This window comes from Hibiscus syriacus, unplaced genomic scaffold (assembly GCF_006381635.1).
Source record: "Hibiscus syriacus cultivar Baekdansim isolate YM2019G1 unplaced genomic scaffold, ASM638163v2 tig00112813_pilon, whole genome shotgun sequence".
Classification (NCBI taxonomy): domain Eukaryota; kingdom Viridiplantae; phylum Streptophyta; class Magnoliopsida; order Malvales; family Malvaceae; genus Hibiscus; species Hibiscus syriacus.
The window spans coordinates 105,620-166,567 of NW_024063407.1; the positions used below are offsets into that span (position 1 = coordinate 105,620).

The following is a 60,948-nucleotide window of genomic DNA, read 5'->3' on the forward strand; positions in this document are numbered from 1 at the left end:
ACAAAACCGTGGTTGAACGAAAGAGGAAAGATCGGCAGCTGACCGTGCGGTCACCCACGAGTCACTAGGCAAGAGAGGTAGTTAGAGCTGCTCAGTTTTCAGCTTGTTCCATTTTTATATAAGCCCTCCTTATTCTTTCCCAAACGTATACGACTGTTCTAAAACAAAAAAACACTCGTTTAACGCTTACTCTTTTTAAGCAAGGGGACACGTTATTCAAATCTCATCCACCATTAATGGCTCCCTCAACTCTCACGGCTCTTGCAGAAGAGAAAACCTTACAGGCAAACTTCATTCGAGATGAAGATGAGCGTCCTAAGGTCGCTCACAACAAATTCAGCGACGAAATTCCCGTTATCTCCCTTGCCGGCATTGATGATGTCGACGGTAAGAGGCTGAGATATGCAAGAAAATCGTCGGCGCTTGTGAGGATTGGGGTGTCTTCCAGATTGTCGATCACGGTGTCGATGCTAAACTCGTTTCCGACATGACCCGTCTTGCTAAAGAGTTCTTCGCTTTGCCCTCCGAAGACAAGCTTCGGTTTGACATGTCCGGTGGTAAGAAAGGGGGTTTCATCGTCTCCAGCCACCTTCAGGTAAATTGCCTTTTAAAAAAATTAACAAGTTTTCATACCCATTGCGTAAAAATGATTGATATTTACTTGCAGGGAGAAGTAGTGCAAGATTGGAGGGAGATTGTGACGTACTTTTCGCATCCATTGAAGAACAGGGACTATTCAAGGTGGCCTGATAAGCCAGAGGGTTGGATGGAAGTGACAAAGGAGTACAGCGAGAAGCTGATGGGGTTAGCCTGTAAGCTTCTTGAGGTGCTGTCGGAGGCCATGGGTTTAGAGAAGGAGGCTTTGACGAAGGCGTGTGTGGACATGGATCAGAAAGTGGTGGTTAATTTCTACCCGAAATGTCCACAACCGGACCTAACTCTCGGACTCAAGCGCCACACGGACCCGGGGACGATCACCCTGTTGCTTCAGGACCAAGTGGGTGGGCTTCAGGCCACCAGGGACAATGGCAAAACTTGGATCACCGTTCAACCTGTTGAAAGCGCCTTTGTGGTCAACCTTGGAGATCACGGCCATGTAAGTTAAAACTGATCGATCTCAACTGCATTTGTCTATTAATGACTTATTGATGATGTCTTATGCAGTATCTGAGCAATGGGAGGTTCAAGAACGCTGACCACCAAGCAGTGGTGAACTCGGACTGCAGCAGAATGTCAATAGCCACGTTCCAAAACCCAGCACCCAAAGCGACTGTGTATCCACTGAAGATCAGAGAGGGAGAGAAACCGATCCTGGAGGAGCCCATCACCTTTGCGGAGATGTACAGGAGGAAGATGAGCAAGGATCTTGAGCTTGCCAGGCTGAAGAAGCTGGCCAAGGAGCAGCAACAGTTGCAGGAGATGGAGATTGAGATTGAGAAGTCCAAGCCCCTCGAGCAAATCCTTGCATAATCTTCGTTGTTAAATATCATAGAAACAACTCTATCGAGTATTGATAAAGCAGTACCCTAGTCGCGACCAACTCTATCAATGTTAAATATCATAGAAACAACTCTATCAATGTTAAATATCATAGAAACAACTCTATCGAGTATTGATAAAGCAGTACCCTAGTCGCGACCAACTCTATCAATGCTAAATATCATAGAAAATGAATTATTTTCTTAGGATCTTATCTCTAAGACTTGAATATCATTTTAAAGGAATTTGTGGAATGATTTGTAGTATGTAATTTTTATCTAGTTTTATATAGAAATAAAAAATATCATAAAATTACTATATTAAATCAGGACGAATTCAGTACATATAATTAATAAATGTTACATGATTATATCAAAGATAATGTAAATACAATTCTAATATTAGCATATACCATAACAAATATTTTGTAAACAAAAATAAAATTCATCTTTAACCAGAAATAAAACAATTAAATGGTCGAGTAAAAATTTGAAAAAACTAAAGTAACATAACTTATCAAAGGGTAAGTATACAAATAGTCATTGACTATAGGGTACTGCTTTATTGAGTCTTTCGACTATTAAAAGTTACAAAATGACCATCCGACTATAGGGTACTATTTTGTTGATTCCCATACTTTAGAAGTTACAAAAAGATCACTTCACTATTCATATAATAAAAGATGTTCGTTTGGGTTAGACGTTAACCTGTTGATTGAGATATGTTAAAATCATATTTTAATGATGTCTACTGGCACTGTCGTTGTTTTCAAGCACTGACTTGCTGACATAACGTTTCAAGCGCTAACTCGACGGCATAATATTTGAAGCATTGGCTCAAAGACATATATAAATGGAGAGTTAATTCACAAATACAACTTAAATGGTTATGGGATCAGTCAGCATGTTAACGTCTAACTCAAAGGACGATTTTGGGACATGAAAAGTCAAATGACCATCTTATAATTTTTAATAGTCAAGGAACTCAACAAAGCAGCGTCATATAGTCAAGAGATCATTTTATAACTTTTAATAGTCGAGGGACTCAACAAAGCAACATCCTATAGTCAAGAGATCAGTTTGTAATTTTTAATAGTCAATGGACTCAATAAAACATCATCTTATAGTCGGATGACCATTTGTGTATTTTACCCCATTATTAAAAATACATTTACAAAAATCCAAAAATACAGAAAAACTCGTTCAATGTCAAATCAATTTATTTTTTTAGCCATTGGAATCAGTTTAAGTTTTTTACATGGCAAAGGTTCGAGCCTCAAGCAAATATTTTTAAACTTAAGAAAAATACGTTGCATAAGTAGGACCTTTCATTTGATTGGTTTAAAAATATTCACGCTTGTTAAGTACACGTGTCATATGAAAATGATGTAATTACTCATTTATAAGTGAGAATGTGTGTCATTTTCCTCATAAAAAGTTTCGGTGTCTTTTGCACGATTGTGTATAATCAATGCGGAATTAGAAGTTTATTACAGTGGGGTTATAATATTTTTTATTTTCCATAATACAATTTTTTTAGTTGAGAATGCCTGTTAGCAGGTTATTATTTAGGCCTTCCCGCTGTCATATTACGTGGCTAGGTTTGTTGCAGGTTTGTTATAACTGCATGGAGTGTATGGATTATTCTAGTAGCTGATTGTAAATCCTTCAAATATGGTACAGTGATAATGAATGAGTAGAGTACTTTTCATACTGACGAGTATACTAATTTACAAAGTTTAACAGGGTTAGATAAATTTTTCTTTATTTAATTTTTAAAAATATATAATTTTTAATATTAATTAATAATTATTTATGTGTGTGTGTGGTGGGGTTGCAGGTTGCAAAGAATACAAGGGTAGCCCTTTTACTCTTGTAGAACAATATAATTATTGGCCACATTAACATATGAATATATCGGCGTATTTCCCGAAATATCACCCTAGCCCTATATATTTCCCTGTCAGGCACCGTTCAGACTATACTTCTCGATCTAACACCCTTTGCAAGAAGGCGTGCCTCTACACCGTGCTTTACGCCACGTCGGGGGCATGCCTTACCAAAGGTGTAAAAAACCCGGATGTTAGTTTTGTAAATATTTTTAAACAGGTGCCAAATACGTCATTAATTTCTATTATGATGATATTTGTGTAAAAACGTCAGCATTTTGAATTGTGCAGACGCCCCACACCGCACGATTCCAGGTTGTGAACTGGATGGGGTCTTATCACAAGTTAATGAAGTAGGCAGTGTGTATAGTGGTTGAGTGTATTAGTATTTTAGTGTCACAAGTTTATTTTTTTTATAATAATAATTTTTTTATAATTTTAAAAATTATAAATTTCATAAATTTTGAAAAAATTATTGAATAATAATTCATTTGATCCCTCAATAGAAATTAAAAGTTTATTTTAATATTTTTTATATTTTTAAACAACTAATTTTAAAAGGTAATATTTTTTTCAAAAATATATGAAATTTATAATTTTTTAAGTTATAAAATATTTATCATCATCATCATCATCATTTTGTAAAAGAAATACTAGTTATAAAACTTTTATAAAATTATTCATATTTTTAAAATACTTATCCTCAAAGTTTTTATATACTAGATTATATGTATTGTGTAATTTTAATGCAAAAATTTAAATAATTTTATTAAAAATGAATAAACATTATTAACTGTTGTTAAAAATTAAAAATTAATGAATAATAATTCATTTGATCCCTCAATTGTAATTAAAAGTTTATTTTAATATTTTTTATATTTTTAAACAATTAATTTTAAAAGGTAATAATTTTTTCAAAAAATATATGAATTTATAATTATAAAATTATAAAATATTTATTATTATCATCATCATCATCATCTTGTAAAAGAAATACTAGTTATAAAACTTTTATAAAATTATTCATATTTTAAAATACTTACTCTCAAAGTTTTTCTATATTATATTATACGTATTGTGTAATTTTAATGCAAAAATCAAAATAATTTTATTAAAAATGAATAAACATTATTAACTATTGTTAAAAATAAAAATTAATGAATAATAATTCATTTAATCCCTTAATTATAATTAAAAGTTTATTTTAATATTTTTTAAATATTTTTAAACAATTAATTTTAAAAAAATAATTTTTTCAAAATATATGAAATTTATAATTTTTAAAATTATAAAAAATTATTATTATTAAAAATAAACTTGTGACATTAAAATACTAATAAACTCAACCACTACACACACCGTCCAGTTCATTAAAATGTCAGCCAGTTTACAACCTGGAACCGTGCGGTGTAGGGGTGTCTGCACAATTCAAAATGCTGACGTTTTTACACAAATATCACTATAATAAAAATTAATGATGTATTTGGCACCCGTTTAAAAATATTTACAAAACTAATACCCGGGTTTTTTTACACATTTGGTAGGAGCGCCTTCGTGGCGTAAAACACGGTGTAGCGGTGAACCTTCCTGCAAATGATGTTAGATCAAAAATATAGTCTGAACGATGTCTGACAGAGAAATATAGAGTTATGGTGATATTTCGAGAGAAACGCCGAATGTATCATCTTATTTTGAAAAAAAGGAATTCTCTGATTTGACTAAACATGCAAACCTACGACGTTTAGCCCAATAACTAATGGTGAGAGATGGAAAAGGCCAAGCAACTGTCTTGCTTAGGTCGGGATCGATCCTAGTTACTGGCAGCATCTATCGATCATCATCGGGATTCATGCCCACTTTTAATTGTACGATATTCGTACACGCATGCTATCCCGTTATCATTTCCCTCCATGTCAGTCTTTTTTCTTCTTCTTATTAATGTTATAGGTGAGGTGTAGTGTCGTATTTAAAATTATTTTTGAACTTGAATATATATATATATATATATTATATGTTAATAATAAAATTATATAAGGGTAAACAAAATTCCAAAATGACCGTTACCAATAAAACAAAGAGTTAATATAAATGTTTTTAATTTTCAAGATAATCATGTGTTCATTCTAAGAAAACCAAATATGTCAGTAGGCCTGCAAACGAACCGAACGCACACAAACTGAGGTATGTTCATGTTCGTTCATTTAATAAACAAACAAACATAAACGAACAATTTTTTTTGTTCATATTCGTTTATTAAGGAATATACCTTGTTCATGTTCGTTCATTAATAAATAAACGAACATAAACGAACACGAATATAAACGAACACGAACATAAACGTTGGAGACTCTACCTAGGGGTAAACGAGCCGAGTCAAGCTCGAGTATTGCTAAAGCTCGACTCGAACTCGAAAACTTTCAAAGTCAGCTCGACTCGAAAACTCGTGAACTTAAAATTATCAAGTTCGACTCGAACACGAAATATAATATTGAAACTAGACTAGAACTCGAAAAGGCTCGAACTCAAAAAAAAAAATTAAAAGCTCGATTAAAACTCGAGACTCGAGCTCGATTGAAGCTCGATTTTGAGCTCGAATCAAGCTCGACATTGCGCCAAGCGCAAAGATGCTTAAACCTATTCCCCCCATCTTCTTTTATATAAGTTACCAACCCCGAGTTGCTTGTTTACTACTAATTTGGGATTACATAACGTTCCTCCACTTTCTTTCTTCCTCTCCCTTCAACAACAGTCGAGATGAACACATATTGTGTTTCATGTGATTGCCGACCTTAATCCTTGGGTATCAAATAAACATGTCCTTAGCTTCGTGCTATGTAGAAGTTGAAAATTGGGACTTGTAACACCCCTAATTCGTATCCGACCTGAATATGAGTCTGAGGTGTCACATTGACTTTTCAAACTTTGACACTTAAGAAAAACAGGGAAATTTTAAACTTTCATAAAAATGAAATACTTTAATTTACATTAAAGAGACCATGAAATACAAAATCGATCAGAGCATTCGTAACTGACACTTTACTTACATGCCAACACTATACACAACAAAATACATACTTTATCAGTTACTTCTGATCTGATCCTCTAGCAGTGCTGCTGTTCTTGCCACCCTATTTCCACTCCTCCTGATTCTTGGTACCTATGTGTAAATCACTTACACGCTAAGTCACAGACTTAGTGAGGCATAATATAAATGTATGTATACACATATATAACCATGAATTTATGAACATGCATTCTTACCATGGATCAGGATATTTCAATGTTCATGTATCGATTACTCTATAACATATATGATGATAACATGTACATATAACACATACATTCTCATGCCAATTTCACTTTAATTTATCTTTGGATTGTCCATGTACATTATTGAGAACAAAGGTATGTGAGTACATAGAGGTTGTGTACTATGCTGTCAGCACAACTCGTATAATTCCCTCAAGGGGCACTGAATATTTATCCCGGAGGACCACTATGTCCCGAAGGACCATTGATTGTTCCGAAGAATCACTACATCCCAAAGAATCATTGATAATCCATCGACTCTTGGCATGCCAACTATACCTATAGCTCTCGTATCATATAACATGGGCATTGTTATTATCATTTCACATATTCATATCTCTTTCGTCACTGTACATGTAAACACATAAGTCGCTTTATATGATCATTTTCATTATTTCACATACCTGGAATAATCCTCTGATAATAACATTCATTCCTATGATGTCATGTTAATCATAAATGAAAAATGAATGGAATCACTATAACGTTAATACATATATATGTATGCATGTGCATGAATATAGAATCATAAATTCAATGATAAGAGATAGACTTATCGCAAGTCTTATCTCAATTTTGTTTCATCTAGGATATGCGCTCACATTGGCCTTGCTTGTTTTGACTTGATTCTAATCCTTTGATTGTTCTGGGACGAAGTTACGTTTTATATCTACATAATAATACATTGATACATATCAATATACTAATTGATATATTCTAAACTACCACTCCTTAGGCAAAAAAGAAAGCTATTTTTAACTTTTAATGAAGGTATGCATCGATGCACTACACCATGTATCGATGCATCCCTTGACGGGTGCATCGATGCACTTACTATGCATCGGTGCATAAATCTCATTCGATGTTTGTAATTTAAGCAGGTGCATCGATGCACTAATGGAATTTGATGTTCATTATTTAAGAGTGCATCGGTACACATTGAATGTGAATTGATGCACACAACCCATAAATTGTAATTTAAACCCAAAAAATCATCAATTCTTCACTCAATTCCTCTATTTTAGACCCCTATCATATCATTAAACCCAACCATCATTACTTAATCCAACATATATCCATGAAAATCATCTTTAACCTCAAAATCATATCCTTCATATGTAATTCAAGAATCATACTCAAATTTTAATATGTTCTAAATACAATTCTAACACTTCATATTCCTTGATTAAGTCGATGAAAAGTCAAATTCAACCCCCGATTTCAAATATGAACTCTATTTCAAAATTCCCTTCAAGAACTCATAATCTTTAATTCTTCCTACACCCTTCATCTTGTTGTTTTACAATAAACTAAGCTTAATTAGCATCTAAGGAGCAAAACCAAACTTAAATTTCAACTAACAAACAACTTATAAGAAATCTCACCTTTGCTATGAGTTTTCACGTTGGGAGGAAAGAAGAGAAGAAGAGAATTCTGGAAGCTTATGTTTTGCTTCGTTCTTTCCACGTATAACTAAAATAAATATAAGAAATCTTAATTATTTTCCCTTACAAATGACCCTTCTATCCTTCAATTCCATATTCCTTGCAATTTAACCCTATACCAAATTACAACACTATTTAATCATTCTATTTTAATCACCAAATTCTAAAGTTTTATAATTTAGTCACTAACCCGGTATTGAGGCTTTTACAAATCTCCCCCTAAAGAAAATTCACCCTCGAATTTTTATTGCACGAAGAGATGAGGGTATTGATTCCTCGTACCCTCTTCACGCTCCCGTGTTGCTTCCTCTACTTTGTGATTTCTCCACAATACTTTGACTAATGGAATAGTCTTGTTCCTTAATTGCTTAATCTCATGAGCTAAGATTTTAACCGGTTCTTCCTCATATGTTAAATCCGATTGAATCTCGATCTCTTCTAGAGTCACAATGTGGGAGAGATCAGATCTATACTTCCGAAGCATTGAGACATGGAAGACATCATGAATCTTTTCCATTTCAGATGGTAATGCCAATTGATATGCCACTGGTCCGACTCTCTTTACAATCTTATAAGGTCCAATGAATCGAGGACTTAACTTTCCTCTTCGACCAAATCTCAAAACCTTCTTCTAGGGAGACACTTTGAGAAACACTTTATCTCCTACTTGATATTCGATCTCTTTTCTCTTTAGATCCACGTATGATTTATGTCTATCAGCTGCTGCTTTGAGATTACTTTGAATTACTTGAACCTTTTCTTCCACTTCTTTGATCAACTCCGGACCAAGAATTTCTTTATCTTTAAGCTCGAACCAATTTTGAGGCGTACGACATATTCTTCCATAAAGAGCTTCATAAGGAGCCATGTTGATGCTTGATTGATAACTATTATTGTACGTAAATTCAGAAAGTGACAAGTACCTTTCCCATGATCCTTTAAACTCGACAACACAAGCTCTCAACATATCTTCCAAAATTTGGATTGTTCTCTCCGATTACCCATCGGTTTGAGGATGAAATAATGTACTAAAGTTCAACCGAGTTCCCAACGCTCCATGTAATGATTTCCAGAACCGTGACGTAAATCTAGGATCTCGATCCGAAATAATAGAAATAAGTACACCATGTAGACGTATAATCTCCCTGATATATAATTCAATATACTTATCCATGGAAAAGTCAACTCGTACTGGAACAAAATGAGCTGACTTAGTCAATCTGTCTACAATCACCCAAATGGAATCTCTTTTATTCGGGGTCAAAGGTAACCCCGTTACAAAATCCATTGTTACATTCTCCCATTTTCACTGAGGAATAGACAGAGGTTGCAACAGTCCTGATGGAACTTGATGTTCAGTTTTAACTTGTTGATACGTTAAACATTTGGATACGAATTCTGTAATGTCTCTCTTCATTCCAGGCCACCAATATCGACTCTTGAGATCCATATACATTTTATTTCTTCCCGAATGCATAGTCAATGGACTACAATGCGCTTCCGTTAACAAGTCTTTCTTCCACTCATCATCATCTGGAATCACTAGCCTTCCTTGATAATATAGGTTCCCATCATCTTTCACTTCATAATCTATAACCTCTCCATTCCTTATCTGATGTAACTCCTTTAAACATTTTTCATCTCTAGCTTGTAATTATTATATTCGATCTAGCCATGATGGCTTGAGAGTCAATTCTGCACATATGGCGCCGTCTCCTCTTAATGATAGTCTAGCATCCAAAGCTCGTAAGGCTGCAAATGTTTTTCGACTTAAGGCATCCGCTACAACATTCGCTTTCCCCGGTTGAAAATCAATCATTACATCATAATTCTTTAAGAATTCCACCCATCTTCGTTATCTTAAATTTAACTCCTTCTGAGTTATCAAATATTTCAAACTCCTATGATCCGTATACAAGTAGCATAGCTCACCATAAAAATAGTGACGCCAGATCTTAAGTGCAAATACTACTGCAACTATCTCTAGATCATATGTGGGATAATTCTTCTCATATGGTTTTAATTGTCTCGAAGTATAGGCCACCACTTTGCCTTCTTGCATTAACACGCATCCCAACCCATTATGAGACGCATCACTGTACACTACAAAGTTCTTGTCAGGCTCGGGTTAAATCAACACTGGAGCTTCTATTAAAACCTTTTTCAGCCTTTCCAAACTTTCTTGCCACTCCAGAGTCCATACAAATTTTACCTCTTTCCTCAATAATTTACTTAGGGGTAATTCTATTATCAAAAAGTTTTTAACGAACCTTCGGTAATAGCCAGCTAACCCTAGAAAACTCCGGACTTCTGATATATTCTTTCTTTGGAACTTCCCATTCTAAAATGACTTTGATCTTTTAAGGATCCACTCGAATTCCTTCCGCAGAAATCACATTCCTATTAACGTCACTTCTTTCAACCAAAATTCACATTTAGAGAGTTTGGCATAAAGCTTCTTTTCTCTCAAAGTCTGTAGAACAATTTTTAAATGCGAACTATGCTCTTCTTCCGACATCGAATACACTAAAATATCGTTAATGAATACCATAATGAATCGATCCAAATAGGGTTAGAATATTCGGTTCATCAAATCCATGAAAGCAACTGGAGCATTTGTAACTCCAAACGGCATTACGATAAATTCATAGTGACCATACCTCGTTCTGAATATCGTCTTTGGAATATCTTTGTCTTGAATCTTCAAATTTTGATAACCAGAACGTAAATCAAACTTCGAAAACACTAAAGCTCCTTTTAACTGATCAAATAAATCGTTAATTTGGGGGAGTGGATACTTGTTCTTGATGGTCACTTTATTGAGTTTCCTATAATCAATGCAAAGACGCATGGATCCATCCTTCTTTTTGACTAACAAAACTGGAGCTCCCCATGGTGAGACACTCGGTCTGATAAACCCTTTGTTCAGTAATTCTTGTAATTATATATTTAATTCTTGTAACTCTTTTGGGGCCATTCTGTATGGTGACATGGCAATAGGTGCAGTTCCCGACATTACTTCAATCTGAAATTCTACCTCTCTGTCTGGAGGCAAATCCGGTAACTCTACAGGAAAAATGTCAGAAAACTCTCTGACTGTAGGAATTTCTTCTATCCCCTTCTCTTTTGCTCTCACATCCAGCACACTCGCAATAAACCCTTGACATCCTTGTAGCAATAACTTCTTTGCCGACATCACTGATATTACATTAGCCAATGGGTTCCATCATTCACTAAATACAATAACTTCTATACCTTCTGAACTTCTCAACGTTACTCTTTTCAGTCTACAGTCAACATTAGCATAGTAATTATATAACCAATCCATTCCCAGTATCACCTCGAATTCGTTAAAAGGTAATTCCATCATATTAGTAGGGAATTTAATTCCCTGAATCCGTATGGGACACCCCCAACACACCATATTAACTCGAGCACTGCATCCTAACGGATTAGTCACTATTACCTCATTGCTAGTAGATTCTAACGGAATATTCAATTCTTTCACCAACTTACTACAAATATAAGAATATGTGGATCCCGAATCAATCAATACAAAAATATTCTTGTCATACAACTGAAAGATACCTGCTATGATTTATGGGTCATCTCTATCCTCACTAGTCTTGAGATTATACACCCTAGCTGTGGAACGTATCTCTTGCGGAGTCGAGGATTCTGACTGACTTCTTCCTCTACCTCTACCTCTTCCTCTCTGTGTAGCTAAGGCAGACTTCTCTGGCTGAGCAAATTCACCCGCTAACATGAGACAATCCTGAACAAAATGTCTGGTGTTCCCACATTTAAAATAGGCTCTAGAAATCATCCTGCATATCCTCGAATGGTTCCTTTAACAATGTGGACATTGTCTGACTTGGCTCGGGTTAGATCTCCCAGCTCCAAATCCCACTGATTATATCTGTCGACCCCTAATCTGATTTGATCCTCTTGCAGAGGATGCAACTGACTCTGATCTTGCTTGGGGTCGAGGACCAGCATCTCTGCCCCTTTTTGATGGTGCCAAACTCGATGATACACATGTTCTTTTTTATGGTTAAGCCCGCGAATCTCCGAACCTTTCATTCTGAGCTCTTTCTAGAGCTTTAACACGGTTCACCACTTCTTGAAATGAGGATAAATTTAACATAATTAGTATTTCCTTCAGTATTGGACGTAAACCTTCCACGAACCAATCAAAACATCCTTTTCTGTAGGAATTAACTCAGCAGCAAAGCGGCTCAACTTGTTGAATTCACATTCGTACTCATACACTGTACGATTCCATTGCTTCAAGTTCATAAACTCTTGTTTCATTTGTTGAATGGATTGATCTCCAATGTATTTATGTTTGAACTCTTCTAAGAATAAAGACCAAGTTACTTGATCACCAGGCATTCTCAATGTAATGTTGGTCCACCAAATCCTTGCTTGCCCTCGGAGCAAGGAGACTATTCCATCCAACTTTTCTGGATCGGAACAATGAAGTCCCTCTAGCATGATTTTTACATCATTAAGCCAAAGGTCCGCAGTAACAGGACCTTCTTCGACTTCACCTCTAAACTCTGGTGCTCCTAAATCCTTCAATTCCTTTACAACATTCATTATTGGAGTTGAAGTAACAGAAGGTTGGAAACGTGCCAATACCGCGTCCAGTGTTCTGAAGAACACATCTTGATCATTAGAGGTACTCCAGAGGGTGCCTGATCTTCACTTTGCCTGGCCAGGGTAGGTGAATTACTGCTTTCAGCGGGCCTATCATCTCCCGCTTCACTTTTAGAGCTACCATGTCCGGACATCTATAAAAACATACCATATCATTCTATCAGCAAAACAACATACTCACTATTATATCAGATCAAAAGTTTTCACTATTTTGTTGGCATGCATACTTTATAAGACACTCTAGACTTCGGTTTATGCCGAGAATTGACTAAACCTGGCCCTAATACCATTAAATGTAACACCCTTAACCCGTATCCGACCCGAATATGAGTCTAAGGTATCATATTGACTTTTCAAACTTTGACACTTAAGAAAAATAGGGAAATTTTAAACTTTCATTAAAACAAAATACTTTAATTTATATTAAAGAGACCACGAAATACAAAATCGATCAGAGCATTCGTAACTGACACTTTACTTACATGCCAACACTATACACAATAAAATACATACTTTATTAGTTACTTCTGATCTGATCCTCTAGTAGTGCTGCTGTTCTTGACACCCTATTTCCGCTCTTCCTGATTCTTGGTACCTACGTGTAAATCACTTAAACGCTAAGTCACAGACTTAATGAGGCATAATATAAATGTATGTATACACATGTATAACCATGAATTTATGAATATGCATTCTTACCATGGATCAGGACATTTCAATGTTCATGTATCGATTACACTATGACATATATGATGATAACATGTACATATAACACATACATTCTCATGCCAATTTCACCTTAATTTATCTTTGGATTGCCCATGTACATTATTGAGAACAAATGTATGTGAGTAAATAGAGGTTGTGCACTATGATGTCACCACAGCTCGTATAATCCCCTTATGGGGCACTGAATATTTTTCCCGAAAGACCACTATGTCCCGAAGGATCACTGATTATTCCGAAGAACCACTATGTCCCAAAGAACCACTGATAATCCCTCGACTTTTGGCATGCCAACTATACCTATAGCTCTCGTAACATATAACATGGGCATTGTTATTTATCATTTCACATATTCATATCTCTTTCGTCACTGTACATGTAAACACATAAGTCACTTTATATGATCATTTTCATTATTTCACATACCTGGAATAATCCTCTGATAATAGCATTCATTCCTATGATGTCATGTTAATCATAAATGAAAAATGCATGGAATCACTATAACGTTAACACGTATATATGTATGCATGTGAATGAATATAGAATCATAAATTCAATGATAAGAGATAGACTTATCGCAAGTCTTATCTCAATTCCTTTTCATCTAGGATATGCACTCACCTTGGCCTTGCTTGTTTTGACTTGATTCTAATCCTTTGTTTGTTCCGGGACGATGTTACGTTCTATATCTACATAATAATACATTGATACATGTCAATATACTAATTGATATATTCTAAACTACCACTCCTTAGGCTAAAAAGAAAGCTATTTTTATCTTTTAATGAAGGTATGCATAGATGCACTACACCATGTATCGATGCATCCCTTGACGGGTGCATCGATGCACTTCCTATGCATCAGTGCATAAATCCCATTCGATGTTTGTAATTTAAGCAGTTGCATCGATGCACTCCTTATGCATCGATGCACTAATGGCATTCAATGTTCATTATTTAAGAGTGCATCGGTACACATTGAATGTGCATCGATGCACACAACCCATAAATTATATTTTAAGCCCGAAAATCATCAATTCTTTACTCAATTCCTCTATTTTAGACCCCTATCATATCATTAAACCCAACTATCATTACTTAAACCAACTTATATCCATGAAAATCATCTTTAACCTCAAAATCATATCATTCATATGTAATTCAAGAATCATACTCAAATTTCAATATGTTCTAAATACAATTCTAACACTTCATATTCCTTGATTAAGTCAATGACAAGTCAAATTCAACCTCCGATTTCAAATATGAACTCTATTTCAAAATTCCCTTCAAGAACTCATAATCTTTAATTCTTCCTACACCCTTCATCTTGTTGTTTTACAACAAACTAAGCTTTCCTTAAGCTTAATTAACATCTAAGGAGCAAAACCAAACTTAAATTTCAACTAACAAACAACTTATAAGAAATCTCACCTTTGCTATGAGTTTTCACGTTGGGAGGAAAGAAGAGAAGAAGAGAATTTTGGAAGCTTATGTTTTGCTTCATTCTTTCCACGTGTAGCTAAAATAAATATAAGAAATCTTAATTATTTTCCCTTACAAATGACCCTTCTATCCTTCAATTCCGTCTTCCTTGCAATTTAACCCTATACCAAATTACAACACTATTTAATCATTCTATTTTAATCACCAAATTCTAAAGTTTTATAATTTAGTCACTAACACGGTATTGAGGCTGTTACAGAACTCCTCTTTGCTCATCGGATAACCAACTGGTGGCGTAGTCACATAAGGTTCTGGTGCAGTGGATGTTGACGGTGCTGGGTATGCAGCTTATGGATCGTTCAAAAAGAACTAACCATTTTAATATTGTTGGGTTTTTCAAATAAAATTGGGTTAATTATGGAGTTGGTCATCAAAATGTCAGATTAATTAATATTTTTAAGATACTTACAAATTGGTCACCAAAATTGATTTAAGAAGATTGGGTTAAACATAAATGAATGATCATAAACGAACATAACTGGACGAACATAAACGAACATAACCGAACGTTCACAAACATAAATGAACGAACGAGACCTATGTTCATGTTCGTTCATTTAATTAAACACAAAATCTTGTTTATATTCGTTCATTTAATAAATAAACGCACATAAACGAACTTTCTACCGCACGGTTCATGAACGGTTTGCTGAACGTTCAGTTCATTTACAAGTCAGTGGTGGGGTGGCTTCCAAATTTTATACTTCCCTTTTTGGAACTATCTTCCGAATTTAATGGGGGAATGTTGTTTTTGAATTCATTACATAACTAATTCAATTTTGTCCGGTCTGCCGTCCAAGCATAGCTGATTGGTTTATGTGCGACGAAGAAAGATTTTTGGACATTGGCTAAACGAGGAGTCGGCACTACCTCAGGCAACGCACTTGGAGGAAAAGGGTTGAAACACAGAACTGATCACACAACGACAGGCAACTAATTAAAATAATTTATGTTCCAATAAGTACAAATGAGTGTTTTTATAAACACATTATTTTAACATACATGAAACTGATGGAAACAGTCTGATGCAGCCAGTACCGTCGGGAAAAAAATGTCAATATTATAAGGGAAAATAAATACTGGGCAAAATTGATTGAATAATATGTGAAAAAAGAAATAATCCATGCAGCAGAATTTATTACATGAATTAGGGTGTTTATTATTGTACACGGTGGATCTTAATAGGATGACATGGCACTTTTTCCCGAAATTGTGTGAGCTGCACGATGATTGCTGAAAATCATGTAGATTATATGATATATTTCTCATGATACTTGTATACACATTTTTCACAAGTTATCGGGTTGTCCATTCGCTTTCCAAAAATCACCTAATAATTTCGTCGAAAACCATCGAGTATTGTAACAAAAACTTTAATTCATAAAATCATTTTTCATACACCCTACACGGAGAAATGATTTTTCTTCACATTATATGTCCAAATACTACTCTTCATAGTTCATAATAAAGCGTGGTTCACATGTATATGTCAATTCCTCATGATCCACGTTGCCTTGTGGGCTACATATAAAGCATATATTGCTTTGTTCCATCATAAATTTCTATTAAATAAATCAAACAAAATAATATATATTCTTAGTAATAAATCAAAACATACTATATTTCAATAATTTTATTCTTCAAAGTAATGTTACATTTCGTTACCCAAATATCCTCATAATCTTTCACAGCATCCAGAGACAATAGCAAAACGTGCAAATCAATCGTATATCTGAAATTCGTACGTAACTGTGTGCTTTACCGTAAAGCAATGTTGATCTCCCTCAGTCTCTCGTACTTTTCTTAGCATCACGTCCCAAAGAGATCACTTCCCGTGCGTTTTTTAACATTATAATTGTAAGTATCGTACATGCACTGAAGATGTAGACAATTGAGTAGCGATGAAATTATTTAAACTTGTGGTCTGTCTTTAAGGGGACTGATTAAAGTGGGTGAGATCTTGATGCCTAAACAAATCAAATTCCCACCCTTTTGCATGCTACCATCAGGAACCATCCTTCGTCGTTTGTACTCGTAACTGATAACAACATTTCTTTTGCGGGATCTCCAACAAGATATGTAAAACAACAACATATACATATATGTACTATTTAACAGTATCTTAATATCGAGAATATACAATAACGAACATAAGATTTTATGTTAAGGAGATGATTTTTTAAATTTTAAATAGAATAAACTTATAAAGTTTTAAAAGACGAAAACAAATTATTAATATTTTTTTAAGTATATGATAATTTGAAATTTTTAAAATAACGGTTTATCACTGCACCTTTGGGTCCATCACCGGTAATATGTGATAGTTACACTAAAAGGGTCTGTTTTGTAAACGGAAGTGGCTGATTGATCGCGGCATGGAGCCGGCAATAAAATAGAATCATCAACAAAACGTCAATTCCCTTTGATGGCTAAGAGAGAGAGAGGAGATAAGAACAAGAGAATTTGTGGACAAAACAAAATTTAATTAAGAACCATAGGTTTGATATTTGAGTTCTGGGCATAATTAAATATATAGTTATGACGTGTGAGAATGTAAATATTATTTTTACTTATTTTCTATTCTCGAATTAAAATTCGTATTAGTTTTTTAAACTAAGATAAATGATTTTAAAATTTATATAATAATTAATATATTCCTACCGGTGGACCCAAGCATAAATCTCTTAGGTAGCGTCAATTGGTTTCCTTTCCCCACTGAAAAATTGAAGTTTCATATCGGTGGAGGTGTAAAGCTAACGAATAAATAAAATATAAGCAGCTTCTTGAAGAATACGATACCTATTAATGTCGTTGGCATTTATTTATTGATAAATAGTGTATTTAAACAAATTTTTATTATTTAAAAACAATAAAATAAAGAGGAAAATTCAAGCACGTTAATAGAATAGATCAAGTCTTGCAATAATCTATGATGATCTTTTAGATACAATATTGATCCATTAAAATTATGATATCATCAAATGTTATATGTCATAACATATAATTAATATGTCGATATAGTAAGTTGAAAAAAGTGTATATTAGAGAAAAAATGTTTGTACTTTAACTATACCAAGTCAAATAAATGAGTAATTTTTTTCTTTTCTTATTCCATTAGAATTGAATATATATAATTAAACCGAACGTGTTTAAGTTTAAAATTTAGAGATAATATTGTTAGAAGGGGTAATCATGAATAATCCAAGTTCAGATTTTAGAAATAAGATTATCGAAAGGTACAACCACAAACTTTGAACATATATTGTATGTATGCAGAGAAGTGGACTCAAGCATATAATGTAAATTTTAAATTAAAGTATTTTCATATAGGATAAAGTATATAAATGGTCTCCGACCATAGGATACTGTTTTGTTAAGTCCTCTGACCTCTGACCTTTAAAAGTTGTAAATGATCCCCTGACTATAGAAAATTGTTTAGTTGAGTCAATCGACTATTAAAAGTTACAAAATGATCACCTGACAATTTATTATGTTCCAAACTGATCATTTTTCATTAAAAAACTAACCATGGTTTGAGCTGGACGCTAACATGCTGACTGAAATAGGGTAATCGTTTGATATTATGAGATTAAATTTTATCATATATCAATCGAAAGGTTAACGCCCAGCTCAAACTGTCAATATTTTTTAATGAAAATGACGAGTTTGGAACATGATGAATAGCCAGGTGATTATTTTATAATTTTTAATAGTCGAGGGACTCAACAAAGTAACTTTCAATAATAAGGGGATTATTTTGTAACTTTTAATAGTTGAGGGACTCAACAAAGTAGTATCTTATAGTCAGGGGACTATTTGTGTACTTTAACCATAAATATAAACATATAACTATCAATTTGATAATAATTATAATCCAACTTTTGGATGCCATTTTCTTAAAAATAAATAAAATAGAATCATTCCATAAATAAAGTTTGAAATGGGTTTTCAATAAAAAACTGAAATTCAAACCCTAAAAAATAAATAAAAAATGACGACGACATTTCTCATTTGTGAATTTAACAGTGTCTCATCTCCTTCAATTAAGCAAAGAAATCGATTTAATTTAATTTTTTTTATTTTGAAATTACAACGGCAACAGCAAGAATCTTGAAGGCTATTTCCACCTAGAAAAATGTTATATAAACAAGAAGATGAAAGCGCGTTTGACCTTGTAAAACTCGTTTGCCATGAACGGCGATTGACCCTTTAGAGCCAAAAGGCCTAAATCCCCATAGCATCTAAAAGCAGCAGTTAACTCCGCTCGTCAAGCCGTTTATAAGAAACTTCCCGTGGAAAAAACTCAACGAAGATCAACCCTTTTCTCTTCAATTTAGTTTATTTATATTTTGATCCCATCAAGTTTGCGTTTTTTTTTGTTGGGCTGTTGTGATGGCGGATATGGTGAAGCAAATCTTGGCAAGGCCAATTCAGTTAGCAGACCAAGTAACGAAAGTGGCGGATGAGGCAAGTTCGTTCAAGCAAGAGTGTTTGGAGCTTAAGTCGAAGACGGAGAAACTTGCTTGCTTGCTCCGACAAGCGGCGCGTGCGAGTTCCGACCTTTACGAACGCCCTACGCGCCGCATAATCGATGATACCGAACAGGTCCTCGATAAAGCTCTATCTTTGGTCTTGAAATGCCGTGCCAACGGCTTCATGAAGCGCGTGTTCAGAATCATCCCTGCCGCCGCGTTCCGTAAAATGTATTCTCTGCTGGAGAGCTCGATCGGTGATGTTTCTTGGCTTCTCCGTGTTTCGGCTTCCGTCGACGATCGCGACGATGAGTACTTAGGCCTTCCTCCGATCGCTGCAAACGAGCCGATTTTGTGTTTAATTTGGGAACAAATCGCGACTCTTTACACCGGTTCACTGGAAGACCGGTCCGACGCGGCTGCTTCTCTTGTATCTCTAGCCAGAGACAATGACCGGTACGGTAAACTGATTATCGAAGAAGGAGGTGTTGGGCCGTTATTGAAATTAGTCAAAGAAGGGAACATTGAAGGTCAAGAAAACGCCGCCAGAGCAATTGGCCTTCTGGGTCGGGACCCGGAAAGCGTGGAGCACTTGATTCGCGCTGGTGTTTGCACAGTGTTTGTGAAAATCCTCAAAGAAGGTCCGCTGAAAGTTCAAGCCGTGACGGCGTGGGCGGTGTCCGAGCTGGCGGCTAATCACCCAAAATGTCAAGATTTGTTCGCTCAGCATAACATAATCCGATTACTCGTCTGTCATTTGGCGTTTGAAACCATTCAAGAACACAGCAAATATGCAATTGCTAGTAACAAGGTGACGTTGATCCACGCGGTGGTTATGGCGAGCAGTAATAATTCAGACGTGAATATTGTGAAGAATGTTGTCGATGACGATCACCCGAAACCGATTCTGCATCCGATGGGGAAGCAAATGCCAAATCAGATGCATAATGTGGTTACCAATACCATGGCAATGAACAGAGTGGGGAAAGCGCCGCAAAAGCCAAGTAATAATCATGTTAGGAGTAACAGTCAGGGTAATGCCAAGCAATTCCATCAAGTTTATCATCAACAACAGCACCAGAATGGTTCGATGTTCGGGACTAATATGAAGGGAAGGGAAGCAGAAGATATTGCTACCAAGGCTAATATGAAGGCGATGGCAGCTAGAGCTTTATGGCATCTAGCCAAGGGGAATTCAACCATATGTCGGAGTATCAGAGTCTAGAGCGCTGTTATGTTTCGCTGTTTTGTTAGAAAAAGGAACGGATGAAGTGCAGTTTAATTCGGCTATGGCACTGATGGAGATTACGGCTGTGGCAGAGCAGGATACAGATCTGAGAAGGTCTGCGTTTAGGCCGAACTCTCATGCGTGTATGCTCGTTGTAGATCAACTGTTCAAGATAATCGAGGAGGCCGATTCGAGACTGCTGATTCCTTGCATCAAGGCTATCGGTAATCTGGCAAGGACGTTTCGAGCAACAGAAACGAGGATGATTTCCCCACTGGTTGAACTTCTTGATGAGAGGGAAGCCGAAGTTTCCAATGAAGCTGCCATTGCTCTTACCAAATTCGCTTGCACCGACAACTACCTACACCTCGATCACTCTAAGTCAATCATTAGTGCAGGAGGTGCAAAGCATTTGATTCAGCTCGTGTATTTCGGGGAACAAATTGTTCAGCACTCGGCATTAGTTCTCCTATGCTACATTGCCCTCCATGTACCAGATAGCGAAGAACTCGCCCAAGCCGAAGTGCTCACGGTGCTGGAATGGGCATTCAAGCAATCCAACATGACCCAAGATGAAACAGTGGACAGAATTCTACCAGAAGCCAAAAGTAGATTGGAGCTCTATCAGTCTAGAGGTTCAAGGGGATTTCATTGAATCGAACGCAATTACCCATCATGGCTCCTTATTTAGGATCAATATCCCATCATTTTTCTTTCAGCATTCATCATCTAATGTGGTGTACATACAGTTATCAGTATTCTTCCATGGTTGATCACAGTTGCATGGCTGTTGTAAGGCTAGGATGCAGTTAGTTCTGTTAGGTATATCATGTTTACCTCATTTTCTTTTTGTTTCTTTCGAATGAATCACAACTGTATGTTGGCTTATAAATTAAATTTATTCGTTATATTTTTCTAGCCACATAAAAGAATGATCCAGCCTCATAAATGAAGGGTTTGGACTCTTTCAAACCAGTTGCCCTGCCATAACTTCTACTACTTTTCTTGGTTTATGTCAGCTCAGCTGATTCCATCAGCAAACCAGAAACGGCCTGCCTAGGTTGTCACCCACAAGGAAGGTCAGTCTGGTTCTGCCATGCATTCCATTGCAGACCTGACTGCATTTATACCTCTTAGAAGCAAGTGGTTTATGAGCAAATAAAAGTAGGTCAAATCTGTGATCACGTCCTTTTCTACTATATTATTCAAAATACTTTCCGCGGTCAAATAAGAGCGGCTCTACTGTATTATTAGACAACCATTTATCTTTCCATGGAAAATGGAAGAATGATAAAGCTCCTGGTCAAAATTTCTCAGTTCTAAAATATTTTTATCCCATTAAGATTCCCCACGTTTTTCTTATTGGCTAAAATTCATAAGCAGATTTTCCACCCGTCAAGCTTGAATTTTGCTTCATGTTGCTTTTCCTACATGAAATTAAACAGCTTGACAGCAGCAGTTGGATGATTGGTAAGGACAACCAAATGAGTAAATAAAGGGATGAGTTGAGTGCTGAATGAAAACTTCTAAATTGGGCTGAAGATTTGTCCATTGATTGCTTTGATGGACTCATATAAGCTAACCCAAACTCATCTTTGGATCCACTATTCCATCTTCTATTTTCATGGAGATCAAATATGTGTGTATATATATGGTGGTGTATGAATCATACATTTTACACATAGACTTATCCTCATAGAGGCCACTGCATTAGCCTTCAAATCTCCTCCACTCAAGTCATCATCCAAACCCAATTGAATTGAGAGAAAAAACCAACCACGTTCTTTTAGATTTCCTCATCTCATCTCACTACTTCTTCACCAACAACTTACACCCATCAAATAACATTTCCTCCTCTACTTTCTTTCTTCATCAAATAGCCATGGCTGCTGTAACTGCTGCAGTCTCCTTTCCTTCTACCAAGCCCACTTCTCTTACGACTCGAACATCTATCGTTTCTCCTGAAAGAATCACATTCAAGAAGGTAATAATAACTTATTATGTTTGTAACGTAAGACTTCATACATGTAGTTGGACCTTGGTAACCTGTTTCGTTTTTCAGGTTTCGTTTTACTACAAAGATGTGTCTAGTGGAGGGAGAGTGGTTTCGGTTCGAGCTCAGGTTACGACTGAAGCACCAGCAAAAGTTGTGAAGGAATCCAAGAAGGATGATGAAGGTATTGTGCTTAATAAGTTCAAGCCAAAGGAGCCTTACATTGGCAGATGCCTTTTAAACACTAAGATCACCGGTGATGATGCTCCAGGAGAGACTTGGCATATGGTCTTCAGCACTGAGGGTATGCAGACTATCTGCTAAAATTAAATCCTTGAATACATTTACATGTATGTCTATGTGAAAAGAAGAAGAGAGAATATTGGATGATGTTTTCTATTATTCCTTGTAGACTTGCATAGCTATGAAATCATATGCATAAGTACTATGCTCATTAGCCAACTTTCATGTTAAGTTTTGGTGATTAAGTAATGAAAGGTTTCCCTTTGTGTTTAGTTTTAAAAAAAAAAACCTTTCTTCCGAGCTGATTGGCTGGTTTAATTGGATCAGGAGAGCTTCCTTACAGAGAAGGGCAATCCATTGGGGTGATTCCGGATGGCGTTGACAAGAATGGGAAACCTCACAAACTGAGATTATACTCTATTGCTAGCAGTGCTCTTGGTGATTTTGGGGACTCTAAAACTGTGCGTGTCTTTAAATCTTAATTTTCTTTTCAGATGAAGATTCAAATCAAGTGCTGGATATCTATAAATATATTAGCACGCAGCTCTTCTAGTTTTTGTTTGTATTTTCATTGTGTTGTTATTTTTGGTTTTTATTTATGATTGTAGGTATCCCTATGTGTGAAACGTCTGGTATACACCAACGAGCAAGGAGAACTTGTTAAAGGAGTCTGCTCAAATTTCTTGTGTAAGAATGCAGGACCATTTATGTTTCATCATAATGTATTCCTATTGTTTTCAACAACTCGTGTCAACTGATGAACCTGGAGCTTAGTTCAATTATTTAATGCAGTCATTCTTAAGAGATGATATCCAGTAGATTCAAAGTTCAAAAGATTTTAACACCCTGTTATAGTTACCGAGGATTTTGGAATTGATTTACGGTATTGATGCTATATGTTTTAATCTTCATCTTCAGGTGACTTGAAACCTGGGGCAGAAGTTAAAATCACAGGACCTGTTGGAAAGGAAATGCTTATGCCGAAAGATCCGAATGCCACGATCGTCATGGTTTGTATATTACCAAGCTGTTAAAACACTACTAAATTTGATTAACATTCACTCATTGCAGAATGCAGATTCCATTATATTGATTAACTGCTGCTCCAAAACAACATTTTCACACTCAGTTGCTTCATTGCAGCTTGCTACTGGAACTGGAATCGCTCCCTTCCGAGGGTTTTTGTGGAGAACGTTCTTCGAAAAGCATGACGACTACAAGGTAAAAAGGAAACAATCGTTATCTTCATATTAATGCATCCGTATAAGCTAAGCAACGAAGCCTGTTAAAACCTGTGACATTAACTCAACAACAAGTTTGCAGTACTAATACGAGTGACTTAAAAACTTGTAGTTCAACGGTTTGGCATGGCTCTTCCTCGGTGTTCCTACAAGTAGCTCATTGTTGTACAAGGAGGTAAGCATTCAAGCTGGAAAAAAATCTATGATGGCTTTGCATCTTTTAACTTGGATGAAATGTCCAAATGTTGTGTAACAGGAATTTGAGAAAATGAAGGAGAAAAATCCAGACAACTTCAGGCTGGACTTTGCTGTGAGCAGAGAACAAACTAATGAAAAGGGAGAAAAGATGTACATTCAGACCAGGATGGCTGAATACGCAAAAGAGCTATGGGAGTTGCTCAAGAAAGATAACACCTTTGTTTACATGTGTGGGTTGAAAGGCATGGAGAAGGGGATTGATGACATAATGGTCTCACTTGCTGCAGCAGATGGTAAAAAAAAAAAAGACAGAACCCAGTTTTTTTATCACATCACTAGCTAATGAGACTTTATGGATTATATATTATTTCAGGTATTGATTGGACTGAATATAAAAGGCAGTTGAAGAAAGCTGAGCAATGGAATGTGGAAGTCTACTAACTGTGGATTACATGTACAAATCAACCCCTAATTCTTCCTTTTTTTTTCTTTTTTTTTGAGCAGCCATATATCCTATAAGGATTTCCACTGCGTTATGTAGATAGGAAGTGCTCTTTTTTGGACGTCATATTAATGAAATAAATGGTATTTTATAGCCAGAACTTCACAAATCTTATGTCTGTGGAGTAGTAAATGAAACTTAAGATTGCCCCTGCTTCTTCCTGCTAGTTTTGATCCGACTTGATCTTATAAAGTTCAATTTTATCTAAAAATCGAGTCAGATAGAACTTCTTTAAACGTGGGTCAAATCAAATAATAAGTGAAAGAATATTATACTCGAATCAAATTTGGATGAACTAAAAACCTCAACCCAAGCTATGACCATCAAACCTTATGAGCATGTATAAATTGTTTATCGAGTATGAGGGCTTCACCTGCAAATTCTTGAGGAAATGCATGTTTCCACTTGAGGAATCAACTGAATGTTGAACTTATCTCAAAGTAAAACTTATAGTCCAGTTCTCTTTGTTTTTATCCAACTTGATATACAAAAAAAGTCTTAAGATTAGTATGTTTTGTTCAAATAAGTCCTTATGTTATTGTTTTCAACTAAATATGTCATTTTATATTTAATTCATGAAAGTAAAAATACTTAAAACATCTCTGAAGAAATCAAAATACTCAAATTACAAACAATATTTTAAAATAATAAACTGTCAATACTCAATATTGTGACATGTATTAAACTAAAATGAAAAATGATTATTACCAGTGTGTAGTGGATATTTTTAACATAAGACTAAAATAACGATGCATGTTCTATTTTCAATTTATAAATTTATACAATGACACGTCATAATTTTCTTTTTTACTATGGCAATTTAGCATCAAATGTCAATTAGTTTAAAAATAAAATACTTTTTACTTTTAATTAAGTCAACTTTCATGAATAAAAAGTACTTATTTAAGATAAAATATACTAATTGTAAATATTTTATTAACTAACATTTTGAATTGGAATAAAACATTTCGAATTTAAAATAATAGGGTTTATCTATAAATCACACTTTGAATTATAACTTTTTTTTGTACTAGTCTTCTAATTTTTCTAAAATTGTATTTAAAACTATTAGTTTGTTTTTTTTAATTTATTAAGAATGATAATATTCTCGTAATGGTTTTTATAATATCAAATCTATAATAGTCAGTTAATAATAATTGACATACTCACGTGATATGATCTATCAAAGTCAAATCTCATATCTAACAATCAAAATTTTTTATCCTTTCATCTTACGGATAGTTAATATTTGTAAAAAAATATGACAAATAACATATTCTTATTGTTTTAAAAAATCTCTCTTAAAATTAACATACAAATCAAGTACAATTTAAGGATTACTTTTCTAATAAAACTAAAATTAAAAAAAATTGAAGAATGTCCGCGATTTGTGACTACTAAATATGGTCGCGAAATATGTGCAAGTATATACAATCGAACAAGTAATACAGTGATGAGTGAGTATCGTCTCCACAGGGATTGGAGGAAATTTATAAGTTCAGTCACACCAAATAACTACTTTATCTAAGTATAGTTAGTGATGGTATGTACTAAGGAGAATGTTGAGACAAAAGGAAATGTACGATGGTAGAGATGGAATGATAGTGTAATGTGGAAGCAAATGGAGATGTCGTGGCAAAATGGATGGAAATGTCGTGACAAATTAAATTGTGTTTAGTGCAATCAAATGAAAATGTAAAGCCAAAATAAAATGTAAACATTGGACTTGAATAAAATGACTTGACAATCCTTACACAACAAGCTACTATGGGAATGAATGATAGGAGTCACTTAGGAAACATAAGTCTATCTTCTCAGGATGGTCTTACTTATATGCCTTACTTGCCCGACAGAGTTTACAAAAGGTTCCCTATGCTATCTATAGTCAAAGGACTCGACAGGTTGAGGATACCATGACAATACCTCTCGGCGTTAACTGGTGCAAGGATATTATTGGTTCAAATCAACAGAATATGTCACGGGAATACCACTCAGCGTCAGCACTAGCATCTAACCTCTCGACCGAGCACTACTCCTTTTAGTCGATTGAAATCCTAGCATTATGTTTAAGGGTGGATTATGTCTAGTTACTATCTAGAACTCATTGTTTTTGTGGATCCTCCTTAGTTTCTCTCGAACACTAAAGATATGTTACTTAGTCATTCTCTCGAACACTAAGCATTCTCCTAAGGAATGACTACTCTCATAGCTCCTATAACCTTAAGACATTAAACATCATAAGAAAAACAAATATCAACATAAAAAAAATCATCCATTAAAATAAAACTTAAGCATCCATAATGAACTCCCACCAAAAAGTTAGATCATGATGGGGTTCGAATATTCCATGAAATAAAACATGAAAACCATTCGTTCCATACAACCCAACTAAGATAAATGAAAGAAAACAACAAAGGGATAGAGGAAAAGCCTTTGACGCACGCTGTCGGAGGTCCCCTCGGCCACCACGAACTGCCCTAGCTCGTTAGTTCATCTCAGACGCCTAGCTCGCCACTCCCTCAAGCTTGCTAATAGAGGAATGCCAAGGCAAAAACAATTGACGGAAAAATGAGGAACATTTTTCTTCTAGCCGCCTCTTCACTCTTTTCTCAAAAAAAATCGAGTCTCATAATCTAGTGGTTTCATCTTCTATTTATAGTGGGGAATAAACCTAGGGATTTGTGTTAAAATTCTTAGGATGCCCCGAGTTGGTTTCCTTCACGTGAGGGGTACTGCAAAGGTGGAAATGGTCCCCTATTGGGCAGCTAGCAGTGGTCTGTCCTGGGAGACTTGCAGCTGGGCGTATGTGTCGACAGGATCAGTCGACCCAGATGGCAGATGTTCCCTTCTAGGTGTCTAGCAGCGATGGCACGTGAAGATAGGGACAACTTGCTCTTGAAAATATATTTTTTTGTCTTTTTCGTTTCTGAAATGCCGTCCGAGTTGGCATCTTCATTCTGCTCAGCATTCTCAGCATGCCACGACAATTCTCCTCGTTTATCCTTGCTCCCAAATCCTGCACATCATCAGACAAAACACCTTCCCCATAACGCAACACCGATTATAATTAAAAATGCCAAGTCAAAATATATTTCCACCACATGCAGCCATATGCTCCTAAATGCATCTATATGATCCTATATGGACTTTTAGACATTAAATAACTTATGTGAAAAGGGCATTTTCAATTTTGATAGATAGATGAGCTGGTTCGGATTAAAATTTAAAAAATTTTGTTGTTCTGGTTGTTTTGAATTATTATCACTGACTTTGGGTTATTTCTCGAATCAACAACATCTATTTTCAAGTGTGAATTAATGTTTCTATATTCTCCTGAGTGCTTTTCTTTCTCTTTATTTTGTTGTTCTGCATGGATCATTTATATTTTGAAGTTATTGTATAAAATTGATGGTATTCCATGATCATTTTGAGCTATAATATTCTTTATAGTTTCCTATTTCTGCTTAGTTTAATGCACTTAAGATTTATTGATGCATCATCCGTCTATGCTTTTGACATTAAGCTTTTTCCATAGTATCTTTCAGTAAGAGAATATAATTTCATATTGAAGTGTATTCTTTTTGTAGTGGTTTAGGTGGTATAGTCATAATAAATTGTTTTAGAATTGGTCAGGGTTTCAGATTCTTGAATGTTATACTGGTGCTTCGTGCTTCTTGTTTGTTAATCACAATTAAATTTTAAATTTATTAGAACTAGTGAGGAATAATTTTCGAGTTGTTGATGTCACCTTGGTCTAGATTTGTTTATAAAATGGATTTGAGCTAGAATTTGATTTCACTTGGATCAGTAGTCATGATGTTAATGTCCATCCCCCATGCTTTATAGACGATTGTCTTCTTATATCATTCGAGTAATTAGATAAAATGCTTATAAAATGCAAGTGATGTTGCTTCTACTTTCTTAGCTAGGATGTATATACAAAGTGGTTGTATGTGTGATATTAATACATTTTATTCATTTCAATCCAAACCATTAAACATATTACATTGACATCCATTTTAACAACGCAAAGATTAAACATCTTTATCACTCTTTCCTCCCTCACTGAGCATCAAAACCACATTGACAACACGTATGTAGTTGCTAGTGATTAAGCAAATTGTAAGTCTAATCTTGCCATCATACAGAAGTTTCTAACAGCTGTGCTAAGTGATTGGTTATTTGACGTTGCACGTTTTAGTTGTCGACCATAAAAGGCCACCAGTTCTCAAAAAAAGGGTCTAGGCAATCGGAGATTTTTAAAGTAGGAATATTGTTTTTTGAAAATGACTCGAGCAACTGTTATATATTCTCTGATTAATGAACGATGATTAACTTGTAATTTGAGCTTCTGCTAAATCAAAGAGGCTGAAATGAAAAGGTGAAAGAAAAGAGAATCTATTCGAATAGGATAATAAAAATTGGTTGCTTGTGAAGTAAAAAGGGTTTTATACTCTTTCAAGGGCCTTCTTTCCTGCCGATTACATTTTAAGGAGAAAATCCCAATTTCAAGGCCAAGTGAGATGAAGGAGTCGCCACTTGCTGGTTCTCTTTTTCATCCTTAATAAGATTCCAAAGCCCATACCTATTAGCATCATCCTTCGGCTAGTGGTATCAAGTGGGGCTATATTCTCAAGTTAAACTCGCAAGTGTCCATGATTCTTGATTTGTTTATATATATATATAAATAATTTGTAACTACGCATATCAAATCTCGGTGTGAGACTGCAAGCCTATTGAACTCGGTCCTTTTTCTGTACCCAATTGTCTGTAAATTGTTATCAGAATTTAAAAATCTGAGTTGATTGGTTTAGATTCAAACTTGAAACAATCAAACGAATGAACCAATTAAATAGGACCATGAGAAATTAATATAATCTAAATCTGAGTTTAATTCAAATCACTTTGACTATAATAAGTCAATAATTTGAGCAAGCATATTTGGTCGGTTGATCAAGCTGCTCATCTTTATATTCTCATATTTTCTTAAGTTATGGGTTATAGATCCACTAAGATTTCTTTCTTCTCCTAGAGTCCCACTCCTCCTCCTCCCTCTAAGTAGGATTAAGATTAGATTTAAAATTTATAAAAGAAAAAAAAATCAATAACTCAAATTAGTCCAAATAAACCTAAGAATTATGTTAACATTATACTTAACATATATGACTGAAAGTAACCTTTAACCAAGAATATCCGAATTCAAAATTTTGCTTGAATAGGTGAATAACTCAAAATGATGTGAATTGATCCGTTCAAATTAATCTAAAATTAAAAATTAATCCGAGCAATCCAATTGAGAGTGAAAGCGTGAAAAAACATGTTTTGTTGATTATTTTATTTGTAGTGGAGACATGATGGGTAATAATGGACTGGACAAGTGGCGAACATGGGGCATTGTTTCCTTGGATAATATGGGTTGAGAAGAAGCAAACACTATAGCCCGCATCTACGTCACCGCACATTTCTTCCTTTCCAACCAATATTATCTAAACAAATTTGTCCAATTTGCTATGTCGAATAACTTCACATCAGCCTTCTGGACAAGCCTAGACCGTCCATAAAGTAGCTTAGTTGTCCCACCCCACCTTATTTTACTATAATTTTGATTCTTTCCATCATTACAATAGCCATAAACAATAATGATTTCAACCGGTATTTGGTCCTCGATGCTCTGCCCTCACACCCTAAGAACTGGTTTCACCAATCCATCAATCTAGAGAAGATGAGGAGTACATTGCCTCTAGATTGACTAGGGTGGCAAAATAACCTTGAATGTCAAGAGAGAGTATCAAAGAAGTAATCTCATGGTATTTTGAATTATTATTTGAGAATATGAAAAAGCAGTTCAATCATTCTTCAGAGTCTTCTGAGGGAATATAAGAAATCCCACAGCTCGTGTGATGAGGATTGTTTAAATGCTGTATGAAACTTGACAGTCCTTGGCAACGAGTCTCACATATTTCCCCACTAGAGTTGCTTATCGGGGATTTGTGATGAAATAAATATTTAAACAAAACTCTACATTACAAGGTATTACACAAATGTGGTAATCTCATCCTCACAATAATATATGCCAGAAATGGAGTAGACGATCTCAAGACGATAAGACACAAGCCATTGGTAAATCAATAAATGTCTTTTTTTTTTTTTTTTTTGAAAAAGCAAAAGGATACAAGGCACTTTCAGACTCAGCTAAACCGTATCTTGATAACCCAAAACTAAAAGCCACATTACATTACCCAAAACTAAAAATATATATTATATGTTTATTTTTGTAATTTATGATCAGGGTTTGTGGCTGAATGCAATATTTTTTTACTATTTAATATCACTGCAGTGTGGTGTGAAACCCACTTTCCTGCTTTTCATCATTACTCGTATGATACAATGTTTTTGTATGAAAAGGAAAGCCTAGTAATTTAAAGAAGGAAGCTTAAGCAGCACAGATTCGAGCAAACCTTTTTCAAAAAGATTTATTATTTTCTGTACTATGAGAACCGTCATAGTGGGAATTCACGACAACAAGATATCATTAAAGCACTATGGATTGGAGAAATTAAAAAGAAAAGAAAAAAAAGGGAAAAGGGCAAAGGGAAAAGGGGTTAAAAAAAATCTGATCTACACGACATACCGCACATCCATGGAGGTTCTTGGATGTTGATGGAAGTAAAAGAAATTGGTAAGATAAACATTTTCCAAATGTATGATTTGGGTAATCCAAGTACAAAATACAGACTTTAGAACGGATACCGTGTTTATTTTATTATCCATTACATCAGAAAACATAAGGGATAGCAGAACTGAATCATGAGATTGTGTAGATATTCTTAGAAGAGAATTCCCACTTTGATTAAGTGCTTAATTTTGATTGCTTGCTGGTTTAATTTTGTTAGTGAAAGACAAAATCACTGTAAGAAAACATCCATGTCTTTCTCAAGTTTTTTTCACATGGAAACTTTAGGGGATCAGTGGGTATCATTCACTTCTCACTTTACTGCTCGGATATCGCAGAATTATAATGCGTCAGAACATGCATGGAGATTTGGATATTGCATAATTACGATCGAGATAAATAGTTTAGAATCTGTGTGGTTGTTAAATAAAATTTCGAATCATTCATGCAACGTTTCCTTAGCCGATACTATAAGATTGATGCTGGGCCTGGAACGTACTTGAGAGATAATTTTCCTGACAAGTCAGGAGAGGTGCGAACGACGTAATTGATATATCGGCATCCATGTCTCGGTGAAAGAGTATTGAAGGAGAGACTCTTTTTGTCAAAACTCCATATGCGGTGGTGAGCCTTTTTACTCAAGAGGCTATGCCAAACCTCTAAGTGTTTTATGTTCTGTATTAGTCAAAAAAAAAAAAAAAAGAATTGGTATAACTGTTCTCAAATATGATTCGTACTACAAATTCCATAAGTTGATCCATCAGAGATTAGAATGTGGCTAGCGTATTGACGTCTGACGCCTTATCTAAAACAGTGGTTAGGTCACCCGAAAAGCCAAGCTAAAGCAACCCCACTGTAAAAAGTTAAGGATCCCATAAAGCTGTGTAAAAATGGAACAAACCACGAACCTGGATGGAAATTGCAACAAGAAACCCAAAACATCCGTGTGGTTCCAACTCGAAGATCTTGCAAGAACCTTGGGACAGTTGTTGGTGGGTCAGAGATTTGTCCATGTCCAACTGTTGGACTCTGACGAACCAAATTATTTGACCAACCTTTTTTCCCTCAACTAAAATCTTTCAGTTTCATGCATGAGATCTGTGAGACCAAGTACAATTCATGGATTTGCGTTGTATGATCTTGTGAAGAAGAGAATAAACAATAATATTCGCGTCATCCATCTTATTTTATGCCTGCGTATAGGGTAAATTTTTATCTTTCACATTCAAAAATTTAAAGTTGATTTATGTATATAGACATAAATTTTATAATTTTTCTCAGTATAATTCATAAATAATTTATTTTAAATATCAAATTTTCACTCATCCCTCGATTATTTTGAACACATGATATATTATTGTAAAAGTTTCATGGATTAAAATATAAAATCATAATTTTATAATTTGAATATTCATCTTTATCCATTAAAAACATATCTCAAAATTTCTAAAAACCATTTTTTTACATCAGGAACATGATATGCTTAGGAAATAAGTTTTCCATACCAAAATATATAAATTTTCTTCTATTTTTCTCAATATTTAATGTAAATGAGTGGTTGGTGAATGACTGAATGTGGACAGTGGAAGCTCTAATTTCTGCCTACACTAAAAGCAAAAGGTAATATCTTATTTTTCTAAAAGATGATTATTAATTCCATGAAAAAGTTTTGTATTGACAATGGGAATTATACCCTCATTAAACAGCAGTTTTAAATTGTTTTTCTCAGAAAAGCCTAATTACTAGGTAGGAGGGGCCAAAGAAGCAAACAAATGACAATGAGGCGGTGTGCTTCGCTGATTTGGCTGTCTATTCACTGTCTTGATTGTTTACTCAATGATGCTTGGCTATAAATAGGATGAAGGGCAGATAATTAGATTCCCCCACCACCACTCAACTCAGCCTTCTTTTCTTTCCCACAGAGAAGAAAAGAGTGAAGGCTCAAACTGATAAAAAGAAGCTATGGAGGTTTATGGGTGGTAGTCTCAAGCATCTTCTTCATTTTCTCCTCCTCTTCTTCTTATTACGCTTTATATTCCATAAACATTATCTTTGCTTAAATAGAAAAATTCCCTTTCAGAGAATTGAAACAATCATTCACCAATAAAAGCAGGGAATATATTCCCCATGGCTCTGTTCTCCAGTGGTCACCATTCTTTTCTCAGCGTCTTTAGCTTCATTCTCGTTGTGTTTCTTCATGGTAATGAGAATATATGATTCATTAAAAATGGGTTTGCTTCACATTTTCGTAAAATTTGATCCTTTTTTTGTAAGTAAACCAATTTAATCGTCTTTTTATCTGTTTTTTTCCTGCAGGTGTCATGGCTGTCACCTTTACATTCAACAACAAATGCGATTACACGGTATGGCCTGGAATTCTAGCTAATCCAGGAAGTCCGAAGCTTGAAAGTACAGGCTTTGAGCTCACAAAAGGCAGCTCTCGTTCCTTCCAAGCTCCTACTGGTTGGGCAGGTCGGTTCTGGGGTAGAACAGGCTGCAATTTCGATGATTCCGGCAGCGGGTCATGCTCTACAGGCGACTGCGGCTCCGGCGAAATTGAATGTAAGGGAGCTGGGGCCATCCCGCCGGCCACCTTAGCCGAGTTCACGCTCGGTTCGGGATCACAAGATTTCTACGACGTGAGTCTGGTCGATGGCTACAATTTGCCTATGATTGTGGAAGGAAATGGAGGGTCAGGAGAGTGTGCCACCACCGGTTGCTTGACGGATTTGAACAAAAAGTGCCCATCCGAACTGAGAATCGACGGCGGCGCGGCCTGTAAGAGTGCCTGCGACGCGTTCGGGAAGCCGGAGTACTGTTGTAGCGGAGCCTACAATAGTCCGGCCGCCTGTAAACCGTCCATCTATTCGCAAGTGTTCAAGTCGGCCTGCCCCAAATCCTATAGCTATGCTTTCGATGATGCCACTAGCACTTTCACTTGCTCTGGCTCTGATTACACCATCACTTTCTGTCCCAATGTCCCAAGGTAAAAGTTTCCAAATTTAATTCATTAAATTCACCGTGCATATGAATTTGGCACTTGAAAAAGATTGATGATTGAATACATTAATTTTTTTTGCAGTTTGAAATCTTCAAAGGATCCTGCTACTGCAAAGGCAACAGGGTCGGATCCGGATCCGGATCCCATGCAGACATCTGCACTGGCCAGTCAATGGCTAGCAAATTTGGCCACCGGAGACTCCACCGGGATCCAATCGTTTTCCCTTCTCCGATTTGGTTTTGCCGTCACTGTTTTTCTTGCCCTCTCTTTCTTATTGTAGTCTTCAATTTCCCAGTTGTTGTTCAATAAAGGAAAAAATATAGGACAAAATCCAGATTGTATGAGTTTAGTTAAGTCACTCAAACCATGCATATCTTAATGTTATATACACATATCCATAAGCAAATTATTTTATTTCAGAAATATAATATATATTCTTCTTAGGTTTACACTAACAACCCACATTTAAATAATTATAGTTAGAATCAAATCAATCATTAAATTGAAAATCGAAACATTAAGACTGAATCTGCCCAAAAATTTAATTCTGGGATTCAAAATATCCAGATATTTGTATGTCCCTTTGTCTCTTATAGTGAAGAATTAAATTCAATATACACTTAGAAATAGGTAAACTAGTTCAAATGTGAGTAATTTTATTAGAATAATATTTTTTAATTCTTTTATTAGAATGACACTCAAATAATATTATTGATGAAAAAAGTGTTTTTGTTGGTAAAGAGTAAAGACATGCTGTAATGAAAGTGTCTTTCTAAATACATATTTTGTAGGGAGTGTCTTCGCATACATGACAAATTTGATAAGTGACTCATCTCATGCTAACGTTATCCAAAATCAAAATAAAAAGAAATAAAAATAATGAGTCAAAAATTATACAAATTTTATTAAAAAAATAAACAACACACGTGATACGTATCAAAGATACATAATTACACATGCATGAGCAAACGACAACAACAACGCACATGTATAGACATTGTCTTCAATCACTCAACGAGTGTATGTTTAAAAGATTATATTTAAACTTTTTTATATAAAAAAACCTCATATATAAACAATGTGATATTTGAGAATATCATGATAAAAATTCATATAACCAAAATAAAAGAGAACGCACCTCAAAATTAGTTTTATTAGACAATAATCGAAGGAAATCAAAGTATTTGAACATCGAAGCTTTAAAGAGGTTATCGTCGGCTTTGATTGAGTTTCGCGAAAAATTATTTTGAAGAGAAGAAAGAAGAGTGATATACAAACATTTTAGTGTCGATCTTACCATGAATGACAACCATCGATAGACGATGATTAACTAACAAGTTTGAAGGAGTAGATGATTGTGGGTACAAGATAAAATCGATATACAAACTAAAGATCACTTAAAAAATCGATCATTTCATCGTGACATTAACAATTTCATGATCCAATTCTTATATTAAAATCAAAACTGAAATTTAATATTAAAATTAAAAAGATTTAAAATTCAATTATAAAATGGATACACATTTTTTTCATTTACCCTAAGAAAATCCTTACATATAGTTACGCATGATACTCAATGACTCCGGACCATACAAGAGCTAGTTTAGCTGCTTTCTTCGCATGATAAAACCTTAATCATCATGAATTGAATTTATATGGGCATACTGAACTGATCTCCTTTGGGTATCCTCTGCAGGGGAAAGAACTAAGATGGAAGGACGGACGATCGACAGGAAAGAAAGTGACTGCCCTATCCCTCCCTTGATGGACCCCTCTAATTTGGTCAATTTGAATCTTGGGAAACTTCTGAACTTGGAAAATGAGTTATTCCAAAAAAGTATAAAACCTCAATTACTACAATCACTTTTAGAAAAAGGTGGTAACGAAAGAAAGATAGAACCAGATACATTCTTAAAAGAAAGCGCTTTGCCTTACCTATGATGCAAGGTAAGACTGGAAAAAAGAGTACGGATTGAATCTTGTTTCAATTTTCTTTTCCGATGTATAGTATAGTAAGACTATGCATAGGACTACCCACATAGCGGTGAAAAGATGGGATATATTCTGACAAAATGTTATTTCTTTTAGGATTATGAGGAGGACGACGTACCCAATCACGAGATAATAAAGCGAAAGTATCTTGATATTGGTTCAAATCCAATTCGTGAGATGTCCCACTGGGTCATAGAGAAGTCTTGACGCCTCCATTTTATCGTTTCGGATGACTGTCCCATTCCATTGATTGCAGGTAAATACGAAGTAGAATTCAACCGCGTGGTGAATGAAAGAAGATTCATTGAATGAGTTGACGGGGTCTGGAGCTTACGCGCCAACTCCCACACTACCATTCAGTACGCCCTTACTCTCTTAAAGGGCTGAAGAAAAACATGACTCCGGACCTTTTAAATTTTAATCTCAAATGTTATGGTTCACAGCTGGTAACCTAAAGTGAAGGATTCAAAGAATCTCAACTTTTCTTACAGCAGGGAATCATTAAAAGGTTTTGGCAACAGTTGTAGTTTAATGTATTTGGCGGAAAAGAGGAGATATTTTCTATGGAATTAAAGATGTTTGTTGGTCGTATAGGAATATGACTGATTAATTTACTGATTTAACTACCGAATCAATAATAACAAGCTAATCACGTCATTAGAGATGATACTTAAAGGAAAAGATGCTAATCACGTCACTAGAGAAATAAAGATGATTTGAGTTCTATAAAGACAATGTATTCATGTCATTAGACAAATTCTAAATCACGATGCACATATATTATATAGTCTAAGCCACATCCTCTGCCACTGGTTCTTTTAAAAGAAAAGAAATGAAGAAAGGGAATATGAAACGAAAGCAACTACGGCCATGGAAGGTGGGCTACTCACCGAAGAACAGCTTGAAGAAGTTTATATAAGTTGTGACCTCATCATAGTCGAAAACAAAAGCAAAAGATTAAAGACAAAAGCGGTGCTTTCCGTGATAACAAAGGTTCAACATTCGGGGTTTTGTTTTCGAAACATGAACAAATGGACGTTTACGATGTGGGACATGTATTCTAAATAATCTAAAAGTGCAAGGAAGTTTGCCATTGCCAATAATCCCTGCTGACTGCTAACTCCATTACTGGAACATCAACTTTTCTCCTCGAGGAGTTGGAAAGGTCTTTTATTTTCAAGTGATTGACAGATATAAAGGCTTTCCAACTCCAACTTTGTTTGCTCACAGCTGAGATAAGGAATATTCCATTGAATCTTCTCAGCACACCGTTGCATGTTGCAGTTTATAAAGGAATTGAACACCGAGTTTCATCTTCAATTAACGTTATTCTAGTAAAAGGGACGATTCATCATCCTCCACTATTTGTTATTTTGAAGAGTATGTAATATGTTCATTCATTTTAATATAATTTTTAGTTTATTTTATTTATGATATCGATATTCAAATTTCAAAACGTTACAAGAAAACATAGTAAGTATAATTTATGATATTTTGTCTGACACATATAATGGAAGAAAGAAGAACGATAGTGTTTGAACTTTAAGATTTAAAGCATACTAAATTGATTTATAAAAATTCCTATTTTTGGAGTGTGATAATTTTTTTGAACGATCATCTAAAAACAATCAAGAATAATATTATCTAAGCTATCTTAATAGTTAAAAGAATGATTGTTATTTCTAGTAATTTCGTATTCGAGCATCAGAGTCCATAGTGATATTTGAGATTTCTTTGTCAAATGATAGTGAACATATATTACCATGTAATCGTCTTAGATTAATAAAAAAAATACGGAATAAAACCTCAAATACAATTATAATAAATAAATAAATATAATTTAACCATTTATTTTGTCAAATAAATCATTTAACTAACTAATCACCTAATTGCGAGTACCACCAACCCAAAAAATAAAAATCTCAGAAAACGGGACCCATTCATTTCTACAATTGCGTCGTCGTCCACCAACAACTTCGCGTTTCACCAACCCACTCGTTGTTTCTTCTTCAAACAAATGCTTCCTCTTCCTAATCCTTCCCCTACCAAACAATAATAAGCCAAACCCCTCCTTCCTTTCTTCTCATCCATGGCGTCCACCACTAACGCATTCTCTCTTTCTCTCTCTTCAAAGTCCAACACCAATTTGTCATCCGACTCCAATCCCAAGCTTAATAAACCCCTCAACCTTACTCTCCGCGGTTCCGGTTCCGGTTCCTGTGAGTTGAGTCTGGGACGACTTGCTCTCTCCAGATCCAGTCAACTCAGTCGCAGAGTTTGCCCCAATGCAACTCGGGTGATGGATCAGTCGGTTGGTGAAAAGAGCTCCGCTGCCCCCACAATTGTTGAGGTGGATTTGGGTAATCGGAGCTATCCCATCTACATCGGGTCCGGATTGCTTGATCAGCATGAGCTCCTTCAAAAGTTAGTTAAATTCATTCGTTTACTTCAATAATTTCTTCCTTTTTTATTTTTGGCGAAGAGTTATGATTAACTTGTTCTTCGTATCTTATGTTAAATGTTAATGGGTTGTTGTTTAAATAGGCATGTTCATGGGAAGAAAGTTCTTGTGGTAACTAACACTACGATTGCTCCTTTGTATTTGGATAAAGTCGTTGATGCATTAACAAGGGGAAACCCGAATGTTTCTGTTGAAAATGTGATTTTACCTGATGGAGAGAAATACAAAAATATGGTGGGTTTTCCACTTTTCCTTTTCTGTTTTTGTCCTATTTAATTAGCATTTTGATTTAAGGCATTGTTGCTGTTAAAAGTCAATGGAATCAATAGTAATGCTTATGCTTATAGGAGACTCTCATGAAAGTTTTCAACAAGGCCATCGAGTCCCGATTGGATAGGAGATGTACGTTTGTAGCTCTTGGAGGCGGTGTGATTGGGGATATGTGTGGTTTTGCAGCTGCATCTTTTCTTCGTGGTGTTAATTTTATCCAGATTCCTACTACTGTTATGGCACAGGTATTTTCACATTCATGGTTCATTCATGTATTGATCACATTGTGTGCAGAAATTTGATGTTTTCAAAATTGTTAATAATAAGCAGGTAGATTCTTCGGTTGGGGGTAAAACTGGTATTAACCATCCTCTTGGGAAGAACTTGATCGGTGCTTTCTTCCAACCTCAATGTGTGCTCGTAGACACAGACACATTGGACACATTGCCAGATAGGGAACTGGCTTCAGGTCTGGCAGAGGTTATAAAATATGGGCTCATCAGAGATGCTAAGTTTTTTGAGTGGCAGGAAAAGAATATGGAGAAACTGATGGCAAGGTACCCGAAACTTATGTAATGATCTGTAAAACATTTGAATGTGTTGAAACTTCTTTTGAAATGTGAAACTGAGGACTTTTGGTTAGAATTGAAATTCAAATTGGTGGTTGTCTGTTTGTCATTTTGGGCTTTAGGGAATATGTTATCCTTTGAAGTGATTAAACTTTCTTCCTGATGCGCTTTGTGAATGTGTAAAACTGTCCTTGTCTACTTCAACCAACGTTATTATACGCCGGTGCTTTTGTCATCATTGCAATCTACATTTCTTCAAGTAGTATGTGATTTGCTGTTGATCATTACAGGGATCCTTATGCGCTGGCTTATGCTATAAAGCGATCATGTGAAAACAAGGCTGAGGTTGTCTCATTAGATGAGAAAGAAAGTGGATTGAGGGCTACACTGAACTTGGGGCATACGTTTGGTCATGTAAGTTTCATAAGTGAGCTACTGGATATATTAGATTTTTGCGTGCAAAGGGAATGGATTATATTCATGCTTGGTGCATTTGTATACTCTGTTTTTTGCTTCTTAGTGTAACTTGCTGAATTTATGAAGTATCCTCGATCTTTTTGGAGTTTTTGTTTTGTGATTGCGTGGTTTGAAATCCCGTGAAGGGAATATTGAAACGGTTTTAAAATTGAATACATTTCAAGTTACTAACAGCTTGAGATTTCGTGTTTTAGCAATGTTCATTAATATTCTTTATGGTTTTGCTTGACGCTGAAGTTATTTTGTGTTTATTTGTGTTAGAATTTGTACTTGATCTTAAATGGTTCAGTTACTCAAGATTGTATTTTTTTTTGCTGACTTCATGTTTCTTTCCAGGCTATAGAAACGGGGTTTGGATATGGAGAGTGGCTTCATGGAGAAGCTGTTGCAGCTGGCACGGTATTGTGATTGTTGTGCATTTCGTTTTTTATCTTTCTTCCACATTTCTGCTAAACTCAAATCTGTGCTTAACTCAGGTTATGGCTGTTGACATGTCATACCGCCTCGGTTGGATCGACAGTTCAATTGTCAAACGGGTCAATGACATTTTACTGCGGGCTAAGTTACCCACTGCTCCTCCTGAAACCATGACTGTGGAAATGTTCAAGTCTGTCATGGCGGTAAGTGAACCGAGTCTTACTTGTTCCGTACATCTCAAATTGCTTTCTCTAACACTCAACGAATATGTATCGTTCTGTTAATGGTAGGTTGACAAGAAGGTGGCAGATGGGCTACTAAGGCTTATCCTTCTGAAAGGTCCCCTCGGAAATTGTGTTTTCACCGGCGAGTATGATAGAAAGGCCCTTGTTGATACTCTCGCTGCATTTTGCAAGTCATAGGTCCAGCTTTTATGTTTGTTTTTTAAGGTTTGCTTACATTCTTGTTGATCCTTGGATCGTGTATCTTAGTGATCATGCTTGCTAATACCTTTTGTTGTATTCTGTCTCTAGGATTATTTATTTTCTTGAGTTCCATTGTCAATATCAATGGAAGTCAATAATACATATATACATGTATATATATATATATACATACATGTTCTCTCTTTTAGATCGTTTTTATTCTTATGCAAGTTAAAGTAATGGGCACTGAGACTAGAGAAATAGTATACACATAACATTGCTTTAATAAAGAATGACAGCATTTGGTTTCACACATCTAAAAATACACGAATATGAAAATGAATAAAAAAATAAAGATATATTCGATATATTGATAGATTAATTAAGATCATATGTTTTAGAGATCTATTATAGAGACATTCTTTCAATCTAAACTATTTTGTTCATAATATTAGAATTCGAACATCTACTTTTACTTAAAATATCTAATGTATCATCTTATTAAATTAACCAATTATTGATTAAAAAATAAAAATTTTAACGCAACGTGCATGGCAAAAATTAAATGTCGATAATAAGTTAGAAAGTGAAAAACACATCGTAATATCATTTGAATTATTACATCTTATTTATGAATTTTCGAACCATACATTATATATAGAGATTCAGACCTTTCATTTATTGATGGACCCACGTGTCGAGAGTGCAGTTTTTCCTTCATGATGAGGTGTTACTGATGCATCCAAAGCTGAAGTAGCTGAAAACATTTGACAACATATCTCACTACTCTAAATGTAAGAATTATTTATTTAAATCTTGAAGTTAAAATGCTACGTTTAAATTATCATAATATGAATTGATCAAATAAAATCAAATTTGAATGTGCTATTTCAATATGTATTATTCTATTAAATTTATGGAGACACGGGAGAGGATATTTCCATGTCTAACACGAATAAATTTACTACAAATATTTGTTGTTGATGCTTTTTAATTTACATGCTCTGACCGGATAAAATTGAACTCGAAGAATCATTTTTTTGGGGTAATTAATATGTAAACTTTTTAAATAAAATTAAATTCGAAATCAGTAAATTCAGATCTAAGAAAAAAACACGACCGTCCTGCCACACCTACCTGTTTGTTTATGCAAATTTGACAAGAAAAACACCGACTGGATGGTGTAAGGAAAGAGTAATTAGAATGAGAACCACGTCTAGTGGCCATATAATTCAATCAAGCAACACCTTCCATACATGTATTTATTGCAACACCCTGCAATTTCATTAATGAGACTCAGAAATTATCTCATTAATATTTCCATACTTTAGTATCTCATCCAACCTCTGCATGATTGATATCCGAACAAAATCCGATCCGATATCCCACACCGATTAACCAATAAAACAACACTATAGAAGAACACACTGATCATATATGCAAGCACTGTAAATCTATTCATAACAAGGGCTAATGTCAAGATGGAAGTTCCTGAATTGCGAATCAAAAAAACTTGTACAAAGGGCTGATTCGACTAAGCGTTTACTGAACGAATACGCATGCCCCGGCAAGTAACAACGGTATAAAATAAACTATGAAAAACAATTCTAATTGTATAATTTACAAAAAAAAATAACGAGATCACAGATCCCTTCTGCACAGTGGACAAGAACCATGACTGATAAGCCACTTATCTATGCAAGGCAAGTGGAACATGTGATGGCACTGTGGCAAGCTCCGCACCGTTTCTCCGAGCTGAAAGTCCTGCATAAAGGTTCAATCTGGTAAGCTTCTTATGCACACAAAATGGGGTGAGATAGGAAACACGGTACGTTCATACCTGAAGGCAAACAGAGCATGAAATCTTCTCCCGGAAGAATCGATGTTGTTATTGTTTGTAATTTTGATCTTTGGGATCTTTTCCACCAGATCTCCAGCCAATCCTTTGGTACCACCAATGTCGAATATATTCTGGAAATCCCCAAAAGTTGTTTCAGCAGCTCCCATCTGGTAACAAAAACTAAAAATCATTAGCTAAATTGTTTGATGAAAGTGATATAAATCAACAGTTCAGTTCTCCTTACCTGACTTTGGACCGCACTCAGCATCGCGGGACCGATTTGTTCTCGGACAAGCCTCCCACTTAGAAGGCTTGCAATGACATCAATCTGAAAATTTGCAGCAAAACAAAAATGATTTAGATTGCTTAGAAGAATTACTACAACCAAAGAAAATTTCTGCAAATGCTTCCAGGAACCCGTCGGTTTAGCCGATGCAACCCAAGTCCAAGGTCTGGGCATGCACGGGCATAGAAGGCTAAATAGTGGCTATTCAAACTAGGTTGAAGGCATGCCACAGGCATCTAAGACGATATCGAATTATGATACTTGCCAAGACCCTTACGAGTACTCGACTACTGAACCATTTTTTCCATTCCCTTCTTAGAAAGTAAGGACTAAACACGTGCATAAACCGTGGGGCTGACGGAGCCAGTCATCCCTAAAAATTTTAAATTCCCATATAATTTAACTATTCTCTATTGAATCCCCTTAAAATTTCATAAGTTCATCTCTCAGGCATAAAATCATGAGTCTATTGCTGAATAAACACATAAAACCGGGGCAATAAACAGGAGTGCTCACCAAGTAAAGCAAACAACCGATCCTGGATTCATCAGACTGCCAAAGAACCAGAGACGACTCGAAGACTTCGATTGAGAAAACTGCACCGGAGATGGCCCCAACCGCAGCGCCACGAACGAACCCACTCTCCGTTTCTTGTCCTATCAAAGCCCCCGTCATGGCCCCTAGCAACGTGCCCACTGCAGGTGAATTTCATTAGCGAAATTCGAGTGTAAAAACGCTTAAACAATTCTAAGAAACCAAACAAAAAGTCATCAATTCAAGGTCTATTTTGGACATAAATGTAAGACAAATTAATTCCAAAGTGCTTTGTCGGCACGCAAAATCATTTTTCACACCATTACAATCCAACAAAAATGGAACACAATCATAATTAGATTCATTTTTTGTCCATGCAATAACAATGAGGAAATGATAATAATTACTATAAAAGAATAATAGGAAAAAACAAAAGAAGATGAATTCGATTTATAGATCAAGAACCAAATGAGGTTCTAATGAAAATAGTTCTAAATTATATCATCGATAAAAAGTCCAGAAAAAGAAAGATGATGTTTTGAAGAAACAATGAAGCATAACAGAGGAGAAGAGAGAAAAGGAACCAACCTAAAGCAAAGAAGAAGGTTAAGATAGCAGAGAAAATATTCCCAATGATGACAGAAACAGCGAAATTGCAAGAAAATTTGATCCTTTCAATGAAATTTCCAAACAAAGACGATGAATACACCGAAAAACGAGATGGGTGTGAGTAAAAATCCATTCGTTTTTTCCCCTTTGAATTGTTGAAATCAAACGAGAAACGAAATGAAAAAGGCTTTCTGGTGATCAACGAAGAACATGGGGTTTAAGAAGAAGCTTATATTTATGTAGAGAAAAAAAATTAAAAAAATAGGGGAAAAAAGAGAGGTAGGGTGGGTATGCTTAGTGCTCAAGAGAGGAAAATCAACCAACTCGCATTTAAAGCTTCAATATTTTTATGATGCAGACACTGTTTTCTCTATCTACCTGTTTTAGTTGAAACATGAAAATTTCTGTCTTTGTGGACGAAAGAAAAATATATTTTCCATTTTCTCTCTCTATACATTTTCAATTAATTATATAAAATCAGCTCTTTTGAATAGTGCAAAATGGTTCATCACTTGACTTCAATGCCAAAGTGACACGAGAGAGGTAGAGATGAAGAAGCTTCTATTAGAAACATGTAGCATTGATTCTGATATGCGTAGGGTACACAGGAACCTCATGAATGATGGATCACTTGACTTCAATGCCAAAATGAATGGTTTTTCTCAAATCTTTTACCTTGGGCTGATTGGCTGCGTAGTTAGATTGTCTGGGATAATTTCCATAGCTTCATCTCTTGGTTTGTAGGTGATGGTGCTTCTACAAGATTTTGGCATAATAATTGGCTGTCGAAACTTGGGCTCCTCTCTAACTGAAAGCAAGAGAGCATCACTATTGAAGATAACTTGCTGGTTTGTGATGTTACTCAGTCGAACAACAGTTGGAACTGGAACTTCATTTGACAGACTCTTCAACCTTCCACATTTTAGCATATTTTGAATGTCCAACATCCTAATCCCAATGCAGGCACCGATCGTTGTTACTAGTTTCACGGCAAGTACGGTGAATTTTCTGTGAAATCCGCTTATGATCTTATTAATAAAGAATTTTGGGGTCCCAAAGACGTTAAATGGTCCAAGCTCTGGCGTCTATTTATCCCGGAGCGTATTAAACACTTCCTTTGGCTTTCTTATAGGGATCGATTATTAATGAACGTCAATCGTTGTACACGAAACCTCACCGATGATCTTTTATGTCAAATATGCGGCTCAGCTAATGAAACTACGTTGCATGTGTTGTGAGAATGCAAACAAACTGCTACTCTTTGGCAATTGATCATTCGCCATCAACAACTTCAGGACTTTTTCACTCTTGAAGCTAATGATTGGATTATGATGAATCTTGATTGTAATAGACTTTTTTCAGGTACAAAAATTTCGTGGAAAACTCTATTTTCTTCCCTAGCGTGGTAGATCTAGAAGCGAAGAAATTCACCCATTTTCTCTGCTCCAATCCTCTCTAATGATCAATTACTCAACCTTAGCAAAAATTGGTCTAATTATTTCATTGCTACGATGCCTGATTCTTCAACTAGTACTGTTTTTCCTCGCCCAGAACTTGTCCAATGGAGATCGGCTCCTGCTAGCTGGTATACTCTAAACACAGATGGCGCAGTACATCATACTTCCTCTCTAGGACTTCAATTAGCGTGGTCCCAAAGACTTGAGCGTCTTCAATGCCAAACGGACTGTGCGGAAGCACTTACACTTTGTGACTTCTCCAAAGGATGCAACCAGCCCTGTGTCGCTTGTTCGATCTATCGCGAGTCTTATTTCAAAGCAATGAAATATTGAATTCATTCTCATACGTCATGAAGCAAATGCTACAGCAGACTTCCTTGCAAAATCTACCGTCGTTACAAATGATCAACCATGCATACACATAGAACTTCCCCAGGAGATAATATCTCATCTTGCTCGTGACCTTCATGGTCTTGCTTTTATTCGCACTTAGTATTTTACTGTAATAGTCTTCTTTTAATTAAAAAAAATGATTATTTTGAAAAAAAATGATTTAAACAATACAATATATCTTATAGATTTTCTAAAAAGAAATATCATGTTTTAAATAGAGTATTAATAGAGTGAACACATTTGATCGATCAAATAAGCTACTTATTTTTGTTTCATATATTATTATGAGTTCTAGATTTATTAGTATCATTTTCATTCATTCCCTTCTTTTTTAAGTAGAATAAAGATCATATATAAAATTTATCAACAAATATAAAATATTAATATTATAATTTTGCTTTTGAATAAAATATTAATATAATAAATTTATTGAGCGGCCTCTTTAATTAAAAAAGTGTTGTTTTTATTTAATGTCTCGAATTAAAAAAAATATTAATAAACGTCTAAAACTATTGTTAGAAAAATCCTTATCTGTTTTAGTTTTTTTTCCCTGGGGTTCCTTGTAGACTTTTTGGCATCGAAATTGGAATTATTTCATCACCCTTACAAGTTGCTTTTCTGACATCATCAACCGGTTCGTGCAACCAGACCTCTGTTTTTTTTTCAATTTATATTTTAAAATTTGATTTTTCAATGCAATTGATTTTAGACTTGGCCGCTAAATTGGAATTTTTCTTTTCTAATTTTTCAATGCTTATAATTATATTTTAGCCTTCAAATATTTCACAAAAATACTCTAATTATATATGTTTTGATTTTTAAATCCAATTTTTACACTAAAATTATTGTCATGATTTTTCTCAATCCTAAATTATTATTAAAATTTGGGGGAAATTTTCTCAAAAATCATGAAAAAGATTATTTTTACTTTATTTTAAATAAAAATAGGCTTCGTTAAAACTCCCTTGTAACTCAATAAGCGGAGCTCGACGAAACAACGGAATGAAAAAAGAGTACCTAAAACTATTATTAAAACCAATAATCCTCACATATTTTGATCTTCCGCGTATATATTTTTTAACTGTGATTGACAAAGAAACCATAAATGGTGACAATGAAAACTTGAGTCACTTTTAACCCAGAAAAATCTTTAGTAGCTAAAATGAGAATTTGAGTATAGGTCAAAGATCCAATCTATCTATTTAGTCGTAATATTTTTGAATTAATCACCGGTATTCAATCTATTAATCGACTAATCTAGATAGGATATTGTAGAGGTAAGGGTTAAGCTCCCAACCCAGTTTGCTTCATTTGCAAACACCAATGTTTGAACCCTCGACCTTACTTAAAGAATCTAATGTTTCATCCTACTAGATCAACTGATTATTAATATTAAGACTTAAATTTATTGAAACTCTCACCGTTCCAATATAAAATGTTCATTCGTACGATTATAACTAAAATCAATTATCGTAAAATACAAAATAAAAAAATTGAAGATCAAAATAGATCCAAATTAAATTTTAAATCAAAATAGAATGGTACTTGAAATTCTACCACATAGACATGGATTTATACTTAATAATTCTGGAACCCAAACAATCGAAGTCACAAAACTTCAACATTTACGGATAAATCAAAGCCCTTAACTTATTTTGGGTGGTATCCATCAGTGTGATGAAATTACTTTTCCTATACTGCCATTGTCCAAAGTCCCAACTAACCAACCACCCGATCTTTTAAATCTGTATTTTTTTTTGGATGAATCGAATTTTATTATCCAAATAGCATAGAAATGTTACAAAGCAATCAACCAATCTGTAACAAAGAAGACTAAAAACAACCTACTTACAACAAACACAGATTGATTAATTAGACTGTACCCAAGCATTACAAAGGTTAACATTAGTACTATCTAATCTATTGATATTTATACCCTTAAGTTGAATACCAACAGCTTCTTTAATCTTTTTCAGCATGTCTTCGATAGTTCTCTGACGACCTTAAAAAATTATGTGATTCCTTTCTTCCCACACTAAGTATATAAATGCAGTCCATGAGATCTTCAAGATTGTGGTGAGAAGAGACTTACCTTTCCATGTTGAAGCAGCCGTAGCAACCATAACATCCCATGATAAAACAATACTATTTAATCCGTTGAGCGACATTATTGAATTCCAAAGACGAACAGCAAGAGGGCATTGAGAAAAAAATATGATTTCTAGTCTCCTGCTCGATGTTGCAGTTAACACAAATATCATCAGAATTGATTCTCATTTTGAGTAACCGATCTCTAGTAGGAAGTCTGTTCAGCAGTGCCATCCAAGTGATCAAACTGTATTTTGGGATGTGCATTGGGAACCAGATAAGTTTGTGCTAGGAAACTTTCTCCCCTTTATTATGAATTGAATCCCAGATATTACTAAGCTTTAATGAACTAGAAGAAGAAAGAATAGTGAAAGCTGTAACACGCAATTTAAAGATTCTATTAACAGTCCAGCTTATGTTGAATTAAGACATCTCTTGGGTTAACAAATTCGTCTTTATTTGGTTTTGGTTGAATTACCATGCCATTTCTTCTTTTATTTTTCTCCCTCTTGCTTGTAGATATGAATATTTCGAGCGTTGGGTCAAAGCATTTCTGAAATACGGGGAAGTTACCACAAATGAGTTGGGAAAGGGAGGCTGATGCTTCCTCGCATGGCATGTTTACCACAATCAAGTACTATAACACCAAACATTTTAATTATGCGTGATTTGCAGTTTAATATAATTTCTCATTTTCTATATATTTTCCTTTACGTCTATCACTATCGGTAACGAAATAGAAAAGCAGTTTTGGACTACCAACAGATTGAGTAAGTTGGTGGAAAGATTACAAAGATATTCATTGTTTAGAGCATATATATATATATACATAGTGGGTTACGTATTGGCAAATAGGCATTGCATCGGCCATGCATGCAGGTCATTATTTAGCTCACCGACCAACCGAATTAATAAGCTTACCGATTACATTATTGAAGGAATTTAATTATTTTATAGTCGCGATCGCTTGATTTTCATTGGAAGGAAGCAGAATCTCGAAGAAAAAGAGAGAACCATTGCATCAGCAAATCTTCTCATAGTCCATAATCAACACTACGTTCATGCTTTGATATGATATTAACAACTTGATTAAAGAAGTACTGGGAATGAATTATTTAGTTCTATCAACTTCCAGAAATCTGGATATTTTCTTTTTGACAAATTAAGAGATTTCTGACCTTGCATCACAGCGGATGGAGTCATCTCATGGCTTCAAGTACTCTCGAGCCTTCTTGACGACTATATATTCTTCTGTCATTTTGTTTTTCTGCATTATTACTGATTTTCCATCAACGACATCGCAATCTTAAATTTAAAGCCTTGCAAGCTTTTAGTTGTTGTGTTTCATTTTATATAATATGATAATATTCATGGTATATATATTTATACAAATTCTTATTTGTTGAATCCATCAAGCGACTCAGTGATTAAAGAGAGTGTTATTCTTTCTAGAGGTCTTAAATTCGAGCAGCTAGGGTGTGTGCGTTATTGATGGTTAAGAGATATTATGAATGGATACTGCATTGTAAAAATTCTCTACTAAATCAAATTTTTTAAAATATAAAAAATATTTAAAATTGTTTTGAATCTAAGTTCAAATAACTTTTTTAAAAACGAGGTAGCATAATTTTTTTAAAGATACCAATTTTTTGGCGTCATGTGTGCTTTAACTTTGTTAAGATGTAACCGATTTACGAACCTAAATTTTTATCCAGTTTCAAACATCGACCTTTAAAAGTTACCTTTCTGAAAAAAATCTTAATTTTTTTAAATTAATAATTTTATGAGAATTTGATCATTCCTAATCTAAAACAACTTCAATAATGACTTTATTTTGTTAAAACATACACTAATTAAAAAAAACTTTCTTTGAGTCTAAAATACGATGGAGAGGTCATCACAATTAATCATTAAAAGTTTGATCATGATTATTTTAAATATTTTAAATAATTAAATTTTATAAACTATATATTTAGAAACAAATTGAATGAAGGTTTTTAAAATATATTTTTTATATTTTAATCGATAACAAATTTTAATTATTAACGAGTCAAATTAAAATTTTTGATAAAAATGGAATAGGTTAGAGAGTACAATTATAAGAATAGGTAAGTTTCTTAATGGAATTTCGTCGACAATAAAAGATATTTCCTTACCAATTAGTACGATAATTGTGGGGAAGTCTTATTGTTATATATTTTAAAGCAAACTCAAGGGTTGTTGGCTTCTTTAGTACTTTTGACAAGGATGAGAGGGAAATTATGAAGCTATTAGCATACTCTGTGTTTATTTATTATTTTAAAATTAAAATTCGTATAAAGCTTAATAAAAAGGATTCAATTTTGGTCCATGAAAGGATTAGAAGATGCAACGCTCGGGCTGGGATTCATTTCATTGTCATGTTTTTGATAGGAAAGCGACATGTTTGTTTATGAAAATGAATGAGCCTTGAGCTGCCCCACCTCCTGCCTTTTCTTTTTGAACCTAGTAGTATTATTTAGGGTAAATTTCACTTTCAGTATATAAATTATTTTTTTTCTATTTTGATACCTAAATTTTATTTTTATTCAAAACCACACATAACATTTAATTTAGTTTTTAATTTACTATCTCGCCGTTAAAAAATTAATAGACCTGCTGTCATGACATTTTTAATTTTTTTCAATGATGACATGGCATTACCTTACGATGACACGTCAATATCACCGTTTAAGTTTTAAATAACGGGTTATCAAATTGAAACCTAAACTAAAAGTTAAGTATTATTTATGCATGTGTGTATATTTTCAATTAAAAAATATTAGGTTAATTTCACTAACATCTTAAATTGTTATTAAAATGCTAATTAGATCTTCAAAGTTCAAAATATATTAATTAAAGACTTAAAATATTAGCATCGTATCAATTATATCTTCCTAACCATTAATTTAGACATCAAATTTAACTCTAAATGGCACAAACCAAGTTATCTTAATAGTTGAAGGAATGATTGTTATTTCTAGAGGTCCAAGGTTCGAGTACCAGAGACTGTCAGAGTATTTGAATGTTCATTGTCAAATAATTGAGAGTCTTTAGAATAGATACTACCACTCGTAAACACCTTATATTAATAAAAAAAATTAACGCTAAATGAATTAACGATGGATGATAACTTGAATATGATGTAGAACGTATTAGATTGTAGATAAAATTTTAAACATATATACTTATTTATGGATAACCCAAATATAATATATTAAAATAGTCTTACAAAGTTAATGACTATGTTTATAATTTTTAATATGGCAGACTTAAATTATCTTCACAATACATATATATAAATTTAAAATTTAATTAATAAACTTTAAGTGTGTTTCATATTATATTTGAATCGACATTGAAGCCTAACTAACAACTAAATGGAAGAATGAACAAAAAAAACTCAATTAAAAGCGAAACTTGTGAAATTTTGAGACATTTATTATAGTTCGAGGATGTATGTTGTAATTAAACCAATATATATTAAACTCGTACATGTGAGTTGCCAAACACGTGGAAACCACATCCGATCAGAATACTAAAATGAATATACTAATACGGCATTGGAAACCGCATCGTAATCCCACTTTTCCCCAACTTTTATTTGATTTTTCCTTTCAGCATTAAAATAGTATAAATAAATTTAATCTGTTTGATTTGTGCTCACGGAGAACGAAGCCTCACCTACTCCGACCGTAATCTCAATCTAACGCTCTTTTCTAGATCTCGCTTCGTTTTCAGCAAGCAAGCGTTTATTAGATCATTGCCATGGGTAAGCCACTTAAATAATATCTGCTTCCTGTTCTCATTTCTTCTTTCGATCTTTCTTCCCCTAATTTTGCGGTTATTTACTAACCTAATTGATTTTTTAAAACTCCGTTTTAGCTTCAACAAATCCTTTCAATTCCATTTTGAAGACTCTGGAGAAGCCAGATGGAGGTGAATTCGGCAAATACTACTCTTTACCTGCTCTCAATGATCCAAGGATTGGTCAGTTCCTTACTTTAGATTTTAAATTTGGTTCGATTGTTGATAAATGATAGGAAAGAGAACGAAGTGTATAGAATGAAATGAATCTATGCGTGTTTAAGCTAATGCAATGGTTGTTTAGTGATTATTAAAACCTAAGAAGCTCGTTTTTCCCCCAATCAAACTAAGCTTTTTATAATTTGATTGATTTTAGATTGATGCTTGTTGTGCAGATAAACTTCCTTACTCTATTAAAATACTTCTTGAATCTGCTATACGTAATTGCGATGAGTTTCAAGTTAAGAGTAAGGATGTTGAGAAGATCATCGATTGGGAAAACACATCTCCCAAGCAAGTTGAGATTCCGTTTAAACCAGCTCGAGTTCTTCTTCAGGTCTTTTCTTTATCTGGCATTTTCCCATGATGATATGATATTGTTTTAACGACAAAGATGAGTTGTTTTTAATGTGACTTGCATTACTAGGACTCTTTGGTTTCTATCATTGTTCTCTTTTTCCTTTTTCAGGACTTTACTGGTGTTCCTGCTGTTGTTGATCTCGCATGCATGCGAGATGCTATGAACAAGCTTGGTGGTAATTCTAACAAAATTAATCCCTTGGTAATGCAACATAACAAAATTAATGTTATGGGTCATATTGAACTAACTAAAGCAACATTTTATTTTGAATTGTTGTTTTTTAACTTGGAGAGCAGTTTTAATCATCTGTTTATCTTGAATTTCTGATGCTTGCAGGTTCCTGTAGATCTTGTTATTGATCACTCAGTTCAGGTTGATGTAGCAAGGTCGGAAAATGCTGTGCAGGCAAACATGGAACTTGAATTCCAAAGGAACAAAGAAAGATTTGCTTTTCTCAAGTGGGGTTCTAGTGCATTTGATAACATGCTTGTTGTCCCTCCCGGATCAGGAATAGTACATCAGGTGCCAAGCATTTTTTAAAACTGCATTAAGAGATCATAATAAGTTTTTTATTGGCTGTAAATCAATAAATGCTACTATTCTTGCAAATGCTTTGTTGCGGTGTCAAGGAAGGGGGAAAGTAATTGCATACTGCTACTGACAAGTTTTGTTTAGCATGGAAAGAGAATTCATGAGTTTGCCAGCATTTTTGTGCCCTCAAATAAGTTTCTGTAATCTTGGTTAACAGGTCAATTTAGAATATCTTGGAAGAGTTGTGTTCAACACAAATGGCGTGCTTTACCCTGATAGCGTTGTTGGAACAGATTCTCATACAACTATGATTGATGGATTGGGTGTTGCTGGCTGGGGCGTTGGTGGTATAGAAGCCGAAGCTGCCATGCTTGGCCAGGTTAATTTCTTACTCCACTTATTAGTAGGTTATGTGTTACAAAAGGAGGGAAAATATGGGGAAGGAAGAAAAAGACAATTTATGGAGTAATTGATGTGGTTAAGTGTCCAATTAACATTAATAAATTCCTTAGCTAATGATTGTACACTTGGCTTTTTTTTTGCATGTAGCCTATGAGCATGGTGTTGCCAGGTGTTGTCGGGTTTAAACTACTAGGAAAGCTGAGAGATGGTGTGACAGCTACCGATTTGGTGTTGACAGTAACTCAAATGCTGAGGAAGCATGGGGTTGTTGGCAAGTTTGTGGAATTCTATGGTATAGTCTTCAATGCAACCACTGTGGTAACTTATTCATTGTTTCTTGTGCTAATTTTATCTAAGGTACATGTTTCTCTCTATCTTTATACAGGGGAAGGCATGAGTGAATTGTCATTAGCAGACCGAGCTACTATTGCCAACATGTCTCCCGAGTATGGTGCAACCATGGGATTTTTCCCTGTGGATCATGTCACCCTGCAATATCTGCATTTGACTGGCAGGAGTGATGAGACTGTAAGCCACTTAGAATAAATCTTTGTTTCATTTGATGTATCAATTTTTGATTTACTGACTTATCCAATCATGAAGATTGCAATGATAGAATCTTATTTACGGGCCAATAAGATGTTTGTGGACTACAATGAGGTAAATATACACTTAGGTTCTTTCTTCTATGATTAAAAAAATTTCAGATTACAGTTTCTAAGAATTTGTTCCTAAACTCAGCCTCAGATTGAGAAAGTGTACTCTTCCTATTTGGAGCTGAAACTTGAGGAGGTTGAACCCTGTATATCAGGGCCCAAGAGGTAAAAGTATTTTTTATATCTAGAAATTGCAACCTTCTCTACGATGAAAAATCTTGTTTAATTTTTGGTATTAATGTGTTAGTATCTGATTGCTCTATTGCAGGCCGCATGATCGAGTTCCTTTGAAGGAAATGAAAGCAGATTGGCATGCATGCTTAGACAACAGAGTTGGATTTAAGGTATGATCTTTATAAATTTGGGAAGGTTCTATATTTGTGCTTCTTGGAACACTAAGTGGTGATGAGGACGTATACACGTTAAGAATACTATGTGCTTATAAAATAACACTTTTCAAATCTACTATTAAGGGTGGGATCATATTATTTGATTATTCAAAACTGAACGGTGATGCTTAGACACAAATGATGAATTCTTGAATGATGTGAAAATGGTGTATGATCTGATCAAATAATAAGAATAGTCTGGTCCATGAGTTTTCTCTTACTAAAAGAGGAACTGAAAATATATGTTAAGTGCATCCTTCTCTACTGTTCTCTTCCCCAGTTCACTTTACCTGCTTTCTCTTGTTACAGGGATTCGCAATACCAAAGGAATCGCAGAATAAGGTTGCAGAGTTCTCATTCCATGGGACTCCAGCAGAATTGAAGCATGGAGATGTGGTTATAGCCGCTATTACTAGTTGCACAAATACTTCAAATCCTAGTGTGATGCTAGGAGCTGCTCTGGTTGCAAAGAAAGCTTGTGCATTAGGATTGGAGGTAGGCTTTCTCTGCTTTCCTTTATGTCTTAAAATTTTAAAACGCAACCATTACACATGAAAAGTTTCCAAATTTTGTGTTATTAAAAGGCAGAATTTTATCTTTTAGGGTTATCTCTTTACAGTAGCAAATTATTCAATGGAAAAGGATGAACTTTATTTTTCTTTAAAATGATGTTTCGACTCTTTTGACCTATAAATTTGATGTAATTTTTTCTTGTCAGAATGTTTATAGTGGTACAATTTTGGAGCAATAAACCTTATTGCATATTTTTTGGATCATTGTTTTAACAGGTCAAGCCATGGATTAAGACAAGTCTTGCTCCAGGTTCTGGGGTCGTAACCAAGTACTTGCATAAGAGGTATTTCTCCTTAATCTGAAGGAGCATGTTATCCATATGATAAATGTTAATTTCATATTGCTAACTCAGTAATGAACCACAGTGGCTTGCAGAAGTATTTGAATCAGTTAGGATTTCATATAGTTGGTTATGGATGCACTACCTGTATTGGGAATTCTGGAGATATTGATGAGTCTGTTGCATCAGCTATCTCTGAAAATGGTAAATTATATGATGAGAATATAGTTGGTTGTCCTTGCATAAGAATGCTTGAAGCTGACATATTGGCTGTATTCTGCATGCTTCCAGATATGGTGGCTGCTGCTGTGTTGTCAGGAAACAGGAACTTTGAAGGACGTGTACATCCTTTGACAAGGGCCAACTATCTTGCTTCTCCTCCTCTCGTTGTTGCCTATGCTCTTGCAGGCACTGTATGTATCTTCATCTCCTTACAACTGAATCTCTGTTAAAAAACATTGTTCTTGAAATTGACATGTATGATTGTTTAACCTCTTTATTCATTTACTTTTTCTTTTTGGAAGATCATGTGTATTTCTCATTGGACACAATGTTGCAGGTAGATATTGATTTTGAGACAGAACCCATTGGAACAGGGAAAGATGGAAAACAAATCTTTTTCAGGGATATTTGGCCTTCTAGTGAAGAAGTGGCTAATGTGAGCTATTCAGCCTGCTTTACCCTGATTCCTAGGCTTAAAAAATTAGGAGCTAAATCAGGTTTCCGTTTTTGTTCTGTCTTCAGGTTGTACAATCAAGTGTGCTGCCTGATATGTTTAAAGCAACATATGAAGCAATCACCAAAGGAAATCTCATGTGGAATGAGTTATCTGTGCCATCCAGTAGCCTTTATGCCTGGAATCCAACATCAACTTACATCCATGAGCCACCATACTTTAAAGACATGACCATGTCACCTCCAGGTCCACACGGAGTGAAGGATGCCTATTGCTTGCTTAACTTTGGAGATAGCATCACAACTGATCACATTTCCCCAGCTGGTAGCATCCACAAAGATAGCCCCGCAGCCAAATTCCTCTTGGAACATGGGGTAGATAGAAGAGATTTCAACTCTTATGGAAGTCGACGTGGTAATGATGAAATTATGGCCAGGGGTACTTTTGCAAATATCCGAATTGTGAACAAACTATTGAAAGGAGAAGTTGGGCCGAAAACAATTCATATTCCCACCGGAGAGAAACTATCTGTATATGATGTTGCAATGGTAAATTACTATTCCATACATTTCATAATTTATGATTTATTTACTAAAATTTAACCTTTGCATCACGATCTTTCGAAGTCATTGTATTTGTTTCTGCGACTAACATTCATTTCATTATTTTACTAGAAAGGACCATTCATTTCATTATTTTACTAGAAAGGAGCATTCATTTCATTGTGCCTGAGAATTCTATTACAGAAATCATCTAAATTTGCTTTTTATGAGTGAATTGTAATATTGTTCAATTTTATTTATCAGTTTTTTAGCTTCACCACCTAAATTTGCTTTTTATGAGAAAATTGTAATATTATTCAATTTTATTTATCGACAGAAGTACAAGACTGCAGGACAAGATACCATAATTTTGGCTGGTGCTGAATATGGGAGTGGAAGTTCTCGAGACTGGGCTGCAAAAGGTCCAATGCTACTGGTAAGTTATTGGCTCTTTGCTTGACTAACAAAAATGCACCATTCAATTGTGTTCTCTCTCTCTCTCTCTTGAGTGACAAAAATGTGGATCACATTCTTCTCTATTTATATGTATGCTTTGCTCGCTTTTGGTAATACCATTGATGATGTCATACTCAGGGTGTAAAAGCAGTCATTGCCAAGAGTTTTGAGCGAATTCACCGTAGTAATTTGGTGGGTATGGGCATCATTCCCCTATGTTTCAAGTCTGGAGAGGATGCCGACACTCTTGGATTGACTGGCCATGAGCGCTACACTATTGATCTTCCCATCAGTGCGAGCGAAATTAAACCTGGTCAAGATGTCACCATGACTACAGACAGTGGCAAGTTATTCACCTGCACTGTACGATTCGATACAGAGGTAAAATGATAACATTTTAATCATTTTCTCGCTTTATCTTAAAAAAAATACTGAGGGAGCCAAGCTCCGTTCCTTAAATGATTGAAACTTACTTCCCACTGATTCATTTAATGAAGCATTGGTTAAATTAAATGCAGGTGGAACTGGCTTATTTCAACCACGGTGGCATTTTGCAGTATGTCATCAGGAACTTGATAGGCTCAAAACAGTGATTAGGCCAATAATTTTTTCTTCGTCTGCGGAGTTTGATGATTTTTCGTGACCATGGGTTGACAATTTAGGAAGGTGGCTTCACTTGTGAAGTTATAAACTATAAATTTGCTTCAAAAGTTTTATTGAATAAAATAGAAACTGAAACCGAAAAATCCGGTGTTGTGATTCGAAGTAAGGCAAATGCATGCTTTAGATAATAGATAATGAAGACGGAAGATGTTTTCTCCCCTCATCTTTCCGCAACTCACTGTTTCGTGTTGGTTTTGGCAAGCTGTGTTGATTACATGATGACTAATTCATGTATGTCTATTGTTTTGCCCATTTTTCCCCATTCAATCTTTACGTAAGGTGATGTTATCGAATTTATAGTTTGTCGAAAATAGACGTATAGGAAGGTAAGCTATGTAACTACGTCTCTATGACTATTAGGATCGAGGTTGAGCAGTCTACGTGAAGATGTCGTACTCGTATGGTGTTAATGTCATTATTACGTATCAACTGAGGCAAGTTTGGTATCACGACGCTCTACTATGAGGGTATAACATATATTTTAGCTTTGGGATGTAAAAGTATTGCGATGATATTTTTAGTTTTCGGTAAGATAAAATCAAATCCAGCCAATGGATGTTTCACTTACATAAGCACTCTTTGTGAGGTGGCCACTCTTTGTGTTCTTCCTTACCAAAGCGGTCGACGTGAATGTGTAGTTGGGAACATGGCATGCTCGTGAAGAGGTCTTCCATGGACCAAGTGTTTAAAAAAGTTAGACCAATTCATTAAATTAATTCAACTGAAATTTAGATTTGTCTTTTTTTCATATATATATATATATAAAATCAAAATTTTAAAAAATCACAAAAAATGATTGTGTTTTTATATAATTTTATTTGTGATATTCAATATCCAGTTCTTTGTCATTAAACTTGGTCATCAAAATCTCCAAGCATTTCAATCTCTTACTTTTTTTATCTGATTTTTTTATTCATCGAATGAGATTACAATTACAATTGTTACTAGCACTACTGCCACCGCACGAAAAATGGCGGGAGGAAAGGGCCAGGCTGCGCACCACCTTTGGAACACAAGGTCGGTGGGGCTCTCGGTTTAACTTTCCAGAGTACCATCCAGGATAGTAAGTAATCCAAGTGAATTCTGTCGACCATGAACAAAAAATGACCATGTAAGATGATATGCAGCCAATACTAGCATGAATGCTCTGAAGAAAAACAATGTGAAGAACAATGGTGATCGCTGTAAATGTAGGAGCAATTTTTGTGGGTTTTTTATTCCCTCCCTCTCAACAAAGAAGAAATCATGTTCCGACAGGCCATCTCCTACTTATTTCAAAATCATCTAGTTAGATCATTTCATGAACTTCTTTAATGCAGAGTGATGCTCTCTTGAAGATGCTGCTGACCAACTTACATATGGTATAAATTAATAATCATAATCATCGACCGATCAAAATGGACAGTACTTAACTGATGAACATACCCTTTTATATAAAATGATTTTGATAACTCTAATAGTAGATAGAGAAGGTTACCTTCATAATGATTGTTTAAACCCTGTATTCTTGGACACGCATCCATTTTGTAGACGACCACTTATTTCCTCTAATCACAGGGCAGCCTCCTCGATAATTTAAAATAGTAAGTTATAAATTACCCTAGAAAAGAAAAGAAAGAAGAGAAAGTGTGTGTGGGGGGGGGAGAATTAGATATTAACTTATCATAAATTGAGTACGCAACATACATGTGACAAATTTGAAGCACACACCTAAGAAGAAGTTTAATTAGTAACTAGAACTAACCATGCAGACTTGAAGGATCCAGAGTGGCATCAGGATTCATACTCCAGAAAAGTAATGCATCACCCATCTTTGGTTTCACAGAAAGTCCAGCTTTTCCACTTTCAGATAATTCATTCCACCAACGCACAGCACTAATGTTCCCCTTTGCTGAAGGAAACACCGTCTCTCCACCTTCTTCAACATTTGAGCTGTAAAACGGTTAAAAGAAAGTAGAAAAGAAGCAAATGTGAGCTTTCCCATAATGCACTAGAATAATAAAACACGGTGAAAGTATGTTATGTGCTCATGTTACTTACAGGTACACAAGGACAGTAACCATGCGCTGGCCCCCATTCCGAGTATTGAACACAGCCGTGAAGTAGTAATGGTGAGGTTCATTTTTGGCTGACTTCATAGTGGAGAACTTGAAGTCCTTCCCCGTGCTCTCAATATTATTGTGGTGCCATGGGTAACTTTACAACCATGGATACCAAAAAGGAAACCGACCCAAAGGAGAGTCCGAGGAAGAATGCATGATAAAGAAATTACACCAGTGAAGGTAATAAAAAACAAAAAACAATCGAGTGTGAATGGTAGAATTTCGATTGGTCATGAAACTAGAACAGACCGACTGGTAAAAAAGTAAAGTCTGCAATCCTTTGCTCAATGTCCCTAATAATCTTATCACGTCCTCCACGTAGAAATGTTCCGGAACTTGTATGCATGAAAACATCAATGGCAGCACAATCAATCAAAGAGTTGAAAAATGTACTATTTATGGCACTAGGATTTTCATACCTACTATCTTCAGTCTTGCCAGTTTTACTATCAACAACGGTTGACTTTTTCATGAGGCCTGCCAAGATTAATAAGGTATTCACATTCCTCTGCGGACTGCCAAATATCAAATAAAGAACTTCGATCATCAGGTACAAAATTTTTAAACTAAAAATTACTTTTAGGATTAACTGAAAACACCCATATTCATCGAATCAACTGCTACAAAAAGTGAGCAACAGGACATGAATCCATATATTATTCTAGTATTAAACTTTATCTGGTTCCTGTTTTCTTCCCCTTTTTTTCACCTCATATCAATAATTTTATAAGAACATCAAATAATCATTGAAGTAAAGGGATCCGTCAAATGACTAAGAATTTATGTGAGATACATTTTCTGTTCAAGAACTAGAAACAGGAAATTTCTCTAAGATTGAAATTTGAAAGAAAAGAAGGAAATAAGAGGCTAATAAATTACAAACAAAT

The 60,948-nt window shown here is 34.9% G+C and overlaps 4 protein-coding genes and 4 pseudogenes across 5 annotated transcripts; 6 read left to right on the forward strand and 2 right to left on the reverse strand.

Moving 5' to 3' along the window:
- The first annotated feature begins 132 nt into the window (after nt 1-132).
- LOC120183800 lies at nt 133-1,485 on the forward strand (annotated as a pseudogene).
- A 17,733-nt stretch (nt 1,486-19,218) lies between these two features.
- On the forward strand, nt 19,219-21,635 carry LOC120183839 (annotated as a pseudogene).
- An 845-nt stretch (nt 21,636-22,480) lies between these two features.
- On the forward strand, nt 22,481-24,859 carry LOC120183837 (ferredoxin--NADP reductase, leaf isozyme, chloroplastic-like). Its single transcript, XM_039188455.1, has 9 exons — nt 22,481-22,701; nt 22,780-23,014; nt 23,281-23,414; nt 23,562-23,640; nt 23,872-23,963; nt 24,097-24,174; nt 24,307-24,369; nt 24,451-24,685; nt 24,766-24,859. The coding sequence occupies exons 1-9, from the start codon at nt 22,600-22,602 to the stop codon at nt 24,831-24,833; spliced, it is 1,086 nt and encodes a 361-aa protein (XP_039044386.1). The 5' UTR covers nt 22,481-22,599; the 3' UTR covers nt 24,834-24,859.
- An 8,540-nt stretch (nt 24,860-33,399) lies between these two features.
- Nucleotides 33,400-34,965, forward strand: LOC120183838 (thaumatin-like protein 1). Its single transcript, XM_039188456.1, has 4 exons — nt 33,400-33,546; nt 33,648-33,767; nt 33,884-34,553; nt 34,650-34,965. Exons 2-4 carry the CDS (start codon nt 33,695-33,697, stop codon nt 34,846-34,848), a joined length of 942 nt encoding a protein of 313 aa, XP_039044387.1. The 5' UTR covers nt 33,400-33,546; nt 33,648-33,694; the 3' UTR covers nt 34,849-34,965.
- A 3,570-nt stretch (nt 34,966-38,535) lies between these two features.
- Nucleotides 38,536-41,226, forward strand: LOC120183836 (3-dehydroquinate synthase, chloroplastic-like). Its single transcript, XM_039188454.1, has 8 exons — nt 38,536-38,984; nt 39,105-39,255; nt 39,369-39,536; nt 39,622-39,848; nt 40,151-40,274; nt 40,674-40,736; nt 40,814-40,957; nt 41,045-41,226. The coding sequence occupies exons 1-8, from the start codon at nt 38,650-38,652 to the stop codon at nt 41,174-41,176; spliced, it is 1,344 nt and encodes a 447-aa protein (XP_039044385.1). The 5' UTR covers nt 38,536-38,649; the 3' UTR covers nt 41,177-41,226.
- Nucleotides 41,227-42,749: 1,523 nt separating this feature from the next.
- On the reverse strand, nt 42,750-44,791 carry LOC120183801 (annotated as a pseudogene).
- An 8,108-nt stretch (nt 44,792-52,899) lies between these two features.
- On the forward strand, nt 52,900-57,898 carry LOC120183827 (aconitate hydratase, cytoplasmic-like). Of its 2 annotated transcripts, XM_039188445.1 has the most exons (18): nt 52,900-52,992; nt 53,128-53,313; nt 53,540-53,701; nt 53,872-54,016; nt 54,110-54,252; nt 54,328-54,384; nt 54,466-54,545; nt 54,649-54,724; nt 55,079-55,264; nt 55,558-55,625; nt 55,708-55,826; nt 55,914-56,035; nt 56,182-56,280; nt 56,367-56,846; nt 57,178-57,276; nt 57,435-57,603; nt 57,650-57,677; nt 57,815-57,898. In XM_039188445.1, exons 1-18 carry the CDS (start codon nt 52,939-52,941, stop codon nt 57,870-57,872), a joined length of 2,331 nt encoding a protein of 776 aa, XP_039044376.1. In that variant the 5' UTR covers nt 52,900-52,938; the 3' UTR covers nt 57,873-57,898. The 2 variants fall into 2 exon arrangements, with proteins under 2 accessions (XP_039044376.1, XP_039044375.1); XM_039188444.1 differs by having other exon boundaries at nt 57,435-57,677.
- Nucleotides 57,899-59,410: 1,512 nt separating this feature from the next.
- LOC120183803 lies at nt 59,411-60,702 on the reverse strand (annotated as a pseudogene).
- Nucleotides 60,703-60,948: the final 246 nt, after the last annotated feature.

Excerpts from the sequence above, each read along its gene's own strand:
- LOC120183837 (XM_039188455.1), top strand. The coding sequence starts at position 22,600 with ATGGCTGCTGTAACTGCTGCAGTCTCCTTTCCTTCTACCAAGCCCACT. Across the intron at positions 24,370-24,450 it reads GCTCATTGTTGTACAAGGAG|GAATTTGAGAAAATGAAGGA; the intron begins GTAAGCATTCAA and ends GTTGTGTAACAG. Across the intron at positions 24,686-24,765 it reads CTCACTTGCTGCAGCAGATG|GTATTGATTGGACTGAATAT; the intron begins GTAAAAAAAAAA and ends ATATTATTTCAG.
- LOC120183838 (XM_039188456.1), top strand. The coding sequence starts at position 33,695 with ATGGCTCTGTTCTCCAGTGGTCACCATTCTTTTCTCAGCGTCTTTAGC. Across the intron at positions 33,768-33,883 it reads TCTCGTTGTGTTTCTTCATG|GTGTCATGGCTGTCACCTTT; the intron begins GTAATGAGAATA and ends TTTTTCCTGCAG. Across the intron at positions 34,554-34,649 it reads TTCTGTCCCAATGTCCCAAG|TTTGAAATCTTCAAAGGATC; the intron begins GTAAAAGTTTCC and ends TTTTTTTTGCAG.
- LOC120183836 (XM_039188454.1), top strand. The coding sequence starts at position 38,650 with ATGGCGTCCACCACTAACGCATTCTCTCTTTCTCTCTCTTCAAAGTCC. Across the intron at positions 39,256-39,368 it reads GAGAGAAATACAAAAATATG|GAGACTCTCATGAAAGTTTT; the intron begins GTGGGTTTTCCA and ends TTATGCTTATAG. Across the intron at positions 40,958-41,044 it reads TGTTCAAGTCTGTCATGGCG|GTTGACAAGAAGGTGGCAGA; the intron begins GTAAGTGAACCG and ends TGTTAATGGTAG.
- LOC120183827 (XM_039188444.1), top strand. The coding sequence starts at position 52,939 with ATGCGAGATGCTATGAACAAGCTTGGTGGTAATTCTAACAAAATTAAT. Across the intron at positions 54,725-55,078 it reads ACAACAGAGTTGGATTTAAG|GGATTCGCAATACCAAAGGA; the intron begins GTATGATCTTTA and ends CTCTTGTTACAG. Across the intron at positions 55,827-55,913 it reads ATCAGCTATCTCTGAAAATG|ATATGGTGGCTGCTGCTGTG; the intron begins GTAAATTATATG and ends GCATGCTTCCAG.